Raw genomic sequence first — 71313 nt, forward strand, 5'->3', positions numbered from 1 at the left:
GCACTAGTGAGAGGTCGCGTCTGCTCTGGGCCAGCATGAATGCGGCCCTGGCGCTCTCAAACAGCATGAATGTGCACCAATCGCTTCCTGCGGGAGAGAGCGCGGGCGCGCGAGAGAGAGGATTTTGGATGGGACATGGTGTTGTCGGACACGTGCATGGAAACGGTCCGGACACCCGCAAAGCCCCCCGATTTACAGGAAAACCGTGTTGGATGGCTTGCACCGTCCGGACAGCTCGGTCCAGACAGATGCAAGTGGTTTGAGGGTCAACGTTTGACGATGTCCTGGATTAGGGGGTACTAACCTAGTCGGCCCATACTCATCGGATTGGGCTGGTGGCCCCTAATTCTTATCAAGATGGACTCCGGAAGCTGCACGGTGGGGGGTGATCAGGACTATATTTGTCGAAGACTTGTCATATACTCCAAGACTTCTCCTACCGCCTCTACGCCAGTATGCCGACCTTGTAACCCTAGATACCCTACCTGGCGTGTATATAAGCCAGAGGGTTTAGCCCGTAGAGGGGACATCAATGCAATATCATTCACGTAGCCCTAGAGTTAGACCACATCTAACGATCTCGAGGTAGATCAACTATGTACTTGTTACATCCACATTAATAAAAACAAGAGCGGGATGTAGGGTTTTACCTCCATTAAGATGGCCCGAACCTGGGTAAAACATCGTCTCCCTGTTCCTATTACCATCTATCCGAGATCCACAGCTCGGGACCCCCTACCCCGAGGTCTGCCGGTTTTCACAGCGACAACATTGGTTAGCCCTAGCCCTAACCCTAGCCCTCAACTCCACCACCACCCCGACCGCTTCCCTCGTCCTTGCCGAAGGGCACCACTGGGCAAAACCCATGGGGCGGTTATATTCGTGCGGCTCTCATGGTGTGGTATAGAGTCCACGGGCATGGCGAGGCATGTTAGTCAGAGTAGCACACTACTAGGGAAAAGCCTAGCAGCAGCGCGGGTTTTGGGCCTCTCAGTAGCACGGGGACCGGCGCTACTAATAAGGCGCTACAGCTAACGTATAGCAGTAGCACCTGTTGTCCCACGCTACTGCTATACATGAATAGCTGTAGCGCTCTTTAGAAAAGGGCGCTGGTGATATTATCTGCAGCGCTGTTTACTGGGAAGCGCTACTGGTAAGGCGGCGCTACTGCTAAATTTTCCCCCCTCGCTACTACTAGTTTTATTAGTTTTTTCCCTGCATATTTGTTTTGTATTTGAATAGGCTTTATACAATAATCTTTAGCATATCATACACATACAAATGTAATCATAGCATATACATACAATTAGTCTCATCAAATCATGTCATCATCATAATCATCATCCAACACAAAGTGGTCTCTCGTCATCATCTCGAAAATAGCGATACAAGTCTCGATTACTTGCAAATACATCGCCATCCATCTAAACAATGATATACGCGAGAAGAGCTATCACTTTGAGTACATGAGTTCGTATCCCTCTCTCGCATTAGCGTGAACCTAAACTAACTACTGCCTGTCGCTCGGAAACCGGAAACTGGTACACCTGGGCCTGACACTCCGGCCACTTGTCATATATATACTCCTGGCGTAGCACTTCTTCGCCATCTATGATCTATGCACCTGCATTGTCACATGAGTCGATGATATGCAACATATATAGTTGAGCAACAGAAAAAGACATACTTGGCAAAAATAGAAAGAACATATCATAAGCATAAACAACAAAGTTCATCGTACCCCAAAATGCCCTAACTAGAGTGATTTTCGCTAGTCGAGGAGGAGGAGGTTTAATTACATCACAAATAAAGTTTCACCGTGCATAACTCAAAGTTTTGTCATACAGAAAGTATGGACTAAACGGACACATTGTCATATATCGACAATCACTCCAACATGTCGTTCCATCCATAGAAGTCAGGGAGATAGTCCTCGAGCTTAGTGAAAGGCTTCATGTCGAGACGCTGAGAGGCTATCCATGTTCAGACGTCTTCCCACGACATTTGTCCTTCTCCGTAGAACATCCCTGTTTTTCCAACGACCTCCTTCATGATGATTTGGGCAAGTTCACGCTGGATGTTATAGAACTCAGCTCGAAGTTGATGATCCTCGATATCTCCTATGTCCTTTGCCCATTGCAGAATATGGGCATCGCCGGATCTAGGTGACATGCGAAGGTTCTGGTGATCCCGTCTGTACTCCAGCATGTGGTGTAGGACATAGAATCCATCATTAAGAGAATTATTCGGTTGCTGGATGCAGCAGAAGTCGGTCTTATGGCCGAAGGCGACCCTGCCACCCCTTCTCTTCTTGTCCCTGACCTCTCCACCCCTTGCTTGGTAGTAAAACATAGCACTGCCGAGAACATCCTTGATGTGGGTGTAATCCTATTTGTGAATGTTCTTCGACGAATCCAAGTAAAGAGCGTGGGAGAATCGGGGGTAGAGGATGATGAGGACGGCGCGCCCGCCGCTGCGCAAAATAAGTACACCTCAAATTAATTAGCCTCCACCGTGCAAATGAATGATTGAAATCGAAGGAAGGATAGCAGCGTGGATGACTTACACGGGATGATAAGGCACGAGAATCGCCTCCTTGTCCTTATTAGCGAGCATGAAACTGACGATGTAATCCCTCGCGTATTCACGGTGCTTTGCGCAGACTCCCAAGAAGCCCTCGTGCATGTAGTACGGGTCAGCGACACAGATATGAGATATCTGCTCAACCCCGATGATGTAGTTCATGTGCAAGGCATAAAGGCGGACAAACGTAAAATCCAGCTTCTTCACGTGAAACATGTCGAATATGTAATCGAATCTGAGGAAGAACTTATCCGTGGGGAAGCTGTCGATGTACGACATTTGCCGCGGAACGTTAACCATGTAGAGTGGGTATCCTGGATCTTTCGACGCGATGAGGCATTTCTCTACCCGTGGCACATCGTCACGAAGTCTCCTTAGATCGCGGAATCTGACCCGTAGCGCTGTTGCAGGTAGGATTGGTTGACCGAGGATATGCCATTTCTCTGCATCGGGGATATCTATACGGTCCTGAAGCCGAGGCTGCTGAGGCAGCTGGATCATAGAATCAGCTTTTTTGCCTTTCCTCGCTCTTTTCCTAGACTTCTTTACTACCGGAAGGTCGTCCATAATACGTTGAGACGGCAATTCAGGCACCGACTCATGACGCTCAAACGCTGAGGAGGCACCAGTATAGACATACTGTTCAGCGCCATCATCGTCCTCATCCTCATCCATGGCGGCGTCATCAGCGACTAATGGAGCCTCCTCCTTACCCCGTCCGCTATCACCCAACCCAACACCCGAAGCTAATTGGGTAGGTGGGGTGTTGATGTTCATACCTTGCTGAGGCTGTGTGCTCGTGGGTGTGCTCCCGGCCGCCTCCAGACGAAGCAGACTCTTTGGCAACAACAGGACCCACCCATTGCAACAATCATCAAGCTGCCGCGATGTCTCGTCGTCATCCCCCAGTAGTATTGGAGGAGGCAAATTCTCGTGGCCCGGTTTGACACTGGCCACGGAAACCTTGAACACGTTCGGGGGGATCGGCCGGCTGTGGAACAATGGTTTCTTCGGCTCCATTATCGTCGCCTTCCCCATGTCCACCTTCTGGTCGCTGATGGTGTACAATATGGTGCACGGGGTTTTGTCGGCTTGCAAAGAAAAGTCTGCGACATGAGACATCCGAAAGGCAACGAAAATGGGAGATTATACATTTATATTAAAGGGGGGCGGTGCGACAGATACCGTGAGGGCGTCGAGCTCAGCCAAAGATGAAGCACCACCGAGCACGTCCGGTGCGGGAGCCGGTGCGGGAGCAGGTGCTGGTGCAACGCTAGTCGAGCTGCTCCCCAAGAAGTCAGCAAGGGGAAAGTCCTCTGCATTTTTTTCTGGATTTTGCCTTGTCCAAGTGAAAACGCCCGTCACCAAGGAAGTAGACAAATCTGCAACCACCTGTTTTGCGGCAGCTACCGCTGTTGCGACTGTCTGAGATGATTTCTTCTCAACCGCAATCTCAACCTTCTTGTCGATGTTTTCTTCAGTTAACCTCCGTCTTTCCTTTCTCTCCTCCATGGTCTGACGGTAGTACTTCTTCCATGTGGCGTCGTCTCCGACACCGTGCACGCGTCCATACGACGGTCGAGTATCCACCGGTTGTCGTTTCAATATGTTCAATGCCTGGTTGAATGGAGTGTCCCACTTGGGCCTCGCTAATGCCTCAGACGGCGAGTCGCTTTCGGCCGCAATCCGGTGCTGCTCTCTCTGCAAAAGGTACAAGGATTGTTTACAAGTATGACTAACGTGTGCAGGCGAATTGATCAGAAACTAAAATTACCAGCAGTCTCATTGAGGAAGTCCTGGATTAGGGGGTGTTCGGGTAGCCGGACTATACCTTCAGTCGAACTCCAGGACTATGAAGATACAAGATTGAAGACTCCGTCCCGTGTCCAGATGGGACTTTCCTTGGCGTGGAAGGCAAGCTTGGCGATGCGGATATTCAAGATCTCCTACCATTGTAACCGACTTTGTGTAACCCTAACCCTCTCCGGTGTCTATATAAACCGGAGGGTTTTAGTCCGTAGGATAACTTCATCATACAACAATCATACCATAGGCTAGCTTCTAGGGTTTAGCCTCCTTGATCTCGTGGTAGATCTACTCTTGTACTACCCATATCATCAATATTAATCAAGCAGGACGTAGGGTTTTACCTCCATCAAGAGGGCCCGAACCCGGGTAAAACATTGTGTCCCTTGTCTCTTGTTACCATCCGTCCTAGACGCACAGTTCGGGACCCCCTACCCGAGATCCGCCGGTTTTGACACCGACATTGGTGCTTTCATTGAGAGTTCCTCTGTGTCGTCGCTTTCAGGCCCGATGGCTTCTTCGATCATCAACCACGATGCAGTCCAGGGTGAGACTTTTCTCCCCGGACAGATCTTCGTCTTCGGCGGCTTTGCACTGCGGGCCAACTCGCTTGGTCACCTTGAGCAGATCGAAAGTTACGCCCCTGGCCATCAGGTCAGGTTTGGAAGCCTAAACTACACGGCTGACATCCGCGGGGACTTGATCTTCGACGGATTCGAGCCACAGCCAAGCGTGCCGCACTGTCTCGATGGGCATGATATAGATCTGCCGCCGAGCAGCGCCTTGGAGGCCGCACACGCATCGGTTCCGACCATTGATTCGGAGCCCACTGTGCCAATCGAGGATCAGCGGTTGGACGCTGCCTCAGGGGCTGCGATCTCAGAGGCGATCGAGCCAAACTCCAGCCCCGCACTCCGCATGGCCCGTGACTCCGAGGAGCCGGATTCCTCTCCGAACTCCGAGCCCCCCGCGCCCCCGCCGATCGAATCCGATTGGGCGCCGATAATGGAGTTCATCGCCGCGGACATCTTTCAGCACTCGCTCTTCGGCGACATCCTGAATTCTCTAAAGTCTCTCTCTTTATCAGGAGAGCCCTGGCCGCACTACGGTCAGCAAGGTTGGGATACGGACGATGAAGAAATTCAAAACCCACCCACCACCCACTTCGTAGCCACTGTCGACGACTTAACCGACATGCTTGACTTCGACTCCGAAGACATCGACAGCATGGACGACGATGCAGGAGACGAACAAGAACCAGCACCTGTAGGGCGTCGGAAGGCCACCTCGTCATATGACATATATATGGTGGACACTCCAAAGGATGGAGATGGCGATGGAACAGCGGTGGACGATACCTCTAAGAAACAGCCCAAGCGCCGGCGTCAGCGGCGCCGCTCTAAATCCCGCCAAAGCAAAAAGGTGATTCCGGTACGGGAGATAATACTACTTCGGATAGCGCCGAAGAATACCCCCTCCAGCAAAATTCAGCACAGGAGGACAGAGAAGCCAGCCCTCACGAGAGGGCGGCGGACCAAGAGGTTGAGGACGATAATTATACGCCTCCCTCCGAAGACGAGGCAAGCCTCGACGACGACGAGTTCATCGTGCCAGAGGATCTTGCCGAACAAGAGCATTTTAAACGCAGGCTCATGGCCATGACAAGCAGCCTCAAGAAAAAGCGGCAACAGATTAGAGCTGATCAGGATTTGCTAGCTGACAGATGGACTGAAGTCCTTGCGGCCGAAGAGTATGAACTCGAACGCCCCTCCAAGAGTTACCCAAAGCGCAGGCTGCTACCCCGACTAGAGGAGGAAGCACCTACATCACCAGCGCATGACATGGCCGACCGGCCACCTCGTGGCCGCGACAGAGAGGCCTCTTGGCCCTCCACTCAAGCCATGCCCCGGCACCGCGTCAAGCATACTAAGGCACGGGAAAATGCGCCCGACCTGCGCGACATCCTGGAGGACAAGGCAAGGCAAACAAGATCGATCTACGGATCGCGCAGGCGCCCCACAACACGTGACGGTGATCGTCACTCCGGACGCAATGAATCCGGCTGGGCCGAACTCAACAGACAAAGCTCCTTCGAGCTGCGTCGTGATATAGCCCAATACAGAGGCGCCGCACACCCACTATACTTCACAGATGAAGTAATGGATCATAAAATCCCTGAGGGCTTCAAATCCGTAAACATCGAATCGTACGATGGCACAACAGATCCCGCGGTATGGATCGGGGATTATCTCCTTCATATCCACATGGCCCGCGGCGATGATCTACACGCCATCAAATACCTCCCACTCAAACTTAAGGGACCGGCCCGGCATTGGCTTAACAGCTTGCCAGCAAACGCAATCGGTTCTTGGGAGGACCTGGAAGCCGCATTCCTTGACAACTTCCAGGGCACTTATGTGCGACCACCGGACGTCGATGACCTAAGCCACATAATTCAGCAGCCAGAAGAATCGGCCAGGCAATTCTGGACACGGTTCCTAACAAAGAAAAACCAGATAGTCGACTGTCCGGACGCAGAGGCCTTAGCGGCCTTCAAGCATAATATCCGTGACGAGTGGCTGGCCCGGCACCTGGGACAGGAAAAGCCGAAATCTATGGCAGCCCTCACGACACTCATGACCCGCTTTTGCGCGGGAGAAGACAGCTGGCTAGCTCGCAGTAACAACTTAACCAAGAACACTGGTAATTCGAATACCAAGGACAAAAGTGACAGGTCGCGTCGGAACAAACAAAAGCGCCGCGTTAACAGCGACAGCAACGAGGATACGGCAGTTAATGCCGGATTCCGAGGCTACAAATCTGGTCAACGGAAACATCCATTCAAAAGAAAAACTCAGGGCCCGTCCAGTTTGGACCGAATACTCGACCGCTTGTGCCAGATACATGGCACCCCCGAAAAGCCAGCCAATCACACCAACAGGGATTGTTGGGTGTTCAAGCAGGCAGGCAAGTTAAGAGCCGAAAACAAAGACAAGGGGCTGCATAGCGACGACGAGGAGGAGCCCAGGCCGCCGAACAACAGTGGACATAAGGGATTTCCCCCGCAAGTGCGGACGGTGAACATGATATACGCAACCCACATCCCCAAGAGGGAGCGGAAGCGTGCGTTACGGGATGTATATGCGATGGAGCCGGTCGCCCCAAAGTTCAACCCATGGTCCTCCTGCCCGATCACCTTTGATCGAAGGGACCACCCCACTAGCATCTGTCACGGCGGCTTCGCCGCATTGGTTCTAGACCCAATCATTGATGGATTTCATCTCACAAGAGTCCTCATGGACGGCGGCAGCAGCCTGAACCTGCTTTACCAGGATACAGTGCGAAAGATGGGCATAGATCCCTCGAGGATCAAGCCCACCAAAACGACCGTTAAAGGCGTCATACCAGGTGTAGAAGCCAATTGTACAGGCTCAGTTACACTGGAAGTGGTCTTCGGATCTCCGGATAACTTCCGAAGCGAGGAGTTAATCTTCGACATAGTCCCGTTCTGTAGTGGCTATCACGCACTGCTCGGGCGAACCGCATTTGCAAAATTCAATGTGGTACCGCACTATGCATACCTCAAGCTCAAGATGCCAGGCCCTAGAGGAGTAATCACGGTCAACGGGAACACTGAACGCTCCCTCCGAACGGAGGAGCACACGGCAGCGCTCGCAGCAGAAGTACAAAGCAGCCTCTCTAGACAGTTCTTCAGTTCGGCCTTCAAAAAGCCGGACACTGTCAAGCGCGCCCGGAGTACCCTACAACAAGACCGCCTGACACGTTCCGAGCTAGCGTAGCAATGCGGCCCCAACCCTAGCCCTCGCGATATAGCAAAACCAGCGCTTCGCGTACATAACTACGCTCTTGAAATACCATGGGCACAGGGGAAGGGGCACTATCATGGCACGCCCGAAATACGGCTTAAACCGCACCAGGGGTTGCCGGATTCCTTCTTTTTTTTCTCTTACTCTCAGGACACCATACTTCGGACGACCCGTTCGGCAATTCAACTGCCGCACAAACGATGCAAGATCCAGGAAAGCAGACAAGCCACGCCGCATTATGGAACTCCCAGGTGGTCTCTATTGCGAGCAGTATACCTGTTTTTAATACAATTCCGCGGCCTGCCCCTAGCCAGGACATGTTAAATAGCCCAATTTATTTTGCTTATCGCACTATTTGTATCGTTCCGCTTTCATAGCAGCCTTTCTATAAACAATGCATAGCTTTTTGTCTATTTTTTGCATTACCCTCTTTTTATATATATGTTTATAAATAACATGATGCATACGTACACTGTGGTACGGCAAAATACGCCAGGGGCTTCAGTACCCATCAATATGGCGTGAGAAGTCCGTCCACTTTCACAAGTGCGGCACCCCGAACTTATAGCACTATATGCATCGGCTCCGAATCATGATTTGGGTCAATAGTTGGGTTTGCCCGGCTCCTATGTTTTGGTGCCTTATGTTCCGCTATATCGGCTAAGGTAGCACTAGGAGAACCACTGCGATTGTGCCCCAGTTGAGCTAGGCCGAGCACCTCAGTGGAGAAAGCTAAAACTGACTGTCATGATGAGGCGAGAGACCGGTCGCCGTTCGAGAGGTTTTTCAAGTCCTTAAAGGCTTATGCCGCTTCGAGCGAGGAACCAGGTTTGTCCGGCCAAGGCGTGGATAGCGCCCCGAACTCGGTCTTCCGAATACTAGGGGCTTCGCTGAAATTTAAAATTATAGAGTTCTATGGCTAAGTGAGAGTGTTCAAGCATTATAGTCCGATTGCCTTGTTCGTTGTGCTGACCGCCTCCCTCAACGGACCCAATCATGGGAAAAAGAGCGCTCAGGTTTATCCCGAACACCCCAGCACTAGTGGCATGGGGGCAGAAGCCGACGACTGGCCATCTCTCAATTTTTTGATAAACGGCCGCACAGAAAGTAAATCTTTAAATTCAAGCATTGCTTAGCGCATATGAACAAGTTTTCAGCGCACAGGATAACACGAGCGAGTTCATTCAAAAATTACATCCTTGGTACATTCATCCGCCACAAGGCGGGCACCAGCAAGAACATCCTTGTAATAGTTCTCGGGCTTGCGATGCTCCTTCCCCGGCGGCGGCCCGTCCTTCACAAGCTTCTTACCGTCCAGCTTACCCCAGTGCACCTTTGCACGGGCAAGGGCCCTACGGGCACCTTCGATGCAGACGGAGTGCTTGATGACCTCGAGCCTTGGACAAGCCTCCACCAGCCGCCGCACCAGTCCGAAATAGCTCCCAGGCAGGGCCTCTCCAGGCCACAGCTGAACTATGAAGCCCTTCAGGGCCTGTTCGGCCGCCTTGTGGAGCTCGACCAGCTGCTTCAGCTGGTTGCTCAAGGGCACAGGGTGTCCGGCCTCAGCGTACTGAGACCAGAACACCTTCTCCGTCGAGCTGCCTTCCTCGGCTCGGTAGAATGCGGCGGCATCGAATACGCTGCGGGGAAGATTTGCGAATGCCCTTGGAGAGCTCCAGATTCGGGTAAGTAACAAGTAGTTTACTTTTATATGTCTGCTTTGCATATAGAATGCCTTACCCGCCGCTATCTTTTTCACCGCATCCAATTCCTGGAGGGCCTTCTGGGCTTCGGCCTTGGCAGATTTGGCAGTTTTAAGGGCCGCAGCAAGCTCGGACGCTCGTGCCTTCGAGTCGAGCTCCAAACTCTCATGTTTTTGCATGAGAACCTGAAGCTCTTGCCGCACCTCGCCGACCTGCGCCTCAAATTTCTCCCGCTCGGCGCGCTCCATGGCCGCTTTCTTCTCGGCCTCGGACAACGCCTGCTTGAGGGTCGCCACCTCAGTTGTGGCCCCTACAATAAGCAGTATACTCCTGTCATTTTTTGCAATTGCGCCTTCCTATAGGCATTTTTTCTATAAGGTATCTCTTACCTTCTTTCTCCTCGAGCTGCCGTTTGGCAAGGCCGAGCTCTTGCTCGGTCCGCTCGAGGCCCTGCTTCAGGGCACCCACCTCCGCAGTCAGTGCGGCGGTGGCCAGCAGCGAAGCCTGCATACGTATATTGACTCCTTTTTAGTTAGACTCCTGCGATATTTAATAGATCCTCTATTCGGCTTTTCTTTCCGAACGCCAAACAGAGCATCAGGGGCTACTGTCTATACGGTAATATTTTTACATATTTTTACTTACCTCGAAGCCTGTTAGAAGGCTAGCACAAGCTTTAGTCAGTCCGCTTTTGGTGGACCGAACCTTCTGGACCACCGTACTCATGATGGCACGGTACTCCTCGTCGATGGAGGCGCCCTTAAGCTCCTCCAGCAGATTGTCCGGCGCCTCCGGTTGGACGGAGGACACCGGCTCAGTAGGCTTGCTCCTCTTGGCAGGAGTTCGCCTACCGCGGTCTGGAACCGTTGATGATTCTGGCGCAGTGTCCGTCTTAAAGCCGGACTTGGAGCCCAGGGGGGTCTTGTCCCCTTCACTCCTGGAGTCCGGGAGGTCGCCTCGTGGCTCCTCCTGGACCACCTCCTCTCGCCCCGGAGCTTGTCGCGACGCCACTTCGGCGTCATCCGCAGCACAGGGGGAAGCAGCAGGCGGAACTGAATTCACGTCCGATGAATCCAGGGAGCCGCTCAACGACTCGTCGAGCCCGTCCTTGGGTGGACTGCATGATTATATCCGACATTAGGGAAAGCTGTGCAATAAAAGGAATATCACGAGTTACTCTGGTATCCGAACACTTACGATCTCGTCGGACACTTGGCCCTGTCCGGCCACTCCTCTTCGTCCTCGTCGGCGTCGGGGATGTAGGCCGGCGGAGGGGTTTTCCTCTTCTTGGACCCCTCGGCCTCCCCTACTGGGGTGGCCTTCCTCTTCTTTCCTCCCCCCGCTGGAGGGGGAGAGGTTTCTTCTTCCTCCTCCTCGTCTTCACGGGAGGAGTGCGTCTCGGACTCGTCGGACGACGAGTCCGACACCACCATATGTCGGGAACTCTTTCGAGTCCCCGTGGCCTTCTTCTTCTTGGCCTTCTTCTCCGGCACCACATAATGTGCCGGAACCAGCAGCTTCTCTAGGAGAGCAGGGGCTGGGTCTTCGGGCAAGGGAGCTAGACAGTTAATCTGACCGGACTTCTCCCGCCAATCCTGTCAAAGGTGAGGGAGTTTAGATCCCGCATAGAGTCAAACTATGAAAAAACTTAACATCCTGTAAAAGATGGAAATATCTTACCTCGCCAGTAGGACGCCGTGAGCTGAATCCGTGGTCTTCAGAGGCGGATGTGGGAGCCTCGGCGCCTTTGGTTAGCCCCCTCCAGACATCTTCGTACGTCGTGTCGAAGAGCCTGCTCAGGGTTCGGTGCTGCGCCGGGTTGAACTCCCACAAATTGAAGTCCCGTTCTTGACACGGAAGGATCCGGCGGACGAGCATGACCTGGACTACGTTGACAAGCTTGAGCTGCTTGTTCACCAGGGACTGGATGCATTTTTGCAGTCCAGTCAACTCTTCTTCGTCGCCCCACGACAAGCTCGTCTCCTTCCAGGACGTGAGCCGCGTAGGGGGTCCGGATCGGAATTCAGGGGCTACGATCCACTTCGGATCGCGTGGCTCGGTGATGTAAAACCACCCTGACTGCCACCCCTTCAAGGTCTCCACAAAGGAGCCCTCTAGCCATAGGACGTTGGCAATTTTGCCCGCCATGGCACCTCCGCACTCCGCCTGGTTGCCGCGCACCACCTTTGGCTTGACGTTGAAGGTCTTGAGCCAGAGGCCGAAATGGGGGCGAATGCAGAGGAAAGCCTCGCACACGACGATAAACGATGAGATATTGAGGATGAAGTTCGGGGCCAGATCGTGGAAATCTAGGCCATAGTAGAACATGAGCCCGCAGACAAATGGGTGGAGAGGAAAACCCAGTCCGCGGAGGAAGTGGGGAAGAAATACTACCCTCTCATGGGGCCTTGGGGTGGGGAGAAGCTGCCCCTCCTCAGGAAGCCAGTGCGCGATGTCTTTGGGCAAGTATCCGGCCTTCCTTAACCTTTTGACATGGCCCTCCGTGACGGAGGAGACCATCCACTTGCCTCCCGCTCCGGACATTGTTGGAGAGGGTTGAGGTAGGAAATGCGAGCTTGGGCGCTGGAGCTCGGGTGCGCAGAAGACGGATAGTCAAAGGAGGAAGAAGGCGTAGGTAAAAAGGTGGATCCTTATCCCCTTATATAGGCGGATGCGACTATGCGTCCCCACCAGCCTAGTAAAACTCGCTTGCCTCCCAAGCACCGTGATAAGTGGCGCGGTTGGGTTACCCACGTCCGTATTAACGAGAATCCCGTAAGCAAAGGGGACATGATCTCTGCTTTGACAAGACGTGCCAAGGAAACCGCCTCGCAAAACACGCTGAGGTGGAGAAGTGAAAACGATTCGAATAAAGGCTTGGCTGTAGTGTGATGTCACGCTGCGGAATACGTCAGTAGATTAGATTTGTGTTAATATTATTCTCTCTATGGCAATACGTGGAAGCTTACTTTGCACAGCCGGACACTACTCTTGGTGTTTACAAACTTTTATGAAGAATTTGGAGGAGGAACCCGCCTTGCAATGCCAAAGACAATCTGCGCGCCGGACTCGTCGTCATTGAAGCCTGGTTCAGGGGCTATTGAGGGAGTCTTGGATTAGGGGGTGTTCGGGTAGCCGGACTATACCTTCAGCCGAACTCCAGGACTATGAAGATACAAGATTGAAGACTCCGTCCCGTGTCCGGATGGGACTTTCCTTGGCGTGGAAGGCAAGCTTGGCGATGCGGATATTCAAGATCTCCTACCATTGTAACCGACTTTGTGTAACCCTAACCCTCTCCGGTGTCTATATAAACCGGAGGGTTTTAGTCCGTAGGACAACTTCATCATACAACAATCATACCATAGGCTAGCTTCTAGGGTTTAGCCTCCTTGATCTCGTGGTAGATCTACTCTTATACTACCCATATCATCAATATTAATCAAGCAGGACGTAGGGTTTTACCTCCATCAAGAGGGCCCGAACCTGGGTAAAACATTGTGTCCCTTGTCTCCTGTTACCATCCGGCCTAGACGCACAGTTCGGGACCCCCTACCCGAGATCCACCGGTTTTGACACCGACACTCATGAAGTCCGTAATGACCGGTTTTGTCTCGTAAACCTTCTTCACTGGGTCCCAACGGTGCCGGGCCCTGAGGACGTCACGCTCCTGCAGGACAGTGAAATCTGCCAAGGGGTCTGGGATGCCCAGACTCGCGGCTTCCGCGTCCTCCTTGGCCCATTTGGACCTTTTTCCGCCATAACCACGGCTTCCGAGGTGGTGGCTCCCAATGTTCCTCTCTTGAAGCCCCTTCATGTACTTAGACTTTTTTTTGGCAGCTTCGGCCTCGCAAGCCTCCTTGAATATTTGAAACTACTCTTGCGTGATTGTCGGATTATCCTTTACAATCTCAGAGTAGGGTTCCTTCTTGTCGATGATCTTTGCTTTCACTCGATTTTTCCAGGCGGCCAACGCGTCGCTAAACTTGGTCATGGCGTGTTTGTTTATCTTCTTCATTGCCGGGTCCTCATCTGGATCTTCATAATCCTTCTCATTCCGGCCCGGGAACAAGAATATCTGGTGAAACTTCTTTAGGAGGGAGCTCCTCATATTTTCTATCTTCTGTAGTTTCTCATCGTTGATGGTGGCGGTTGTCCGTACGATGCAGCCTATTTGATTGCCGTAGCATCGACGCGCTTCCTCGGGCGCCTTTGGCTCAAAATTTCCGTCGTCCACCTCTGTGACCACCAGTCTAGTAGTCCTGAGTTTGTTAGGAGGTCGTTGCCTCTTTGCTTTCGGTTCTACACCGGCTCCGCTCCCCGAGGAAGCGCCGGTCTCGATGCCAGTCTGAGTCTCAGCGCCGGTCTCAGTCTCAGCACCGGTCTCAGTCTCAACGCCGGTCTCAGTCTCATCGGCAAGGCTCAAAAATTAGTCTGCTGCCCGGTAAACGTCGTTGCAATCACCAGAACTTTGTCCTTCATCGTTGCTAGCCATGTTTCCTACGATTAAATCTAGTCAATTAATTCTAGACCTAATAAAATGAATAATGACATAAAAAAGGCCTATTGTTTTGCAGGAACGTTGACTCCTTCCCGGTGTGGCAAATCCCGGGCACTCGATATGTCCTAGTTTGTAGCACAAGTCATGCCGAAATTCACGGAAAATTTCGGCATGACCTTTGCTAAAAAGTGGACAAATCGAGAACCTGAATTTTTCTGGAACGGAAATGAATCAACATTCCGGCAAAACATAGGGCACTCGGCTTCATTCCCTAGAAACAACAAAAGGCCACTTGGGTACAATCGAACCACTTCAATGTCGATTATGATCAATGAGCAAACACAATTGAGGATTTTTCATATATCATGACCACTTCAAATTTGTATCTCCTAGTGTTTGACACTTCAAGAAAATCTACACAAATCTCATGCTCTCTGAAACTCAATTCAAAAATCAAATATAGATGGAGGCAGATGTGGCGAGGAAGGCAGGGGCGCCTCTGTCAAATCCCTACTTAAGCATATACAAATTTTTCCTACGGCGAGGGAGGCAGATGTGGCGAGGGAGGCAGGGGCGTCTCTGTCAAAGCCCTATCTAAATTCTTTTCCTAACAAAATTAACCTAACTAAATTCTTTTCCTAACTAAATTAACCTAACTAATTTAGAGAGAGAGAGAGGAGGGGTGGGGGCTTACAGAGGATGGCTCCGGTGGTGGCGCGGGAGGCAGTGGTGGCGAGGGAGGCAGGGGCGTCTCTGGTGACGGCGAGGGAGGCAGTTGTGGCGAGGGAGGATCCGGTGGCGTCGACCGCGGCTCCGGTGGCGTTGATGAGGCCGCGCGGCTCCAGTGGCGTTGGGGGCGACTCCGGTGGCGTCGACGACGCGTGGTTCTGGTGGCTCCGGGGGCGTCGACGTCGGTAGGAGACGGCGGCGAAGTGAGGCGACGGCGAATCGGGCAGACGGCGGGGGGGTGGGGCGAGGGATTTGGGGGAGAAGTGATGGCCGGGAGGGGGGGTTGGTTAAGTCAAACTTAGCGGTAGCGCTTTTCGCGAAACGCGCTATAGCTAAGTTAGCTATAGCGATTTTCACGAAACGCGCTACTGCTATAGCTATGTAATTTCCTTCATATTTCTTATTTCCTTTTCTGTTTCTACAGCGGGGGTCTAGGAAACCGCTGCAACTACGTTAGCTATAGCGCCTCCTACGAACAGACGCTACTGCTACGCCTTTCTCCTTTTTTCGCTTTTTCATTTATTTTCCTCTACATTTTATTTTTCCTTTCTCCTTTTTCTATTTCTTTCTGTTTCATTTACTTTTCCATTTGTTTTTTTTATTTTATTTTATTTTCATTAGCAGTAGTGCTCTCCGCGTGAAACGCGCTGCTACTTATGTCCTAGCGGTAGCGCGCTTCTCCCAAGACCGCTACTGCTATGCGTAGCCTACCGTTTTAGCAATGGAAATATTAGTGGTAGCGTTTTTTCATGCGCACGCGCTACTGCTACTGTTGTATCTGTAGCGCGGTTTCCGCACGCATGCTACTGCTATTTAGCACTAGCGCTCATTTTTGACACGCGCTACTGCTAAATTTCTGTGTATAAGGTTTTTCCTACTAGTGGCAAGGTATGTTGAGTGGTAGCATGGATTGACGTACAACCGTTGAGTAGTGTTAATAATGGCCCTCGTTGGCACTCGCCATGGTGGTGGCGACTCCCCACCATACTCCATGCAGATGAGATGAACGGTGGTGGCCATTAGCATTCCTCGGGGCGGATTAGAGGCAGTAGACTACTGCCTCTGGCACATCTCAGCATTGACATAGAGGAACCTTGGCGGTGGGAGGGGATGGGCAATGGCCTTCTCTAGCGACAACCTAGCAAGGGGCTAGGTTAGGCTATCCCAAGACAAATCGGCTGCAGTGGCATCTTGGGTGTTGCGTGGATAAGGAGGATTTCCTAGTAGCACGAGAGCCGACGCGCACAACACGGTCAATAAGCACCATCTCCTTCCCACTCTCGATCCTCTCTGCTGAGTGTAGATGTTGCCCCCTCCACAATCTTTTCGTTGCCATTCCGAAGGAACATCGCTCTATCGTGCCATTCCGACAAGCCATCAAGACTGGCAGTGGAGAACTTTGCTGCCCAGTGCAACGTGGGAAAGGGATCCGATGGTCTTGGCCATTGTACACTTGTACCACTTTGTATATCTCTTCATCTTATCCTGCATTGCTAATTTGTATTATGTGAAACTAATGCGTCCTTGACAAACATACATGGTTGCACACTGAGCCACGAAGATCAGAGTAACATCTGAGTGAGGGGAATGAAACTTCCGGAACTAACTGACAAGATCGTAAGAGAGCCAACAAATCTGACAGCGTCTAACCACACCAGCCTTTCGACGGCGTCTAATCAAACATCTTTGAGGTAGAGAGAGGCCAGAGAAAGCTTAATCCGACATGCCGTCACCACCAACACCTTGGTGTTGCTACGAAGAGAAAAAAACTAATATAAAAAAAGAACTTAAAGCATCTACAGCCGGGCACCCCAAACCCGCCTCAAATGCCTGGGTGGACGGCTCGCTCGAAAATGCGACCTAGACGGGCTCCTCAAATGGGTCTCAAACGCCCGAACTAACCGGCACCCCTTATATCCAGCCCAAATATGGGGTGGATATGGGGGGCGCCCTCTGCCACGTCAGAGTGACGATATGGTCGGATGGACATCTCCTCCGGTGGGAGGTGTGAAGGCTGCGTGACGCCACTTCGGCTCCCTGCCCGAGCCAAATCTGGCTATTTAAGCCGGCCGACGTCTCCTAACCATAGCCAAACTCTCTCTCCATGCCACCTTCTTTCTCCCGCTCCACTGCTCTTCCCACACTCTCCAGCTTCACCATGGTCCAGCAGAAGATAACCACGTACATTATGCTCACGCCGGAGCGCCAACACCAGATCGAGCAGGAGATCCGGACGAGGCGCACCACGGGCACCCCCCGCATCGCTGCCGGGCAGCCTCCGGACTCAGCGAGGCCGAAGGAGGAGGAGCAGGCAGAGGAGGAGGGAGAGGAGCAGCAGCCGGCTCTGATGGAGGTGGCGGATCCGGAGGAGGAAGAGGAGGAGCAGGAGATGGCCCAGGCTCCAGGCTTCAACAAGGAGGACACGGAGGCGAAGTTCGTCGTCGCCCAAGCGGCCGAGATGGTAGAGCGGCAGGCCATCCTGGAGTCCATCCAGGATGAGGCCTATATGGAGGCCAACCAGCAGTTCATCCGACAAGAACAGGTGGCGACCGACATGCTCTTTGATGTACTCGACGTGGAGATGGAGGTGGAGGGTGACGCGGAGCAGCCGGAGGAGCCGGAGCTGCGGCTGCTACCCATGTACTTGGACGAGGATTAGGGTGCTTGAAGTATTATTATTTTTTATGTCAATATTAAACTTTTGTCTTGAATCTTTCGGATCTAAATATTCATAGCACAATTAAGAAGAATTACATTGAAATTATGCATGGTAGCATTCCACATCAAAAATTCTATTTTTATCATTTACCTACTCGAGGACGAGAAGGAATTAAGCTTGGGGATGCTTGATACGTCTCCAACGTATCTATAATTTTTTATTGCTCCATGCTATATTATCTTCTGTTTTAGACATTATTGAGCTTTATTATCCACTTTTATATTATTTTGGGACTAACCTATTAACCAGAGACCCAGCCCAGAATTGTTGTTTTTTTTGCCTATTTCAGAGTTTTGCAGAAAAAGAGTATCAAACAGAGTCCAAACGGAATGAAACCTTCGGAAACGTGATTTTTGGAACGAACATGATCCAGGAGACTTGGACCCTACGTCAAGTAACCAACAGGGAAGCCACGAGGTAGGGGGCGCGCCTACCCCCCCCCCTCTCAGGCGCGCCCTCCACCCTCGTGGGCCCCCTGTTGCTCCACCGACGTACTCCTTCCTCTTATATATACCTACGTACCCCCAAATGATCAAATACGGAGCCAAAACCCTAATTCCAGCGCCGTAACTTTCTGTATCCACGAGATCCCATCTTGGGGCCTGTTCCGGAGCTCCGCCGGAGGGGGCATCGATCACGGAGGGCTTCTACATCAACACCATAGCCTCTCCGATGATGTGTGAGTAGTTTACCTCAAACCTTCGGGTCCATAGTTATTAGCTAGATGGCTTCTTCTCTCTTTTTAGATCTCAATACAATGTTCCCCCCCTCTCTCGTGGAGATCTATTCGATGTAATCTTCTTTGCGGTGTGTTTGTTGAGACCGATGAATTGGGGGCTTATGATCAAGGTTATCTATGAACAATATTTGAATCTTTTCTGAATTCTTTTATGTATGATTGGTTATCTTTGCAAGTCTCTTCGAATTATCAGTTTGGTTTGGCCTACTAGATTGATCTTTCTTGCAATGGGAGAAGTGCTTAGCTTTGGGTTCAATCTTGCGGTGTCCTTTCCCAGTGACAGTAGGGGCAGCAAGGCACGTATTGTATTGTTGCCATTGAGGATAATAAGATGGGTTTTTTATCATATTGCATGAATTTATCCCTCTACATCATGTCATCTTGCTTAAAGCGTTACTCTGTTCTTATGAACTTAATACTCTAGATGCATGCTGGATAGCGGTCGGTGTGTGGAGTAATAGTAGTAGATGCAGGCAGGAGTCGGTCTACTTGTCTCGGACGTGATGCCTATATACATGATCATACCTAGATATTCTCATAACTATGCTCAATTCTGTCAATTGCTCAACAGTAATTTGTTCACCCACCGTAAAATACTTATGCTCTCGAGAGAAGCCTCTAGTGAAACCTATGGCCCCCGGGTCTATCTTCTAACATATTAATCTTCCAACACTTAGCTATTTTTATTGCCTTTTATTTTACTTTGCATCGTTATCATAAAAATACCAAAAATATTATCTTATCATATCTATCAGATCTCACTCTCGTAAGTGATCATGTAGGGATTGACAACCCCTTATCGCGTTGGTTGCGATGATTTATTTGTTTTGTGTAGGTGCGAGGGACTCGCACGTAGCCTCCTACTGGATTGATACTTTGGTTCTAAAAAACTGAGGGAAATACTTACACTACTTTGCTGCATCACCCTTTCCTCTTCAAGGGAAAACCAACGCAGTGCTCAAGAGGTAGCATGCCCTTCTCCTGACGCCGCTGCACTCTTCTCCCGACACTGCCGCGCGCCCCAAAGCAGCTCCGACTACCGCGACGTCCGTGCCTGCCCCTCCGGCATGTTTTATGCGGAGATACGCTTCGGTGACGTGCTTCTCGGTCTCAGGACGTTCGAGACCTCCCACGAGGCTGCCCACGCATACGACGAGACAACGTAGCGCCTCGGGAGGCCACGGGCACAGATGAGCTTCTCCGACGCCCAGGCGCGCAAGCAGGCGCAGGTGCTCACGCTTCCGCCGCAGCTAGTCACCGACGAGGACCGCCACGTCCAGCGTAGGCGGGAGCGTCGCCTCCTCATCGCCGAGGCGGACGTGTACGCCATGGAGGAGTGGCGCCAGCGCTTCCCGGAGGATGTCGCCCGAGAGAACGACTTCTGGGCGGAGAGGAGGGCGTAGCGAGTCGCAGATCGGGCGGACATGCGTGAGCGGAAGGCACTAGCGTTAGCGCAGTGCGACCTGGGACCGGCGTCGACCTTTGACGACAATGATCCTCGATGGAATGACGCGTTTCTGTCGTCGGACTACACCAACGAGGAGTAGTTTCTACTATGTTTGCATCATAGTATCGTTTTTATCTATTTTTATTGTTTGTATCGTATGGACTAGTTTGCGGCGTTGGGCTTGATGAACTATGCTATTTTTATCGTATGAATTTTATCTATTTGCATCATATGAATTTTATCTCTATGTAGATTTTTTATCTATATGCTATTCGTATATGTTGCAAGGTAGTACCTGTTGCTCGCGCATCGTTTTTTGCCGCGCCTGCTGGAGCTGCTCGCGCATGCCATATTTTGCAGCGGCCGCTGGAGCTAGCGCCTTGCTGCGCAAAAAAATGCTATTTAGGCATTGTAAATGTTGGGGAACGTAGTAATTTTAAAAAATTTCCTACGCACTCGCAAGATCATGGTGATGCATAGCAACGAGAGGGGAGAGTGTTGTCTACGTACCCTCGTAGACCGTAAGCGGAAGCGTTATGACAACGCAGTTGATGTAGTCGTACGTCTTCACAATTGACCGATCCTAGTACTAAAAATACGACACCTCCGCGATCTGCACACGTTCAGCTCGGTGACGTTCCACAAACTCACGATCCAGCAGAGTGTCGAGGAAGAGCTTCGTCAGCACGACGGCGTGATGACGATAATTATGATGGTACCGGAACAGAGCTATGCCTAAGCACCGCTACGATATGACCGAGGTGGATTATGGTGGAGGGGGCACCGCACACGGCTGGAAAAAATCAACTTGCGTGTTCTAGGGTGCCCCCTGCCCCCGTATATAAAGGAGCAAGGGGGGAGGACGGCCAGCCTTGGGGCGCGCCAAGGAGAGGGAGGAGTCCTCCTCCTAGTAGGAGTAGGACCCTCCCTTTCCTAGTCCAACTAGGAAGAAGGAGGGGGAAGGAAAGAGAGAGAGAGGGGGGAGGAAAGAGGGGGCGCAGCCCCCCTCCTTGTCCAATTCGGACTCCCAAGGGGGGGCAGCCCTATGGCCCCTCCCCTCTCTCTCAAAAGGCCCATGTTGGCCCATTAGTTCCCCCGGGGGTTCCTATAACCCCCCGGCACTCCGATAATTATCCGGTGACCTCCGGAACTCATTCGGTGGCCGAATATAGTCATCCAACATATCAATCTTTATGTCTAGACAATTTCGAGACTCCTCGTCATGTCCGTGATCACAACCGGGACTCCGAACTACCTTCGGTACATCAAAACACATAAACTCAAAATACCGATCGTCACCGAACGTTAAACGTGCGGACCCTATGGGTTCGAGAACTATGTAGACATGACCGAGACACGTCTCCGGTCAATAAACAATAGCGGAACCTGGATGTTCATATTGGCTCCCACATATTCTATGAAGATCTTTATCGGTCAAACCACATTACGATATACGTTGTTCCCTTTGTCATCGGTATGTTACTTGCCCGAGATTCGATCGTCGGTATCTCAATACCTAGTTCAATCTCGTTACCGGCAAGTCTCTTTACTCGTTCCGTAATGCATCATCCCGTAACTAACTCATTAGTCACATTGCTTGCAAGGCTTATATTGATGTGCATTACCAAGAGGGCCCAGAGATACCTCTCCGACAATCGGAATGACAAATTCTAATCTCAATCTATGCCAACTCAACAAACACCATCGGAGACACCTGCAGAGCACCTTTATAATCACCCAGTTACATTGCGACGTTTGGTAGCACACAAAGTGTTCCTCTGGTATTCGGGAGTTGCATGATCTCATAGTCATAGAAACATGTATAAGTAATGGAGAAAGCAATAGCAACAAACTAAATGATCATCGTGCTAAGCTAACGGATGGGTAAAGTCAATCACATCATTCTCTAATGATGTGATCCCGTTAATCAAATGACAACTCATGTCTATGGTTAGGAAACATAACAATCATTGATTCAACGAGCTAGTCAAGTAGAGGCATACTAGTGACATTCTGTTTGTCTATGTATTCACACATGTACTAAGTTTCCGGTTAATACAATTCTAGCATGACTAAGAAACATTTATCATGATATAAGGAAATATAAATAACAACTTTATTATTGCCTCTAGGGCATATTTCCTTCAGTAAGACAGTTTAAGTGTGCCGTGCAGTTGCACGCCTGTTGGAGATGCTCTTACGACCGAACTCATATGATTAGACATATGTAGCTTAGAGCATCTCCTGCCGTTTGGCCCCCCAGCGCACCCCGCAAAGGGCTTTTGGCGTTTGCACCGGCAGTTTTTCCGGCCTGGGGGCGATCGAGCTCCCAGCCGCGCCCCCAGGTTTCGGCCCCCAAACGCATCAAAATTCAAAGTTCACTTTCCCGCTACCAAAAAATGACACAGTTCAGCAATCATCATGCCACAAGTCGACGATCGAAATAGCCGAAGTTCGGCAATCAAAAGGGTAGCAACAATAGACATGGAGCTTATCAAATGGCAGGCTCCTCTGCCGCAGGGCTGGTCGAGCTAGGCATCGGCGTGGGCACAACTTCAGTGCTCGGTCTCGGCGTCGGTGTGGGCACAACTTCAGTGCTCGGGCTCGGCGTCGGTGTTGGCGTAGTGGGCGTAGGGGCGGTGGTCGCCGCCGGTCCCGACGTCTGGTTCAAGATGAGGCTGCGCTCCGCCAGGTACCACGCCTTCACCAGCTCGTCCATCGTCGACGTGTCTACCCCCGTCAAGAACGCCAGGTTGGTGTTCCTCTTCTTTGCGACAACGTTGGTCCTGAGAAGGTCGAGCGTGACGTCCTGCTTCGTCATCAACACCGACCACCTCACATCAGATTTCTCCTTCCTCTTGGCATCGGTGATGCACTGCTCGATCGACGATTGCAGCCGTTCGGCAGCGGGTGCCACGTCCTTCGTCGCCTTGCTTCTTTTGTTGCCATCAGGGCGCCCTTCTGCCACCGCCAGGGCAGGAACGTCCGGGTTGTAGATCTCCTTCGCCTTGGCGAGAGCGATCCGGCACTCCATCCATTTCTCGCATGACTCGATCCTGGTGAACACATGAAGGAACTTGAACTCTTGGTCGCTGTTGTCCTGTCGAAACATGTTAAACATCTGAACCATCTGCACAGCCAATGACAAGAGTGTCGGTGAAGTACAAGACGAAGAACTAGGTCGGCGACCGATGGCCATACCAGACCCTCGACATTGGCGCCGCTTTCCGGGAGAGCAGCGACCTCCGCTTGAATCCCATGCCACCTTTTGCAAGCTGCCTGGATGGTCGCCAATGGTTCGCCATGGCCTTCTTGCCACGGTCCATGTGGATGTTGGCGAAGTTGGGGTCGACCAACTTGCACCCGTCGAACGCCGTCTTGATCCTTCTCCAGTACCAGTCGGCGTTTTGATTCAAGCCAGCGACCGGGTCGATGCTGACGGTCTTCCATGCTTCGGCGAGGCACTCATCTTCCTTGGACGTCCACTTGACGCGAGGCTCGCGCGGCTTGGCGTTGGTCGCCCGCTTCTTCTTTCTCCCTTTGGGCGCCGGCTCCGCCTCCGCCGGTTCTTCCTCCCCACCTCCTCCCCGACGTCGTCGAGCTCGTCCTCCATGTCCACAGCAGCGTCCAGGGTTTCGTCTTACGTGTGGAACCCGGGGCATGAAGCAGCGATGACCGAGCCGTTCGTGATGATCTCGTCCATGTCAGCGTCGGTGCTACTGAACTATGGCGCCGAGCCGTGTGCGAAGGGTAGGGCGTCACGGCGCAGAGGTGGTGTAGGCGAACCTGAGTAAGTCAGTGGCAAGTAGCTGTACCGGGTGTTCAGGTCGACGGCGAACACGGGGGAGCGAGTGCGCAGGTCGGGGTTGAAGCTGGAGGGGGGGGGGGCGCGCGGCGCCGCGCCATGCGGGAAGGTGATGTTGGGGTTGAAGCCGCCATGCGCGTCGCCGTCGGCGTAGCCAAGCGAGGGCGCGTACCCCCACAGTGGCGGCAAGAAGTTGGCCGGCGACGCGACGCTCTGCTGGCTCCCCCACGCGGCTTGTGGGCACTGGTTGGCCTGTTGGGGCGGAAGGTTCGCCATCCCCGCGCGAGACGCCTCCTCTTGCTCCGCCGCCGCCGCGTCCCTGGCCTTCTTCATTATGAGCCTGTTCCGCCGGTCGACGGTGACCACCTCCCGACGATCAACATCGGCCTTCCACTAGGCATTCGACAAGCCCGGGGGCCTTGCCATCGGCGCCCTCGGCTTTCTCTGCTTTGGCTGGACGGCATCGGTGGCTAGGTGAGGGGGCGCATACTTCTTCGGCGGCATGGCGGGCGGATTTGGGGAGAGAATGGCAGGAGCGGCAGGGGAGAAGGGGGCGACACTGGGGAAATGGAGGAAAGGGGGGAAGAAAACGACGGGAAATCCGCCGGTGTCGTCGACAATGCAGGCCCACGCGCCTTTTCGCTTCAGCCGGCGCCCCCCGGTGTGCTGGGTTCGGCTTGGGTTCGCCGGTTAAACGAGGATCGAGGGGCGCAAGTGGGCCGTTTTTTGGTCGGCGCTAAAAAAGACGCCTGGGGGCTATGGGGGGTGGGGTGGGGGAAGGGAAGGGAAGTGAAGTGAAGTGAAGATGCTCTTAGCTCACGCTGTCAGTCTGACACAGGAGTAGAATAATGTCCACATAAGCACGCTGCATGAGACCATTAACATGTCTCAGCAGTCAAGATTTGTCAAAAACCAGCTAGCTTAGCTGACCTGTTCCCATCCTGCCACGCGAGGCCAACATCAGGTAGTACGACAACATCGTGGGCCCGTCAATACATTAGGCGGCACATGAACGAAGCACTGCAGAACCTTGTGCGAACCTACGACCTTTGCAGCGTATATAAACCACCTAGCCCGCCTCAGCCGTTCCTTGCAGCCGCCCGCCCACTCGACTAGTTTCTCGAGATCTCTCCGGCGCCCGGCTAGCTACTTAGTGGTACCTACCTAAGCAGCGGCGGCGGCGGGCGTTGCCATGGAGGAGCACAAGCCGCTGGCGGCCATGGTGGTGGTGCAGTGCATCTACGCGGCCATGGCGCTGTGGGCCAAGGCCATGTTCAGCCGCGGCATGAGCCCCATGGTGTTCGTCGTCTACAGGCAGGCCATCGCCACCGCTGTCCTCGTCCCCATCACCTTGCTCGCCAACAGGTAACACAAGATCGATCCCTCTCTCTCTCTCTCCTTCTCCCACTTCATAGACATCCGTTGGCGTAAATAAATTGTTTGTGTAAATAAATTGTCTTTTCTCCAGGAAGAGGCTGAAGGAGATTGTTTGCATCGGGACGACAGGCTTCGTGCTGGTGTTCTTGGCCTCTCTCGTCGGGTACGTCCATATATGCCTTCTCGCGGTCTTGCGAACGGTCACGTACGTGCTGAGCTGAGCACCGAAGCGATCGAACAGTCTTGTTTACATCACTGATCATTTCTTCCTAAAAAAAACATTACTGATCATTTCATTTGGTGTGTATATCTGCAACGAATTAACAGGGCGACGGCGAATCAGTACATGTACTACCAAGGCATCTACCTGGGGTCATCGTCCATGGCGACGGCCATGACGAACCTGATACCGGCGATCACCTTCGTGCTGGCGACGTCAGTAGGGTGAGTACCGTACCTGGAAGTGCAAGCAGTAAGCCGGCATTGCATTTTATTCACATCGTGTGTTCACAGTTTCTCATCATGCAAGTTTCATCATCTGTGGTCTAAAAATGAAATCCAGGCCATGAGCGTGTGCGCACCTTGTAGATCTCTCGCGTCACTGCTTAGTCAGCTGAAGGGTATCGGGGACGATAATTATGGAATTAACTAATGGGGCAGTTAGGGTCATAATATATGTACTACTTCTACAGTATATGTAGGTAAGGTAGATCCAGAGAATATATATCCTATTCCTATGGGACAATAAACTGTGGCTAACAAGACAACTTGTGCCCTCAACCACTAAGTAATCCAATTTTGTCAGTGTTCGTGCTTATAATGGTGGTAAGTGCGGGAAGCGCACGCATGTCTGAGCTGTGTGACAGATCGATGCTTGGAGCTTCCGCAGTATTCGTGCCTGCATGGTAGACGTAGACGTGAAATGTTATCTGGTGTGGGCGTGTGTGGCTTGAGTACGTAACATGTGTGCGGTGTTCATCATCCTCTGTGTGTAGTGTAGGTTACCTCCCAATTAGTTGTGGTGAACGACGATTCCCGGGGACTGTCGGCATCTTGTGCTCTTCCTGTTTCTGTCAATTTTCCCACTGATCGTGCAGATCGAACATTCTCTTCTCTGTAAACACATGGAATAGGGCTAAAAGATTTAGGTCTAGTATGTGTCTTATGTTCCAAAATGCTAGAAAATTACTTTTACTTATACTACATGTAAGGAGAATGACAAGTAACAGAAATCATCTAGCACCCGACACTGCTGACTGTACTACAAAATGCAATGAAGGCTGTCTTTCTAGGACACCAGCACAGTAGTGCCGACAACGTACGTGGGGGGCTACGTACGGGGCAGCATTATTTGTGGAACGCTTCGGGGCAAAATACAAATAGTTGGTACTGTCACACGTTGTCACTTATATACGCTCTGTTCTCCATCACTGTGTATGAGTGTCAGTGGGCACTCTAACTAAGTGGGCTTCTTGCTATAAGTAGTACTCTATTTAGGGAAGTATTTTACTGGAAACTCAATTACGAAAGTGGAATTGGTTACTAATGAAATTACCGCCGGCTCATGAACGCAGTCTAGAATGCGTGGAGATGAGGAAGCCGCGAAGCGTGGCCAAGATATTCGGCACCGCCGTCTGCGTCGGAGGCGCCATGGTCATGACCTTCCTCAAGGGCCCCAAGCTGCTGCACGACTCGCTGGGCGTCGGCGGCGCCGGGCTGGGCCTGGACGACCTGCTTCTTCTCAACTCGCCGGGGAGCCGGAACTGGGTGATGGGCGCGCTGTTCCTCGTCGGCAGCAGCTCCTGCTGGTCGCTCTGGCTCATCATACAGGTCCGTGTCAGTCAGCCAGCCAGGAAGATCTTCAGGGAAGAGGAGCACAATATTAACCTTCTACTATTTCACAGGTGCCGATCTGCAAGTCGTACGTGGATCCCCTGACGCTGTCGGCCTGGATGTGCTTCCTGTCCACGGCGCAGATGGCGTTGCTCAACTCCTTCGTGCTGCCGGGCCTCGACGCCTGGAAGATCCACTCGCTCTTCGAGCTCATGGGCTGCATCTTCGCCGTAAGCTCATCGTCGCCCCATCCACTTTCAGTATTTCCCGTACGTGTCGCCGCCGTTTCCGCGGACAAACAACCACGGAGTATGTACAAGTGTTGAACAATGTGGATCGTTGGGCACGCAGGGCGCGGTCGGGTCAGGCGTGACGTTCTACCTGCAGTCGTGGTGCATAACGGTGAGGGGCCCTCTCTACTCGGCCATGTTCAACCCCCTCTGCACCGTCGTCACCACCGTGCTCGCCACCGTCATCCTCCACGAACAGCCACACATCGGAAGGTGCGTCTTACTGTCTGCAACTTCAGCATGCAGTTCGGTTTTGCTGATCCTGCCATTTTATTACTACTGTACTTCTCAACTTACTTAGCGAAACGGTTCTGCTTGTCCAGCTTGTTGGGTGCATTCGCCGTGGTAGCCGGGCTGTACATCGTGCTGTGGGGCAAAGCAGGCGACGTCAAGAGCCCGAGGGCGGCGGGGCACGCCGATGATCTGGAGAAGACATGGTCGGGCTCTCAGCTCCTCGACGCGGAAAGTACGATCACCGCGCCGCTCCTGGCGGACAAGAATCCGATCGAGAAGTAGTGGCTCTACAATTTTGGAACAGCCAGTGATCTTTCTCAGCTTATGGTCGCATGTGTTCTGTAGCTGCATGGTTGTTTTTCGAGGGAGAGTACTAGTGTGCTGGTGGACCATGTGGCCAAGCCCATGGTGTCGCCGCTAATGTACAAAAGATAATGGCCGTAAATGTTGTTGTGTCCCACGAATTTAAGATGAGGTAGGGGGTGGGGGGCTGTGCTTACCAATTACGGCACCATTGTCTTCACAATTCGGTGCGCTACAATCAAATCGTACAGAAACTTCAGAGGCGAATCTGGCTTCTTGACTGACACTGACGGTGCGCCCCTGCAGCCATTGTGCATTTCTCCAGTCAGTATGTATGTTCAGTCTAGGCAATAGTCATGCTGAACTAGTGCCAGGCGGCGGGCGAGCTAACGGATGAAAATGAAAGGTGCTAAAGAAATAAAAACGCCGACGACCACATGGCGCCAGCCAATTCAGGATAGTAGGAGAGGAGAACTCGGGCACGGATGCCGCAGAAACCAATTGATTAGAGGGGAACATGAGTCACAGCACCGAAAAGAAGCACAAGAGGACATGATCACGATGCATACTTTAAGGCGAAAATTCCAAGCCGGGCGATCCACGCATGCTCGCCGCATCACCGTGGGCAGCCGGCGCTCAATTCTTTATCTCATCGTCCGGTAGCAGCTGGTTTGACTGCAAAACCCGAACCGTAAACAAAAATTAGCACGCAAAGCCTGGCTTGTCCGCCGCACATGGATGCTCCTACTTAGCTGGTGGCTGCCGAGCGGGCGCGATGGCGATGGCGGGCGGCGGATGGCGGGCGTGGGCGGAGCGGCACAAGCCGTGCGTGGCCATGGTGCTGGTGCAGCTCTTCTACTCGCTGGTGGACATGGCGCTCAAGACGGCCTACGGGCTGGGCATGCGCCCCATCGTCTTCGTCGCCTACCGCCAGGGCATCGCCGCCGCCGCGCTCCTCCTCGCCTCGCTCGCCGCCAGGGGGCTCACGCTGCGCCCCATGGCCGTCGGCTCCCGGGCCTTCGCCCTCCTCTTCCTCGCCTCCCTCGCCAGGTACGCACACACATCTCGTCCTCTTCATCTCTGATGGTACGGCTCGATTCCGGCACCTTGCGCTGATACGATACATGTCGATCGATGTTGCAGCGCGACCGGGCAGTACTTCTACTTCATGGGGCTGCAGCTGGCGTCGCCGTCCATGGCCCGGGCCACCACCAACCTCGCCCCCGGCATCACCTTCGCCATCGCCGCCGTCATCGGGTACTCGCTCTGCTCCTCCTCCCCTTTCTCCGCTCCTCGCCGGTGCCTCAGACAGAGCCTGCTGGCCGTCCGATTTCTTTCGGTTTTTTTTTTGAGAAAAGTCCGATTTCTTTCGTTGGTCGCTTGTAGCTACTCATTTTGCATAGGCCCACTAGGTCAGTCAGCCCATTGATTGTTCGGGCTTGTGGCTTTCGTCTGGTCCACCACGACTCCTCCATTTCGGCCCACTAGTGGAGTGACTCGAAACGCCTGACCGATCATCCCATTCCCACGCTTTTCGCAGGCTGGAGAAGGTGGACTTGAGGAGCTCAAGAAGCATCGCCAAGATCGTCGGCACCGTCGTCTGCCTCGCCGGAGCGATGCTCATGGCGTTCTTCAAGGGCCCAAAGCTTCTCGGCGCCCTGCTCCTGCCGGCGACCGATGACTGGGTGCGAGGCGGCATCTACCTCATGGGGAACGCCTTCTGTTTCTCCATCTGGTACATCTTGCAGGCAAGCATTGCATTGCATGCACCTTGGCTTGAAAACATTCATCCCATTTCTGTCAGAATGTGGACAAAATGTGTATGCTCTGTGCGATTGATTGGTTTCTGAATGATGATGATGATTCGCGGTCATTTTCAGGTACCGGTCTGTAAATCCTACCTTGATCCGCTGTCCTTGGCAACCTGGATGTGCTTCCTAGCGACCTTGCAATGCGCGGTGATGGCCTTCTTCCTAGAAGCGAACTACATGGAGATCTGGAAGCTTGCTTCTATCTGGGAGCTCCCCTGCATCTTATACGGAGTAAGTTTTGGTCCATTTAAATGCACGCATGGCATGGTAATCCACATGTTGTTCTGAACTGTGTTGATGTATAATGAGCTTGGCCACTTAACAACACTGAACAATTTTTGCAGGGCGTTTTCGCATCGGGCGCAAACTTTTTTATGCAATCTTGGTGCATATCAGTGAAAGGCCCCCTTTACAGCGCAATTTTTACACCGCTGAGCGCGGTCATCACAACAATATTGTCCACGCTCGTCCTTCACGAGGAACTGCATATTGGGAGGTATGTCGACTGAACTTCCTATTCTGCTCGGTACATAATCACTGCTACCGTGGATGATGTTTACCATGAAATTGTCTGTGTGCAGCGTGTTAGGTGCTATTGTAATCATCCTAGGCCTGTATGTTGTGCTGTGGGGTAAAGCTGATGATGCAAGCGGTGAGGGGCTGGCCATCCGCTCTGGTGATTCTGAAAGCATTTTAGAGCAAGATTGTATGGGTGTAAAAGTAGAAAGTGGGACCAATCTTTCAGAACCATTGTTGTTATCTGAAAACGCGGATGCTGATGCTTCGAGATGCCAATGACATTGCTGTTTTTTAGAATCAGCTTCTAGCCTTCGAATTATAATGATCCCTTTTTCTGATACTTCTTTCACTGCTTGCTTGTTGCCAAAATATGTGTACATATTTTTTCCATTTGATAGTTCTTGGCCAATGGCCATGCTACGTTATCAAACTCACAGTCTAGCTGTCTGCACAATGCTGAATGTGCCGAGTATATATTTGACCCAGCCAGTCAGGAACCCATCGCTGTCTGGCATTATTAGGACTAGTAGAATGCCCGTGCGTTGCCACGGGCTCTTGATATATTTTACCAGAGTTATACGTTGCTTTACATTGTCACATTTTTAACATGTAACACAAACTGAAGTCCATTATTGCAATGTAACAAACTAAGTGATGTTACAACTTAACATCTATTACAAAAATATTAATATCTAGATGATGCGCTTAAGAAATTCTTTCACAATATCAGGAAAGTTTCCTCTAGCTTCATTCCCACGATGATTTAGCAAGTATAATAAAAAATGCTTCCTCAATTCATACCCATCCTGCAGAATAAATAAATGTAGTTAGTATGAAAATTTCACGCCGAAAGTCTTAAAACATGTAACCCACATTTCTCACCACGCAAACCGGCTTGACCAATTCTTTACGGTTCCACCAGAGCATAAAATGAAAAACAAAATAGCCAGACACATTCCTGAAAAACTTGAAATTAATAATATAAATAATATAATGATAACAAAAGTAAATAATCTTGTTATGAATTCATTACCCGTCTATACTCGTTGGAACACCGGCCGGAAATAAACGATGCCATTTAGATATATCGGAATTCCACCCAGGAAGCTTTATTTCGAGTGCTTCTTTGAAATCCCTTGATTTTTTTTTAATTTCAGTGAATGCCTCAAGTTTTTATCCTCTGACGATTGTGATGATTGAATAGGATCCATAATATATAGACGACGTGCCTCTTTGTCGATGACGTACAATATGTATCGGCCGATAGATGCATAGGGAAGATAAATGTACAAGTGGAGCTATTAGAAACAAAAACAAAGCATGATAACAATGGACATAATATTTTATTTACCTTATTGCAAGATGAGATGTCGGTCTCCATCGCAGGCCAGCTATCAAATAATGTTGCCAATGTCTGGATAGTTTCCTTCTCACAAAACTTTTGACCTCGTGTTGACTCTAGCAGCATGGACTAAGTAAAAGAAGACATATTGTTTCAACATTTTGATACTAATGGCACCTATAATGAAGAGTTACGGTAACTTACACAAAATCGTAGATCCATGTAGTGTATAGGAGGGTCTGTGAACAATACTCCCTCGTCACATGCCAGCATAAGCACGGCGGTGTTGAAGCAATCATTGTCCATGGGCTGCTCCATGTTAAGTATGCACTGAAGTTTCTTAAGAGTTAAACTCATGAGATCGGGTGTGGAGCTCCGGACCCATACATTCCTGTAATTTGGATGGTAAGAAGAACAATAATATACATCCGCACATTAAATATTGATACATGATACTTACTCCAAACACCCAGCATCATTGATCGACATGATGTAGTTGCAGAGGCCGGCAAGTATTTCACGTTGGTCCGTGGGAATGATAGTGATTGGGGCAGGACATTTCTCTTCGACCACGTCAGAAGGATTATCCAAGATCTCAAGATCAGAATTAGCTAAAGTTTCTTCGTTGACAGGTTGATGGTACATGGGACATCCTCTTAGCTTATTAAGATCTGAATCGAGCAAAATAATTGCTAATTTTTGCCGAAAATGTTTCATATCCTCCTACAAATAAATTATGAAAACAATTTAGAAAATATTTTGATTATTTTTTTTGAGATAATGTATAAAACTGAAATACCTGCGTGAACTGGTCTGACAGTCCATGTGATGACCAGTATTCCATATAGTTTAGCATAAACAATCCACATGATGCGCTATAATATGATAAAATAATGCCTCAGAATGCCACACAAATGAATCTAAAAACAAACCATTATCACAAGTGCTTACCCATCGGTTTGTATTGCCTCATGAATTTGCTCTACAACCGTCCATTTTGTAACATTGAGATCAGGCCACTTATGACCTCTGATAAACTCCAGACTATGCTCTGCAAGTTTCAGCCATTTCTCGAGCCCTAGTAACTTATATATATATATATATATATATATATATATATATATATATATATATATATATATATATATATATATATATATATGAGAGATGGTAGGGATGAAGTCAAACAAAATAAATGTTAAGATGAGAAAATAAATAGATAGTTACCGTAGTAGCAAGGTCATTGCGTTTGACATTCTCACCAAGTGAGTCCAATACTTGGATCTCTCGTTTTTTGGCGTTGGCAACTGCTAGATACCAATGGTAGCCCGGCATGTTAATCGGGATGAATAACTGGTGTAAATAAGATACAAGTCACAGTCAAAATTAGATATAGTTATTAATAAATCATTAAGCATATGAACTAAATAAAAACAATTCATAATTATATGCATGGATTACGAGACAAAACTAACCATATCTTGTTGTAGATAAGTATTAACATGACGCACAATGCGACGATATTTTGATGGGTCTATGTTTCTTTCCCCGTCTTCTTTTATCTGGCCCGATACAAACGTGCTAATAATGTGTACCTTTTCACCCGCCCTGTTTTGTAAATGCTCGTGAGCAAGCATGCAATATATGTAAGCATTTATCACCTGCAACCAACCATTAGATTATATATATAAATTATGATATTATATATAATAAATTAATTACAAATTTTGTGCAATTGGTCTTACACCATCATGTAAGAACATGTCATTTTTTATAAGGCATTCCAAATCGTCAGTTGATAACAAGGCATCTCCAATGTCAACAAACCGGGTATTCTTAGGGGCAGACTTGATTGTTTCGATGATTGTAATATCTCTAGGGGTACAAACATAGTCTATGAAATTCATAAAAAAAGTGAGCCAGCTTAGTGAACAATAAAATCCAAAATTGTTGAATACAAAAGGCAATATCACCAAAAATTCTTGATAATAATATTTAAAATTCCCTTGTGGGATAACATGTAAATTGGCATCCTTTTTTGGTTTATTATGAGAGATAACCTCATCAACGTGATTATGTTGTGGGTTTTTAGCCCCTTGCAGTGATATTGCATCTGAACTCTCAAAGGAATCTTTCCGTGCATCTCCAGAGTCCATATCCATGTATACTATATTCTGAAGAAACAAGAATATAAATAGATCATTCATTTTATCACATAGAATATAGATACAAAGTAAGGTTAGCTTTAGGCACCTCTTCTCGCGGTGTTTCAGTGCGATCTGTCATCGTTGCCTCAGTGCGTATGTCGTAACCCATCAATTTATATCTATGATGAAATATATTAAATATTTTTCACGACATTATAAAACTAAAACAACGGTTTTATCGGATAATAAGAAAAGCATTTGGTTATATTATAAAAATATGCTGCTTAAATCATTTCACAAATAGAACAATTCGAGGAAAACAACAAACTATAATGTTCATTTAAGTTAGAAGGCGTTTGAAATCATATAAACTATTTTAAATAAAATGATGGGCTATGGAAAATTGACAAACAAAAACTAAAACAAACAACCCAAAATTAACAAAGTATATTTGTTTTTTATATGATTTTGTTGTGTTACCCTTAATATATGTAACAAGCATAAAAATATTTATTTTTTTGAACCATGTTTATATATATACAATTTTGTTTAATTACAAATACATAATTACATTGTTTTTTGTTTAATATCATTTTGTGAGGTAAAAAAATAATTACAACAAAAATCATCCCAACATTAATAATAAGTATACCATGATGAAATATAAATGATATTCCCTACTTCATCATATTATTATATGTAATATATAATAAATATAAAAATGATTGTAAAACAACTTATTTGTATGCAAAAAAGATAACCTATTTGATATTATTAGAAATATATGTTATTTAAATAAATGTCATACCACATGTTTATATAAACATGTTCACAAGTTTTAAAAAATGTTCATGACATTTGAAAAAGCTTTTTGCTTTTTACATAAATGTTCTTGATTTCCAGAATATGTTTGCATATTTCATAATATTTTATTCAAAATATGAAAGTTTTATTGCTTTTTAAAGAAAACTGATATATATTTTTAAAATAAATTAGGTATTTTCAGAATTTGTTCCTCAGATTCGAAAAATGTGTTTGCTTTTTAGAAATTTTTTATGGATTTACCAATAAATGTTCTGACTTTTCAAAAACTGTACTGGATTTTCAAAAAAGTTATTGTTTATTGGAATTAGTTATCAAAATTAATACAATGTTCATATTTTAAAAAATTGTTCACGTTTATGAAAATATTCTGGATTTTTTAAAAAGGTTATGATTTTCAAAGTTTGTTCTCAATATTCAAAAAATGTTTGTGTTTGTAAAGAACTGTTCAGGCTTCCAAATTTGTTCGGGTTCTTTTTAAATGGATATCATTTTCCAATAAACTTCAAAGTTTCAAAAACTTTTCGATTTGCCAAATTTGACTAAATTTGACAAAATTATTATTTGTTTTAAAGTTTATTCTCAAAATTTAAAACATGATCGTGTTTGAACAAATTGTTTGCTATTTTCATATTTGCTCACTGTTTTAAAAAATATTCGTGTTTTCAATAAGTTATATTGAAATTCAAAGTTTTTTCGGTTAGGTTTTCAAAAGAGAAAAAAAGTGATGAATCAGAAAAGAAAAAAAGCCTGCTCATTCGGGACGAAACCTTTACGTGGCCCAGCCCCCCTCGCGACGACCCACCTCCCCTGGCGCGCCCGGCTTTTCCACCTCCCCGCGCGTCGGCCCACCTCCACACCTCTCCACCTACCCGGCCGCCTCCCTTATCCAGTCACTCGCTCCTTTCCCCTCCACTCGCTCCTCTCCCATCCACTCACTCCCCCCTCGCCCCACTTCCCATCCGCCGCCGCGACGCCGCGTGCGTCCACGTACGGGCTGGTAGCCGCGCGGCTCCGCCCGGCGAACGCCGCATCAGGCCCTCTCCTACCTTCTCCACTCACCTCTCCTCTCCACTCAGTCGCCATCTATCGCCCTCTCACCTCCCCCCGACGCATCACCGCGCACGTCGCCTTTCCCGCAACGACCAAGACTCTGCCCAGCGACAGATGCGTCTCCGGCGAGCCGTGTGCGGCGGAGGGGACGCACGCAACGAGCTTCATCGCGCATGCGCGGCTGCTGGATCCAGTCATGGTCGGTCCAGATCCGCGACGTTGCTGGTTTCCGGCGATTTCAAGGTCGATCCGAAGCGGGGAGGTGGGCCGACGCGCGGGGAGATTTCAAGATTCGTTGCTGGTGCTTCGATCTGCAACGGCAGAAACTACGGTACGCTGGTTCGAACCCTTTCCTCATGTACTTCTTCCATTTGTGGATTCCCTTGCCTGATCTCCTCCTCGCCTTCTGTTTCGAGGCGGCTCCCCGACGGCATACGCACGGGCCACGGTGGTGCAGCCAGTCGTCTTCATCGCCGGCAAGAAGCACCACCACGAGGTGCAGTCACGGTGGTGCAGCGTGTGGTCTACATCGTCTACCACTCCGCCGTCTTCCGCAAGCAAACCGCCGCCCCCCTTCCCCCACACCCACTTCCGCGGCAAGGTGAGACAAACGGACCCTCCCCCCTCCCCCGTCCCCTCTAATGGCCGGAGGTCCGCGGTTTGCTGTAATTTAGGGCTAGCTACTTGAGCGTGTACTGCTACTACGTTAGCTTTAGGAGAAGAGAGATGGATTTGAGACTATCAATCGATCGAGAAGTGTTTTTAGATTGCTTGCGCATGGTCAACTCTTCTGACGATTGCCCAAGCTACTACAAATACTCCCCTGGTAGATACAATCTCGGTCATGCAGTGTACCTACGTAATACCTTCCATTTTCTTGTCTTGGGGGCATGCATGTTTTAATCTTGTTTAGTATTTTATCCTATTTTCTTACTATTTTTATAATTTATGATCCTATAGATGCGAACTGGCCAACTTTGCTAAGTATTTAGGACAGTTTAGTTACTTGATCAGACTCTTTATTCTGCATAATTTAGAGGTTTGATTAAAAAAATAGCTCCAAGCTTGAAATCAAATTAAGATACAATTGCATTAAGTCTAACTGAACATAGCAATAGACCCTTACATCTAAGTATTGACTGACATAGCAACAAGGGGGTTTACATGCACTTTTAATGAGGTATGTAGCAAAAGCATCAGCTTAGTGTGAAACATGCATGCGGCTAGCTGCAGTTTAAGTTTTGTACCTCAGTTATTTAGGTGTGGCTAGTTTTCTTGTCGGCTTCTTGCGTCTTATATGGTGAACATACACAATGCTATACGGTCAACATACACAAGGTTATATGGTGCACACACAACAGTAAAGTGTGTGAATTAGTTACATATATGGTTTCTTATCTAGAATATGGAATGTTGTCTTCTAACAAAAAGAATTAAAAATCTATGTGTATAATATATTCATTGCACTATTTTTGCTTGGGCACTCCGTGTCGTCGATCAACACCTTTACTTCTATATCTGTGACTTCTGATAATGCGACCTATAGTTGCCCAATGCAGAGGACTTGCTTGCGAACATAAAGGAACAACTTTTTAGGGATTGACCGTAGCTTTTATCTATTCCCATTGCGACACTAACTCATGAAGCATATTGCCGCCTTTTCAGCATGAAGGGCAATTTTTTGAGCATCAATCCGACTAAGCATGTTTTTATCTACTGATGTTGGACATCTATGGGACGCTTGAGGCCTACCAGTGATGCTCACTAAATGCAAATACTCAGCAACACCAGAAAGAAGATAAGTGTTCTTATTTGGTGTACATGATTGATATGCATTTAGTTATAGGATAAGTTGGTTGGTATGCATTTATTTATTGATGTACATGATCAATATGATAATTTGCTGCCATATTTACAAGACACCTTTCTTCCATTATACTTCCAGACATATCACAGTTTCTCGTATTTTTGTTTGGTCAAAAAATTTTAAGACCACAAACTGAACAAACAAAATGCATACATTTTGTATCTATGGGACGCTTGAGGCCTACCACTTGATGATTCACCACCTGCAAGCATTTGGGGCTGTCAAATAGTGATAAACAGGTATGGCTGTCAAATAGTGACAAACATTTCCCATTCAAAACGGTGGTTCATATGGGAGGATGACATTATTTCCCACTCTGAACGATTTTATTCATCCAGCCTGTACCTGCACTCAATCATTTTCAACCATCTGACTATTTCCTGTTGGCATAGAAACCTTAACTTTTGCATGTCACCAATTAGAGTCAAGCCTCTTAACTACCTTATGTTTGTGTCAACTAACCTCCAGATGCTGCTGCTGATGACACCCCACCCTGGGGCCGGCACCAGGCCCAAACTCCTGTCAGTTATGTGCACGAAAACTGAGTTCCTTGCAATGAGATGATTCAATTTAGGGCTGATAAAATGAGAGCAAGAGGTATGGCACAGTTGAGGATGTTGAACCGAGATCACAATGCCAGTACGACCACGGAACCGATCAGAGATGCAGATTTGTAAGAGTAGTAATTGTAAAGGTAGGAATATGTAAACGCCACACCTGATTTTGCAATCGCCACTCCGGCGGCGACTGGATCGCACGCAGGTCCGCTGAAGAGCGACGGATCGGGGACGTGAGCCTGTCTTTGCACTCGGACGGCGTCGTCGCCGGGATAAGACTGCACGCTGTGAAAGAGACCTACGGTATGAGCGCTTGTGGCGGCGGACAAGGGTTTCAGGGTTTGTGACGGCGGCCAAGGGTTTGAGGGGCGGGGACGAATGACCGCGGCTCGCAATGGGATCGAGGTCAAGACGATCAGATCGATCAGCCCGTCATTTCGTAGGTTAAGCGTGATTGATCGTTGTAGGGGTTTTTTCTATCTGTGAACCGGCGCGGTTCAGGATGGCCGTAGTTGCATGTTGATGTTTTTTTTATCGGTTGGGAGGTAAAATGCGGGGGATCGGTGGAAAGTGAGAAGTGGGACGAAGTACCAAAAAAAACCAGGGGAGGTGGGACGAAAATTGACCGGTGGAGACTACCAATTGCTCCATTAGGAGTAGAGATTAATCAAGGAACATGGAAGATATTGGAAGACGCCAATTGGCAAGGACTGAGACCTATGTTAAGAATGATTACTAGTCTGACTAGAGAGTCACACAGAAGGGACCACAAGAAGGCGATGCCTAGCTACAACTATTCTTGCAAGTGAAAGTGAAACGAAGAGGATATCTCTTCAATGTTTACTCATGACAATATTACCTAAACTCTTCCTTCATGAAGAACTCCATACTGGGAGTGGGAGGTATGCACCAACTTCATTCCCCATTAGGTCCACTGAACCCTGTTGTGTTCAGTGGATAATAACTCTTTGCTGTGGATGATGTTTACAGTGATTATTTTTTTCTTTCACGCAGCGTATTAGGCGCTGTCACCATCGGCCTCTGTGTAGCCCCGTGGGGTAAAGAAGATGATGGAGAGGGTGAGAGCATGGTAGAACAAGATAGCATCGTTGTAAAAGTAGAGAGTGAGAACAATCCTTCAGAGCCATTGTTATCTGAAAACGTGAACGCTGATACTTCGACATGCCAACGATAGGAGTATTGCACTAGCACTACTCTAAAAATCTGCCTTCGGCCTTTGAACTGATAATCAGCTGTCTCCCATACTTCCTTGAACCGTCTGTCAGCCAACAAAACAAAATTGTTCGTGACTTTGCAGCCATGCATGCTAAAATTATCAGACACGGAGTCTGGCAGTCTGCTGAACGCATATGATCAGATTTGACCCAGGCAGCCAGAACCCATCGCTGTCCGTCATTACTAGGACGACTGAGGCAACATGGAAGATATGTTAGCTGTTAAGACAGTGAGGCCTATGTTAAGAAGGGCTACTAGCTAGTCCAACAGGAAAGAGTCGCGCAGAAACGACATCGGGAAGGCGATGCGATGCCTAGCTATAACGATTCTTGCAGACGAAAGTGTAACGAGGAGGATATCTTGGGAGGTTGTGGTGGGCTGGACTTGCATCTCTCGTGAACCATGATCCAGCGCATCTGTCTTCATAGCTCCCCTTTCTAGTAATACTTCGATGGGAAGGATGGCACAAGTAGTCGAGAAGATTGAGAGCATGCCTGCGCGTCTGTCTGCCACCTTGTGTGCAAATGGGGACGGTAATTAGGTGAACAACTTCAGGCGGTTTCTCCTTTACTGATAATGAACAAGTTGATGTAGTTCACACGCTGGAGAATCAAGAAAGTGAAGGTGACACAGACAGTTCGAAAGCATGCGTGTGCCCATCGCGCTTGAAAGCCATCTTGGAAAAATACAGCCTTGGATAAGGTCCAAGTTTAAAAATCAAAGGGATTGTACAGCACGCTGCTGTCACAACACTGAATGAGCAACACATCAACCATCTAAAACACTTGATGTTCAGGTGGACAGTTTTTTTGCCCCCTGGTGACTTTTCAAAAAGAAAAAAAAACTTGATGTCAAAATGAATACTACTGCTTCACGAGCGAATTTCCGGAACATACTTGTGACTTTGTGAGTCAAGAGAAACAATCAAAGGTGCAGATCAATTGGAAAAAATGGACAAAAATAAATATAATACTGTATGAAATAAATAACTCCAGAATAATCTGTTACATATATAATGGTCTGCCATACATATCAAAGAAACAGAAAATATATACACACAACCCTCCTCATGACCACGGAGTAAAACCTAACTAGTAAGTGATCAGAGCACAGAATAATAAATCTCGCCTGTACAAAGCTAGATCAGGCCTTCCTAAGAGAAGCACGACGATGAATGAGAATGACACAACGAGACGATCGCATCCATCCGAGCAATAAGTGACCAAGCCGAGCGATCAGGCGTAGGCGCCCTGCTGCTTGTACCCGCCGCCGTTGCGGTGGTCGCGGCGGTTGTTCCTGAAGGCGCAGCAGCCGACGGAGTAGACGATGACGATGAAGACGAGGAAGACGATGTTGATGATGGCGGAGCGCTTCCAGTTGCGCTTGAGGGTGGCCACCACGCCGGCCTTGCACGACTGGCAGCCGTAGCAGAGCGCCCCGTCGTCGTTGGACCACGCGCCGCAGTCGGGCTCCGTCGACTTGGCCGGGCCGCTCCACTGCGTGCCGTTGACGTAGGTGAAGCCGCAGCTGATCGGAGGCTTGCAGCAGCCGGACTGCTCGCCGGAAAAGATGAAATGGTCAGTCAGCCTCCGTCGCAAATAAAATAGTCGATTAAAGAATTTCTTTTCTGACCAGGAAAAAAAGGTTCAATGGCTCAGTCCTCGCTGTTATTTTTATTTTATAGAAAGAGATAATTTGGTCACGGAGCAGTTGGGTTCTGCGACCTGATAATAGGAAAGTTTGGTAAAATGGCACCCAAGCGTTGAGATGGAGGTGTCACTGCCAAACTTGTGGTCTCTGGTCTGGTTCCACGTTGCAACGGTCAGAACGTTTGGAAAGAATTTAATGGAAAGCAGCAGCCCTGAGGGCTGCTTTGGGTCGAAGAAAAATCACTATGAATCAGGAGCAATCCGTTGACAGTATCGCCGCCGGCTCAAAGTCACCCCTCGGAAATCGGGAGGATCGTATCAAACATTGCTAGTATTCAAAACGTTGGTCTTCTCTTGGGGATTTCTTACTATCTTTTTAACCATGCATGCAACTCTTGTGTGTAGTTATTTGATTGAGGTTGGGACTAGTAGTTAATTATTGTCCGCACGAATAAGCAGAGCGGTTCGCTATCTCAAAATACAATCAACAAAAGCAAGTGGAGTAATTTGATTGACCCTCTCTACATGATGCTGACCTCTGGCACAACCGTAGACGTAAACATCGCTCTAGATCAAGTTGCGCAACTACAATTTCTCAAACCGCAATTTGTTGACCTTGGGCAGGAGCTACTATCTTATCCTTTTCCGTGGTCGGAAATATCTCGGCGAGCACGTACGCAGACACGTGAAAAAGATCTCATTTTTCATGATATTTGTTAGTACTTGATCAATTCTTCTCGGATCATCAAATATATTTTCCCTAGGTTTGTTATCTTCAGGCATCAAATGAAATTAATTAATGGACAAGAAGAATAATAAAAAGTAAGAAGGCGAATCGGCAGTGAAATGAATTACCTGGATGGGGGAGAGATCGGAGGACATGAACTGGTCGAGGGTCTCCCTCCTGTCCTCGAGCGACTTGCAGACCTTGGCGTCCTGGAGGCAGCCCCTGATCCTGTTCCAGTTCCTGTCGTTCTCCACCCGCCTCTGCAGCCAGGTGGAGTAGTCCCCGAGCCGGTACTCCTTGAACCCGCGGCCGGAGACGGCCTCGCCGGTGTCCTTGTGCGTGACGACGAAGGCGAAGACGGTGATGCCGAGGAGGACGACGATGAGCAGGAACATGGCGACGAGGTAGAACCAGAGGAGGCAGGTCACGCGGCAGCAGGCGCCGACGAGCCCCGCGACGGAGACGAGCATGAGGAAGACCCCCAGGACGATCACCGGCGCCGCCAGGTACCGCTCGCACTCGGTGCCGTCGGCGCGGGCCCGCAGCCAGATGCCCCCCGCCAGGATGGGCACCGAGAGGAGGAAGGTGACTGCGTTCAGGATCCCGATCATGGTGTTGCTCAGCCGCACCATCTTGTCCGGCGGCGTGGGGGGTGGTGGTGGTGCGGTTTCTTGGAGGGGCGGGCTGGGTGGCGGTTGGCGCGGCGGTTTTCGAAAGGTTTTTGGGGGGAGGCGGCGTGGCGCACGGCGTGGTCTGTGGATGAGATGTGTGATGATGTGGGATGGTGGCGGGCGGGCGTGGTATTTGTAGATGGGGCTGTGCGCGTGGATTGGGTTGGGCCGGGGTGGGGTGGGCGAGAGGAAAGTTCTTGGGCTTTTCGTGTGGGAGCGGAAAGGGGCGTGGCGGTTGCTGATGGACGGATGGATGGATGGATCGTTGCTGGGCACGGGGACTATTGACCGCGACTCGCGCCAGGGGTCTGCACACGCAAGCGTATTGACCGGGGAACGCCTGGCTCGTGTCAGGGTCTGGACGAAGGGTTCAAAAATCAAAAAGGGGACGCTACTGTTCTTGAGATCACGCGTTTCCGGCCGCTCGCCGATCACCGGAGGACCCCGAGACTTGGTAGCGACAGCGAAGTGTGTGCGAGCCGTGCGCCGACGCGCTGAAGAAAAGTATGGCACGCCCCTGCACGCACCACGTACACGCACGGTGGTGCTGAAATTACCGTCGCACGCACGTCAGCCCACCAAGAGGTAGTATTTTTCTCGTTTTCACATTTTACACCCAGGTGATCTACTCCCTCAATTCCACAATGTAGTGCTTCCTCTATCCTCGTGTTTTAACTTTGACCTTAAATTTAACTATCAAAACCGATTGCGGCGGGAGCAAAAGTTATATCAATGAATTCGTATTCGAAAGAAGTTTTCAATTATACAATTTTTTCTTCCGCCGCAGTCGGTCTCGTTGGCTAAATTTAGGACGCCGATAAGTGCCACACGTGTGGGTGTTAGGAGTGCGCCCACACATTTTGTGTGGTGTATAAGAGGAACAGCCCATACACCTACGTGTGGGCAAAACAACTAGCGCCCACACGCCTCTTTTTTCCCCTCCCGATTCCTCTCACACGCGTGCGTGTGGGCGAAGTTGATAACGCCCACACGCCCGTATGTCAGGCCTCGTACCTCCTGGTCCCGCACGCCACGCGTGACGGTCACCGCGTGCCCGCAGTTGCCATGGTCCAGACCCTCGTCCATGTTCGTTTAACTGCAGTTGCCATGTCGCTGAACTACGGTTGCCATGTCGGACAACTGCAGTTGCCATGGTGATGTAGGGTAGAGACCCTATAGGCCGATCTTTCACGAAAGGAGCGGATCCCAATGATGAACACGAAGAACACGGGGAAGAAGACGAGGGGCAACACAAGAGAATCACTCAAACCAAACAAGAACAAGTCACACATGTGCTAGATCCTCGGATACATAGAACGATACACGAATCCACGATCAACTAAGGACGATACAAAAGGGTAGCCGGTTCTTCTCCGAGAGGAGGTCTTGAATCCACAAGGGGATCTTCCCGTAAAGGGGTCTTGAATCCAAAGTGGATCTTCTCCGAAGAGGCCGCGGTCTCTCACGAGGAGTAGATCCGATGTGGATGAGCGAAGCTCTATCTCTAAGTATGAGCTAAACCAACGCTAACCCTAGAAAGTTGTACGGGATAGAGTATTTATAGTCTAGGTAACGAAAGGGTACACGGGCCTTGGCCCAAGTGACTGTGCGCAGGCAGGGCCGGTAGTACCGGTCAAGGGGGCGGTTGTTCCGCTGGGAGCTCATGCAGGACGGAAGTACCGGTCCTGGAAGGCGGTAGTTCCGCTGGGAGGTCTGGCGCTGGCTTGCGGAGATGGACGTCGAAGGGGCCAGCGGTTGCACCGGTTGTCGGGGCGGCAGTACCGGTCTTTTGGTAGTTACCGGTACATCCGGTGTAGTGCCGGCCTTGCACCGCTCGATCACAGAAGGCAGACCGGTTGTTGGGCGGTGGTCGGCCGGTTGTTCCGCCCGGGCGGTGATCGGGCGGTTGTTCCGGTCCTTCAGGGCTGGGCAAAATGTCTCCATGCTCTTGATGTCTATCTTGCACCGTTCCATCTCCTTGGTTGCTTATATGGTACCTAAGCACACAGAGCAACTCCGATTGAGGTAGTAGCCATGTCTCACGTGGGTCAAAGGGAAGTTCAACAAGGAGAGAGTTAACCTCGTTCTCGATGGTTCTCGCACGGGCTCTTGTCATGGGTGCAAGTGGTGTCGTGGGAGATGTAGGTAGGTCCATGGGGATGGCCTTGGGATGCTCCGCATCATCTCCCCTCCCTTGGGGAAGATCCGTCCTCGGATCAAATTCTTCATCACCATGGAAGGGAGAGAGATCTTTGACGTTGAAAATGTCGCTCACGTTGTACTTGTCGCGCGGGAGGTCGATCTTGTAAGCGTTGTCATTGTAGCGTGCAAGCACCTTGAAGGGGCCATCCGCTCGTGGTCGAAGCTTGGACTTGCGTTCTTGTAGAAAGCGGTCCTTGCGAAGGTGTAGCCACACGAGATCACCAGTGTTGAAGACCATAGGTTGCTTGTTGACGTTGAGCTTGGTCGCAAGGCGTTGTACTTGGCGCTCGATGGTGTTTCTTGTATCTTCATGCACCTTTTTGATATGGGTCGCTCGTGCACTTGCGTCCAAGTTGATTCGCTCTTGGAGTGGTAGAGGTAGAATGTCCAATGGTGACAAAGGGTTGAATCCGTAGACGACCTCGAAAGGGGACTTGCCGGTTGTTGAGTGTCTTGCTCGGTTGTAGGCGAACTCGGCGATGGGTAGACACTCCTCCCACTCCTTGATGTTCTTCTTGATGAGTACTCGAAGTAGAGCGGGGAGTGTGCGGTTTGTCACCTCCGTTTGGCCGTCGGTTTGAGGATGGTATGCCGTGGAGAAGAGTAGCTTGATTCCGAGCTTGGCGCATAGGGTCTTCCAAAAGTAGCTAAGGAACTTGACGTCGCGGTCCGAGACGATAGTCTTTGGCACACCATGTAGACGCAATATTTCCCTACAAAAGAGATTAGCCACATGTGAAGCATCGTCTATCTTGTTACAAGGAAGAAAGTGTGCCATTTTCGAGAAACGGTCCACAACGACGAATATGGAATCTTTCCCATTGCGAGTCCTAGGCAAACCAAGTACGAAGTCCATGCTAATGTCTTCCCAAGGTTGGTATGGAATTGGTAAAGGCATATAGACACCATGAGATTGAGCTTTGGACTTAGCTTTGCGACATGTAGAACACCGGTTGGTGAAGCGATTGACGTCCCGAGAGCGTGGCGAACGTCTTGTCGCGTCCGAAGTGTCCCATTAAGCCGCCTCCATGAGATTCCTGCAAAAGCAACAAACGAAGCGAGGACTCGGGAATGCAAAGTTTGTTAGCTCTCATAAGGTAGCCATCTTTGATGTAATAGCGTTCCCAAGATGTATTCGACAAACACTTGGCATAAGGAATGGCAAAAGTCGTATCATGCTCATATAAGTCTTTGATATGCTCGAAGCCAATGACATCTAACTCAAGTTGCGTGACAAGCATGCAAATGCGGGAAAGCGCATCCGCCACAACGTTTTCTTTACCCTTAATGTACTTGATGACATAAGGAAAAGACTCAATAAATTCACTCCATTTAGCATGACGCTTGTTCAACTTAGTCTGTCCCTTAAGATATTTGAGAGTCTCATGATCGGTATGAATGATAAACTCATGGGGACAAAGGTAGTGTTCCCATTCATGCAAAACACGGACTAAAGCATATAGCTCTTTGTCATAGATGGGATAATTGAGTGGCGCTCCGGAAAGTTTCTCACTAAAGTAAGCTACAGGGCGCTTCTCTTGCGTTAACACACCTCCTATACCGTTACCACTAGCATCGCAATGAATTTTAAAGGGTTTGTCGAAGTTGGCTAAACCAAGCACGGGAGCATGAGTAAGCAAATTCTTAAGCTCATTGAATGCGGTATCTTGGGATGGTCCCCAAACAAAAGGCGCATTCTTCTTGCTCAAAGCATGCAAAGGCGAAGCAATGGTGCTAAAATTCTTTACAAAACGACGATAGAAGCCCGCAAGGCCAAGAAAACTACGCACTTGATGCAAGTTGGTTGGTTGCGGCCAAGTCTTAATAGCATTGATCTTGGACTCATCTACATGAACACCCTTAGAAGAGACAACAAATCCTAAGAAAATGAGCTTATCAACACCAAAAAGGCATTTCTCCATATTAGCATAGAGAAGCTCTTTCCTAAGAGTTTGCAAAACGGTGCGGACATGGGTGACATGTTCTTGTATAGATTTGCTAAAGACAAAATGTCATCGAAGTAAACCACAACAAATATACCAATGTAAGGGCGAAAGACATGATTCATAAGGCGCATAAAAGTGCCCGGTGCTTTCGAGAGACCCATAGGCATGACTAACCACTCATACAAACTAAACTTGGTTTTGAAGGCGGTTTTCCATTCATCGCCCTCTTGTATGCGAATTTGATAGTAACCACTCTTAAGATCAATTTTGGAAAATATAGTGGCACCGCTAAGCTCATCGAGCATATCATCTAGGCGTGGAATGGGATATCTATAACGAACGGTGATAGCATTGATAGGTCTACAATCGGAGCACATGCGAAAACTACCGTCACACTTTGGCACAAGAATGACCGGTACGGCACAAGGGCTCAAACTTTCACGCACATGTCCATGGTCTATGAGATGTTGTACTTGCCTTTGAATTTCTTTGGTTTCTTCGGGGTTGACGCGGTAGGGAGCTTTGTTCGGAAGCGGTGCTCCGGGTATGAGGTCGATTCGGTGCTCAATGCCTCGGAGAGGGGGTAGTCCCGGAGGTAGCTCATCGGGAAAAACATCTTGAAATTCCTACAAAAGAGAAGACAACACTAGAGGAAGAGTGTGAGAGGTGTTAGTTTGTGGTGCATTGTCCTTGCACACGAGGACGTAGTGTAGGACACGGGATGGGTTCTCACACACTTCTCTCATCTCACGTTTGGTTGCAAATAGAACGAAGTTCTTGTTTTTGCTCATCGTGGAGGCACTCAATTTGGGCTTGTGGCGCTCACTCTCTTTTTGGTGGCTCACTCTCTCACCATTCTCTCCACGATGGGTGGTATGTTTGTCGGCGAGCACTTGACTTGGCGACATTGGACAGAGGACGTACTCCTTGCCCTTCATCTTGAAAATGTAGTGGTTCGTTCGACCGTTGTGGACGACTCCTCTATCGAATTGCCATGGCCGTCCAAGGAGAAGATGACAAACGGTCATTGGAACAACGTCACACTCCAAGGTGTCTTCGTATGCGCCGATCTTGAAGGAGACTTGTACTCGGTGCTCGACTTGGATGGTGCCGGAGTGACTAAGCCATTGCACTTTGTAAGGATGTGGATGCTTCGTCTTGGGCAATTGGAGCTTGGAGCAAAGTTCTTCACTTGCGAGATTGTGACAACTCCTCCATCGATGATGACCTTGATGGATCGTCCATTGATGCCGGCCTTGGTGCGGAATATGTGGCATCGTTGGTCTTCTTCTTGATGATGTTGGAGAGTCAAGACTTTGGAGACAACAAGTGCGGGACTCGAGTCTTCATCACAAAAGACGTGTTCTTCTTCATTGTTCACTTGGCGGTGCATGGCGACTTGCTCAAGTGCTTCCATTTCACCTTTACTCATGGAGTCATAAGTGCCATCGTCGTTGAAGACCATGGTCCGCTTGTTGGTGCACTCGTAGGACTTGTGGCCTCGGCCTCCGCAAGTGAAACACTTGAAGGAACTTGTCTTGACGGTCTCATCGGTTGGGGTTGATGATGATGAAGCTCTCGGCTTGAAGTTGCTCGTAGGAGGATGACTTGTAGTTGACGAAGCTTTCTTGGAATTCGGCTTGTCGGTGTTGGAAGTAGACGTTCTTGTAGGCGGTGTTGGAGTCGTTGAGGCTTGGTTATGGGAGAAACCGTAGGACTTGGATGAGAACTTGGCGTACTTGAAGTCATCTTGCACTTGGCGTTCCGCTTTGGTAGCTTGGTGCACGAGCTCGATGAGAGTTGAGTATGGTTGGAAGTCGGCGATCTTCTTGATAGGGTGATTGAGTCCATTCAAGAAACGTGCCATAGTTTGCTCATCATCTTCCGTCACATTGGCTCTTATCATTGCAATCTCCATCTCCTTGTAGTAATCTTCAACGCTCTTTGTTCCTTGCTTGAGTTGTTGGAGTTTCTTGAAGAGGTCGCGGTTGTAGTAGGTAGGCACGAAGCGTGCTCTCATGACATCCTTCATTTGTGCCCAAGTAGTGATGGGTGGATCACCTCTTGCCTCGCGGCGCTCAATGACTTGTTCCCACCAAATGAGGACATAGTCTTGGAACTCAAGGGATGCCATCGCGATCTTCTTCTCTTCTTCATAATTGTGCAAACGGAAGATCTTGTCGACTTTCAATGCCCATGAAAGGTATTCTTCGGGATCGTTGCTTCCGTTGAACTTGGGCATGGTGAACTTGAGCTTGCCGTAGCGTTGCTCTTCATTGTGTTGGGGTCGGGGATGATGACGCCCATGTTGTAGATGATTGTTCAACTCATGGTGCACTTGTCGCGGAGGGTTGTCAATCTCGTGTTGCTCTTGTCGCGGAGTATTCCCGGTGTTTTCATGCTCTTGATGAACTTGATGGTCTTGGCGAACTTTTGGAGGAGCGCGTCGAGCTAGAGGAGGAATTTGACGATTCATGCGAGCTTGAAGTCGTCGTTCGAGAATTTCTTCGCGAAGTGCTTCCTCTTCTTCACGGGCTTGACGGCCTCGGTCGGCAACGGCTCGACTCACATCGCGTAGAGCTTGTTGCGCCTCAAGTGCTTGAGCATCACGGAGTTGTTGTTCTTTACGTTGAGCCTCAACATCTTGTGCATTTTGGTGTAGACGCGCGCGTTCTTGCTCTTCATGTTGGCGTTGTTGTTGCCGTTCTCGAGCTAGCGCAAAGGCTTCTTCGGCTTGACGCCGCCGGCGCTCTTGAGAGTCGGTGTCTCGAAGTGGACTGAGGTGTGCTTGACGGTCGGTGCGCGCGGCTCGACGAAGAGTGTTCGATGTCGGTGTACTTGAGCCGGAGAGGGTAAAGTCGGAATGGTGACTTGAACGGCTCCTTCTTGAAGTGGAGGAAGAGCGGTTGAGCAACAAAGCGCGAATCTCATCCATCCTTGCGTCATTTTCTTGCTTGTGATCGTCGAGCTTGTTGTCAAAGTAGTCCCTTGTACGTTGCTCGGAGAGTCATAAGTCGGCGGCAAGGTTGTCGATGCGTTCACTCATAGCTTGTTGCTCTTGATGTAAAGCACGTTGTGCACCAAAGAGGTGACTCTTGGTGACGAAGGAGTTCATGTCGTCATCTTGCTCCATGAAGAGTGGGTTGGTAGAAGTACTTGGCCTATCCATCATTCCAAGACAAATGTGAGTGGTAGAAAGAGAAGAACGAATACCAAATGTACCTTGACCGAGCACAATTGGTACGAGTTTTTGTCGGTTTCTCACACCTACACAAGTAAAAGCTTTTGGTGGAGCTTGGTTAGGATGGTGGCACAAAAATTTGATGTAATTGTAAGTGAGCTTCAATAATGTTGGAAAAGATTCGCAAGATGCAATGTAACAAGTAGACCAAGCATATAAGGTACACGGAAACACACGCGCAAAAAGATAAGTGGGGTTGTGCAACCAAGGGTGAGCCAAAGTGTGGAATCCACAAAAAATGCTCTTGTTGCACAACACTAGAGAGACGCTAGCACGATTGCACGATAGGCGGATACAAGAACTTGTGCACAACCTACTTAGCAAAAAATGCAACGACTTCTATCCCAAATATTTTGTATGCAAGGTGTGGCTATGATACGATCCAAGATGATCGAGTATGACAATCTTAATGTTGTAGGATGCTATGGTTCTTGCTTAAAAGCTCTTTGCGTATCTTTCCTCTTTGCTTAAAAGCTTGTTTTGCTCTTTGATGTTTGAGCTCTTTTCTCATGCAATGCTTGACGAACCAAGATAGCAAGTTAGTATGCGATGACAATTTGGTGACACAAGAGATGATACCAATATAGGCAACAATGACGGATGTATGCTATGGGAAGTATGATCACTAATGTGCACAAGTCTCGTTGCCGGCAATACTCAAAGACTAGTCTCGATGGGTAAGCAACGCAAATGAGTAAGGCTATGATGGCTATCAATGTAATGGCAAGAGTGATATGTCCAATACCAAGATGAGGTTACCGGTCTTGCTTCCGGTATGGTGTCAAAATGGTGGCACGAATACCAAGTCGTAGTCGAGGTGGTCGTTGTTGATGACGCGTCCGTGGCGAAGATGAGCGGCGGTGGTGTCGATCTCGAACCGTACCTAAATAGCCGAAACACAAAAGGATACGGTACCGCAACTCAAATTCTCAAACCTCGAAGTGGCAACACATGTCGGAGTGTGAAACGGGCACAAAAAAGGGGTAGTATGCGGAAGTGGTGATGGTGTATAAGTGGTTGGCAAAGATGCCAGTCGGTTTCAACTGAAACTGGGTGGGGCGGTAGTACCGCTTGTGAAGGCGGTGGTACTGTTTGGTGTCTTAGCGGTAGTTCCGCTCGTGGGGGCGGTAGTACCGCTGGGGTCGGGAAGATCGCAAAATCTGAATCGGGGATGGGTTTTTGGAACGGAAAAGGATGATTTCGTAGTCGAAATTTGAGCGATTTCAAGGAAGGAAAGTGGAGGGAAAATGGGGAGATGCTAGATCCACTTGAAACCAAGCAAATCCACGGATCAGATCCAACAAAATATCAACACACCAACAAATCATAAAAAAAATTGGGGCTATTTTTGGTGGGGATTTTTGAATTAGGACGAAAAACAATAAAATTAGGCTAGAAACACAACGGGGAGGCTCCGAAATCGTGATCAACCTTGCTCATGATACCAAGATGATGTAGGGTAGAGACCCTATAGGTCGATCTTTTCACGAAAGGAGCGGATCCCAATGATGAACACGAAGAACACGGGGAAAAAGACGAGGGGCAACACAAGAGAATCACTCAAACCAAACAAGAACAAGTCACACATGTGCTAGATCCTCGGATACATAGAACGATACACAAATCCACGATCAACTAAGGACGATACAAAAGGGTAGCCGGTTCTTCTCCGAGAGGAGGTCTTGAATCCACAAGGGGATCTTCCCGTAAAGGGGTCTTGAATCCAAAGTGGATCTTCTCCGAAGAGGCTGCGGTCTCTCACGAGGAGTAGATCCGATGTGGATGAGCGAAGCTCTATCTCTAAGTATGAGCTAAACCAACGCTAACCCTAGAAAGTTGTACGGGATAGAGTATTTATAGTCTAGGTAACGAAAGGGTACACGGGCCTTGGCCCAAGTGACTGTGTGCAGGCAGGGCCGGTAGTACCGGTCAAGGGGGCGGTTGTTCCGCTGGGAGCTCATGCAGGACGGAAGTACCGGTCCTGGAAGGCGGTAGTTCCGCTCGGAGGTCTGGTGCTGGCTTGCGGAGATGGACGTCGAAGGGGCCAGCGGTTGCACCGGTTGTCGGGGCGGCAGTACCGGTCTTTTGGTAGTCACCGGTACATCCGGTGTAGTGCCGGCCTTGCACCGCTCGATCACAGAAGGCAGACCGGTTGTTGGGCGGTGGTCGGCCGTTTGTTCCGCCCGGGCGATGGTCGGGCGGTTGTTCCGGTCCTTCAGGGCTGGGCAAAATGTCTCCATGCTCTTGATGTCCATCTTGCACCGTTCCATCTCCTTGGTTGCTTATATGGTACCTAAGCACACGGAGCAACTCCGATTGAGGTAGTAGCCATGTCTCACGTGGGTCAAAGGGAAGTTCAACAAGGAGAGAGTTAACCTCGTTCTCGATGGTTCTCGCACGGGCTCTTGTCATGGGTGCAAGTGATGTCGTGGGAGATGTAGGTAGGTCCATGGGGATGGCCTTGGGATGCTCCGCATCACATGGTTGCTCAACTGCAGTTGCCATGTATGGTCTGATCTAATGTAGTTGTCATGATTTCATAACTTTAGGAGTTGCCACATACTAACACTAGGCAGTTGAGAGAGTTGCCATGTGCTCACAAGCATGCTAGGGTAGTTGTCATGTAAAAAAGAAGAGTTGCCATCTGCTTACGTGCACGTTAGGGTAGTTGCCATGTACATGCACGTTAGGGCAGTTGCCATGTATCATGCAAAAACATATGGCAACTCGGTAAAAGAGAGTTGCCATCTGTTTACGTGCACACTAGGCAGTTGCCGTGTACCCTGCAAAACATATGGCAAACTCGGGTAAAAAAGGAGAGTCGCCACCTGCTTATAAAGCACACTAGGGGCAGTTGCCATGTGCACTGCAAAACACATGACAACTAGCAGCTTGGGTGTGGGAGAGGAGACGGGCGTGTGGGCGAGATGGCAAATGCCCACACACTAGCCCTTGTGTGTGCGTGCAAAGTGGCGTGTGGGCGAACTGCTGAACGCCCACACACCAGCCCCTCCTATGTGGTGAAACAGCCGTGTGGGTGACCGGCTGAACGTCCACACACCAGACCAGTTCTACGTGGCACTAAAAACATGCCAAAATTCGTGTGCTTACGAACGGACGCGGATCCACGCGTGTGGGCGAGATGCAAACGCTCACACGTGTAGGCGTTAACATTTTCGTAAATTTATGATTAAAGATGGACTTCGAGAAATGCGGGCGCATTATATTTTGAAATGGAGGGCGTACTGCCGACTGCATCCTGCGTCAGCTATAGTGCTAATATCGACGGGAGCAAAACGACCGGACAGATATCAATCACATCGGTCGAAAAAGGTTCCGCGGGGCGCGCGGTGTTGCACGAAGCGGATGGCGGGTTTGACTTTGTCTGCTTTCGCCGCGTCGGAGGTGGCACGAGGCTTCAGTGCGTGTGCGGGAAGTGTCGTTTGGTACGAGCAAGATTTTCCCTCTGGCTCGCTGGATGCGTCCGGTTTGATTTCGTCAACAAGGCACGCGCGAGGGCTGCTTTCTAAACCAAGCAGCGATAATCAATGGGGATCCATCCTACGCGGCGCGTCCTGGCTCGTTTTTTTAGCAATTGCGTTTGCCTCTTTCGTAAGCTAGGGACGCCACGCCAACGACGCTACCGTGCTCGTATCTTCGCACCCAAACACACAAGAGCTCTCCCCTAGTCCACGCTCCATCATGTGAAATCGCGTCTAGTCTATCGGGGGCCTCTAATCATGCACGGAGGGCCACATGTCGTCCATCGATCGTTCTCAAAGCTTCAAAGCGATTAGAAAAACATATTTTGTCGAGAAGGGCGACGCCAGGCTCTAGCGGACCGACCCAATTCGATTCTCCGAAGGTCGCCTAGCAGCCACTTGATTTAGTTGGTATATATCAGCCATACAATTAGCCCTTGATTGAGTCAACTCACGCGCCCCTGTTATTCCATGAGCTCTTGGACACTCACGGCACCTCTTCCTCCCCCACTTATCAATGGTGAAGTCCCGGCTAGGGGGTCTATCACCACGTCGTCTTTTCGCCAGATGGGCCAAGCCAAGGACTCCCACGTTGATTCACTAATGGATCGCGTCGAGGTGGCCCACAGTGAATAAAAAAAGCTATAAGGGCATATTTATCACTACGGTGTTTTGGTGATTGATGACAATGCATTTATGGACTAATCGGGTGCTTTGAGTTCTTTCAGATATTCATCTTTCTGCACGAAACGATTATTTCCCTTCGGCGCTCTACTCAAGACGGTGTAGCTTCTTTCGTGACTTTGTTGGTGGACTAAGTTTCGTAGTAGTCACTGTGCTATCAAGAGGGGATCTGCTTCGGTATGGTTTGGGTGGAATCAACACATACACGTTCTTCTCTCACCCACCGTTTCTTTCCGTCTTTCTGGAGCTTCTCTTTTCTCCCCTATGTGTCTTTTCCTGGACCCAGCGGTAGTACCGCGGGCCACAGCGGTAGTACCGCTGAGGCTCACTAAGCGGCAGTACCGCTCCTCGGAGCGGTAGTACCGCTTTGTGGCCTCAGCTGCAGTACCGCTGCGGCTCCGTGCTCCTACTGCCTCGACTCGAGTGCGCATTTTCTCGTGTCGGGTTTTACGGCACTAGCTCCAGTATAGCGGTAGTACAGCTGAAGCTCAGTAAGCGGTAGTACCGCTCCTCGGAGCGGTAGTACCGCTGGATGGCCTCAGCCGCAGTGCCGTTGTGGCTCCGTGCTCCTACCGCCTCGACTCGAGTGCGCATTTTCTCGTGTCGGGTTTTACGGTACTAGCTGCGGTAGTAGTGGCGGTAGTGCTGCTTGTGAGCGGTAGTACCGCCCTGCCTCCGCGGTAGTACCGCTCTGGGTCCCAGCCCCAGCCCCTTCTCTTCTAGCGCGGCAGTACCGCTGAGGGGGAGCGGTAGTATCGCTTATGAGCGGTAGTGCCGCCCTGCCCCCGCGGTAGTACCGCTCTCTGCGGGGCTGAGTGGGGGGTAACGGTTGGATTGTTCCCCCCACTATAAAAGGGTGTCTTCTTCCCCCCTTTGACTTACCTCTTCCACCATTAAATCTCCATTATTGCTCCAAGCCCCATTTTCGCCCGATCTCACTCCCTAGCCAACCAAACTTGTTGATTTGCTCGGGAGTGGTTGAGAAGGCCCCGATCTACACTTCCACCAGAGAGTTTTGATTCCCTCACTCATCCTTAGCGGATCTTGTTACTCTTGGGTGGTTGAGCACCCTAGACGGTTGAGGTCACCTCGGAGCCATATTCCATTGTGGTGAAGCTTCGTGGTCTTGTTGGGAGCCTCCGATTAAGTTGTGGAGTTTGCCCCAACCTTGTTTGTAAAGGTTCGGTCGCCGCCTTCAAGGGCACCAATAGTGGAATCACGGCATCTCGCATTGTGTGAGGGCGTGAGGAGAATACGGTGGCCCTAGTGGCTTCTTGGGGAGCATTGTGCCTCCACACCGCTCCAACGGAGACGTACTTTCCCTCAAAAGGAAGGAACTTCGGTAACACATCCTCGTCTTCACCGGATCCACTCTTGGTTATCTCTTACCTTTACTTGTGCAAACTCTTTAGTGTTTGTTCCCTTGCTTGCTTGTGTGCTTGTTGTTGTTGCATCATATAGGTTGTTCACCTAGTTGCACATCTAGACAACCTACTTTGATGCAAAGTTTAATCTGGTAAAGAAAAGCTAAAAATTGGTAGTTGCCTATTCACCCCCCCTCTAGTCAACCATATCGATCCTTTCAATTGGTATCAGAGCCTCGTCTCTTTATTAAGGACTTTACTGTCCAAAGAGTATGGTTGATACCGTAGACGGAGCGGAGGAACACTCCGGTGTGAATCCTATCTCGTCTACGGGCGATGGGGGAACTTCGGTCTCTCGTGAGGAGTTCAATGTAGCCGGAGACATTGAAAACCTCCATGACGACCGAAGTTGAAAGCATGTTTACTAAATTTCTTGAGGGGCTTAAACTCTCCACCACACCGTTGAAAGTGGGAGATCCCGCCAACAAGGTGTCGGATGCTATCCCCGACAAGGGGGAAGCTATTAGTGAAAAGGCTCCTTCTTCTAGTGGCAAGAACGGCACCGGCATCTTTGCCCATGTGGAACCACCACTTGTTTATGGTGGACCGGTTCCTTCTACTCATTTGAATCATGCCGGTCCTCCTCCTAAGATTGTGAAAAATAAGGATTTTGATTCTTGGGTTTACCGCTTTAAACGTCATTTAAATCATGTGAACACTAACCTTTGGAGAATCATTGAAGAAGGTTTCTACCCACATGATACAAGCAACTTCACTCCTCGAGAAGCCGCGGACAATCAATTCAATGAGAATGCTCTCTTCATCATTCAAGATGCAATTCCACCCGAAGACCTACCTCATCTTCGTCCCTTCTCCTTGGCCAAAGATGCATGGCATTGTGTCGTATCTCTCTACCGGGGAAGCGCAAGCATTCAACGCTCCAACTATGAAGTGGTACAAGATGAGGCCGATGAGTTTGTAATGAAGGAAGATGAAGAACCTCGTGAGCTTTATCGGAGAGTCACCAAACTCGCGGTCTCACTACGAGATCACCGGAGCAAGGACACGGATGACAATTGGATCAAGCGCAAATTCCTCAAGGCAATGATGCCCTACCACAAGGCCATGTCCTCCATCATCCGCCAAAGACCAGACTTCCACACTTTGACCTCAAGCGAGGTGTTGGATGAGTTTGTGGCCATGAATATTTTGGACAAGACCGCCGACAATGCGGTGCTCCGTTCTGAACGGGCAAAGAAGCCTAACCTTGCTTTGAAGGCCAAGCTCACCGTGGAAGAAGAAGAGGAAGAGGAGGAGAGCAACCCCGAAGATACAAAGTATGCATATCATGAACACATGGCACTTGCTTCAAGGCAATTTTGGAGCAAGAAAAACTCGAGGCCCAACTTTAGCAAAAACAACTTGAGTGGCACAAGGGGCAAGCAACGTGTAAGGACTTGCTACAATTGCGGCAACGTGAGTCATTTCGTTGCGGAATGCCCGTATGAGAAGAGGGAAGACAATGGTGGCAAACTCATCCGAAAGGACAAGGCCAAGTCGTTCCCCAACAAGAACAACTTCACCAAGAAGACTCCTCACAAGGCCTTGGTTGTTCAAGAAGAGTACAATGAGGATGATGACGATGATGAAGATGATGAGTCGGTTGCCATGTCCTCCGTCGCCATTGCAACAACATCACGAGTGTCTCTCTTCGACTCACCCAACGAGAGCATCAACGCCAAGTGCCTCATGGCTAAAGCCACCAACAAGGTAACCTCCAACGTCAAAACTACCATCATTAATCATCCTTCCCCATCGGATAGCATTAATGAAGTTAAGGGAGCTAATGTGGAGGCTAACGAGTTTGAGGCCTTTATGGGCAAACTCAAGGGAAAATCCAAGAAGCACTTTGTTGCTCTCTTGGAACAACTTGGTGAGGCCAATGACATGATCGAGGCTCATGAAGACACCATCTCAAAGATGGAAGGGCATAGTCGTGACTATGCCGATGAGATTTCGGATCTTTCCAATGCTCTTGAGGAAGAGCGTGGTCTTCGTTTGGCTCTTGAGGAGTCATACAACGTTGATCATGCTAAGTTAGAGAAAGATTATGATCATGCCCTCGTTGTTTCTCGTGTGCTAAATTTCGAGAAGGCCAAACTCGGAGTTGATCTTGCTAGACTCAAAGAGGAGTTTGATATACTTGACAAGGCCCACAAGGCCTTGAAGGGTATTCAGGCTAGTCTCAAGGAGTCTCATGATCAACTCCAAGTGAAGCTAACTAAGGAGAAAGCAACTTTTCCTCATATGGTTTTAATTGATAATGCAAATGCTACTAACCCATGCTGTGAGCATATACATCTTGTTGAGGAAAATGCTAAGTTGAAGGAGCAACTTGAGAGAGGCCTTGCGACTTGCATACAAGGCAAGAAGAACCTCAATGATCTCTTGATCAACCAAAAGGGAGGTGTGGCGAAGGAAGGGGTTGGGTACGTCCCCGACTCCAAAAACAAGAAGAAGAATGACAAGACCAAACGACCTCCTCCCCTCATGCAAACCTTTGTGAGGGCGGGAGAGAGTGTCCCCGAGGAGAAGAAGAAGAACAAAGTCAAGAAGGGCAATGTCACCTCACCCAACAAAGCCGGCGATTTTAATCCTTCTTATGTGTTGTGCCGTGCTAGTGATGGGCATGTTTATGCCAAATTTGTTGGTTCTCCTCATGAGTACATTGAATGGTCTATTTGGGTTCCTAAGACCCTTGTTACTAACATCAAAGGACCCATTACAAAATGGGTACCTAAAACCAAGCATTGATCTCTTGTAGGTGTTTGCTTCCGGTGGTGGATCATGGTTACTCGATAGCGGAGCTACAAATCATATGACCGGAAGCAAAGACTTGGTGGTGGACGTGCACAAGGTTCCATCTATGCCCACCAATGTCGAGTGGGGTGACGCCTCATCCTCCAAGGTATTGGGACTTGGCAAGGTGGTCATCTCTCATGATCTCACGATCGAGAAGGTCATGCTTGTCGAGTCCCTTGCATACAATTTACTTTCCGTTCGTCAACTTGCAATCATGGGCTTTGCCACTTTCTTTGATATCGATATCGTGGCCCTCTTGTGGAGCAAGACTCTTAAAGTAGCCTTTGTTGGGCATGTCGAGAACGGTCTATATGTGATTAACTTCTCGGAGCGACCCACTAAGACCGCGACATGCCTAATGGCTAAAGTTGATGTGGGGTGGCTTTGGCATCGCCGTTTAGCCCATGTCAATATGAGATCTTTGCAAAGTCTCCTAAAGGGGGACCATGTCCGTGGACTAACGAATGTTAGTTTTGCTAAAGATCGTGCTTGCAGTGCCTGTATCGAAGGAAAGCTACATGAGAAGGCTCACCCTCCCACGACCATCATTTACTCAAAGAGGCCTTTGGAGCTCCTTCACATGGATCTCTTTGGGCCTCCATCCTTTGATAGTCTTGAAGGTAGAAAGTATTGCTTGATGATTGTGGATGACTACTCAAGGTACAAGTGGGTGTTTTTCTTCAAGAGGAAGAGCGAGACCCAACAAACCGTCATTGACTTTGCCAATGAAGCACAACGTCAACACAATGCAAAGATCTTGACAATAAGAAGTGACAACGGCACCGAGTTCAAGAACTACACCTTGGATGAATTTCTTAGTGATGAGGGAATCAAGCATCAATATTCCGCACCATACACCCCTCAACAAAACGGTGTTGCGGAGAGGAAGAACCGAACGTTGATGGATGCGGCAAGGACCATGATGGCGGAGTTCAAGTCTCCGTACAACTTTTGGGCCGAAGCCATCAACACCGCATGTCATGCATCAAATCGGCTCTACCTCCGCAAGGGCTTGAACAAGACTCCTTATGAGATACTCACCGGTAACAAGCCCAACCTCAAGTACTTCCGGGTATTCGGGTGTAAGTGTTTCATTCTCGAGAAAGGTGTTCGGTTGTCTAAATTTGAGGCTAGAGCTTATGAGGGCATATTTGTTGGTTATGCTACAAACTCTCATGCTTACTGTGTCCTCAATAAATCCACGGGACTTATTGAGGAGACGTGTAACGTGGAGTTTGATGAGAATAATGGCTCCCAAGTGGAGCAAAGTGGCACTTGTGATGTAGGTGATGAAATTCCTCCTCAAGACATAAGAAGAATGGGTGTTGGTTTCATCCTACCCATTGAGGAACCCCTTGTGGCCGAAGGAGAAGGACAATGCTCCACTCAAGTGGAGCCATCACCAACCCAAGGCCCACGCGCTTCCGAAGAACAAAGTGAAGGCCCTCAACCTCATGAACAAGACCTAGGGAAAGATCATACTCAAGACGGTGTTGACACACCAAGTGATGCTCAAGGTTAGGTTCTCTCCCCCGAGCAAGTTCAAGACCAAGAACAAGTTCATGACGACGCTCAATATGATCAAGTAACCGCTCCTCAACTCACCACCGAGGAGGAATTAGAGCGTCGTGCCGCCAAAGTTGCTTCCAAGATCTCCACCAAGGATCATCTCATGACGAATGTGCTTGGAAGCTTAAGAAAGGGGGTAAGCACTCGTAGACAATTAGCAAATTATTGTGAACATCACGCGTTTGTCTCTTGTGTGGAACCTCACAAGGTCTATGAGGCGCTCGAAGATCCGGATTGGCTCAATGCCATGCATGAAGAACTCAACAACTTTGAGCGCAACAAAGTGTGGAGATTGGTGCCAAGGCCAACGGGGACCCACAATGTCATTGGAACCAAGTGGATATTCAAGAACAAGCAAGATGCCCATGGGATTATCATTCGCAACAAGGCTCGTTTGGTAGCACAAGGCTACTCCCAAGTCAAGGGTATCGACTACGGTGAAACCTTTGCTCCCGTTGCTCGTCTTGAATCCATTCGCATGTTGATTGCATATGCTTCTCATCATAACTTTAAGTTACATCAAATGGATGTGAAGAGTGCTTTTCTTAATGGTCCCATTAATGAATTGGTGTACGTCAAGCAACCCCCCGGGTTTGAGGATCCCTACTTTCCCGATCATGTGTATCAACTCGATAAGGCACTCTATGGCCTTAAACAAGCCCCACGTGCGTGGTATGACCACCTTACCGAGTTGTTACAAGACCGTGGGTTTGAAGTTGGGATAATCGACCCCACTCTTTTTACTAAGAAGGTCAAAGGGGAGTTGTTTGTGTGCCAATTATATGTTGATGATATTATATTTGGTTCTCCTAACAAAGCTTTCAATGAGGAATTTGCCGCTCTCATGACCTCAAAGTTCGAGATGTCCTCCATGGGGGAGTTGAAGTTCTTTCTAGGGTTCGAAGTGAAGCAAAGAAGAGAAGGAACCTTCATCAATCAATCCAAATACACTCAAGACATGCTCAAGAGATTCAAGCTAAATGACGTCAAGACGGCTTCCACCCCAATGCCCACCAAGTGCCAACTTGATCTAGATCCCAATGGTAAAGTGGTGGATCAAAAGGTATATCGTTCCATGATTGGATCCTTGCTTTACCTTTGTGCATCTAGACCGGACATCATGTTGAGTGTGGGAATTTGTGCACGGTTTCAAGCCGCACCTAAGGAAAGTCACTATGTGGCCGTCAAACGAATCTTTCGATATTTGGCTCATACCCCAAACTTTGGCTTATGGTACCCAAGAGGATCAAACTTCAAGCTTGTAGGGTACTCGGATTCCGATTGGGCGGGAGACAAAGTGGATAGGAAGTCCACTTCCGGAGGATGCCAATTCCTTGGTTGCTCGTTGGTAAGTTGGTCTTCCAAAAAAACAAAGTTGTGTGTCTCTCTCGTCCACCGAAGCGGAGTATGTTGCGGCCGATAGTTGTTGTGCACAACTCTTATGGATGAGGCAAACTTTAAAGGATTACGGTGTCACCTGTGACAAAGTGCCTCTTTGGTGTGACAATGAAAGTGCCATCAAGATTTCTCTCAACCCGGTGCAACACTTCAAGACGAAGCATATTGAGATTCGGTATCACTTCATCCGGGATCACATTAGGCGAGGAGAGATCGAGCTCAACTATGTCAACACTCATGACAACCTTGCAGATATTTTCACGAAGCCCCTGGATGAAGCAAGATTTCGCGAGTTAAGGCATGAGCTAAATATCATTGATTCAAGCAATGTTGCTTGAACCCGTGCACACCCTACCACGCTCAATTTGTTGTCTAGTTTAGGTGTAGGCATGGACATAGGGGGAGTGTTGTTCTCTCAATGAACTCTCCTATTGGGTTTCGTAGTAATTTCAAAAAAATTCCTACGCTCACGCAAGATCATGAGATGCATAGCAACGAGATGGGAGAGTGTTGTCTACGTACCCACGCAGACCGACTGCGGAAGCGTTGACGCAACGTAGAGGAAGTAGTCGTACGTCTTCCCGATCCAACCGATCAAGCACCGAAACTATGGCACCTCCGAGTTCGAGCACACATTCAGCTCGATGACGATCCCCGGACTCCGATCTAGCAAAGTGTCGGGGAAGAGTTCCGTCAGCACGACGGTGTGGTGACGATCTTGATGCACTATAGCAGCAGGGCTTCGCCTAAACTCCGCTACAGTAATATCGAGGAATATGGTGGCTGGGGGCACCGCACACGGCTAAGGAATAGATCACGTGGACCAACTTGTGTGTTCTAGGGTGCCTCTACCTCAGTATATAAAGGACCAAAGGGGGGGAGGCTGGCCGGCCACAAGGGGTGCGCCAAGAGAGTCCTACTCCCTCTGGGAGTAGGATTCCCCCCCCCCCCCCAATCCTAATTGGAATAGGATTCGCGGAGGGGGAAAAGAGAGAGAGGGGGCCGGCCACCTCTCCTAGTCCTAATAGGACTAGGGGAAGGGGGAGGCGCACAGCCCATGTAGGGCTGCCTCTTCTCTTTTCCACTAAGGCCCATCATGGCCCATTTAGCTCCCGGGGGGTTCCGGTAACCTTCCCGGTACTCCGGTAAAATCCCGATTTCACCCGGAACACTTCCGATATCCAAACATAGGCTTCCAATATATCAATCTTTACGTCTCGACCATTTCGAGACTCCTCGTCATGTCCGTGATCACATCCGGGACTCCGAACAACCTTCGGTACATCAAAATGCATAAACTCATAATATAACTGTCATCGTAACCTTAAGCGTGCCGACCCTACGGGTTCGAGAACAATGTAGACATGACCGAGACACGTCTCCGGTCAATAACCAATAGCGGGACCTGGATGCCCATATTGGCTCCTACATATTCTACGAAGATCTTTATCGGTCAGACCGCATAACAACATACGTTGTTCCCTTTGTCATCGGTATGTTACTTGCCCGAGATTCGATCGTCGGTATCCAATACCTAGTTCAATCTTGTTACCGGCAAGTCTCTTTACTCATTCTGTAATACATCATCTCACAACTAACATATTACTTGTAATGCTTGCAAGGCTTATGTGATGTGCATTACCGAGGGGGCCCAGAGATACCTCTCCGACAATCGGAGTGACAAAACCTAATCTTGAAATACGCCAACCCAACATGTACCATTGGAGACACCTGTAGTACTCCTTTATAATCACCCAGTTACGTTGTGACGTTTGGTAGTACCCAAAGTGTTCCTCCGGTAAACGGGAGTTGCATAATCTCATAGTTATAGGAACATGTATAAGTCATGAAGAAAGCAATAGCAACATACTAAACGATTAGGTGCTAAGCTAATGGAATGGGTCATGTCAATCAGATCATTCTCTTAATGATGTGATCCCGTTAATCAAATAACAACTCATTGTTCATGGTTAGGAAACATAACCATCTTTGATTAACGAGCTAGTCAAGTAGAGGCATACTAGTGACACTATGTTTGTCTATGTATTCACACATGTATTATGTTTCCGGTTAATACAATTCTAGCATGAATAATAAACATTTATCATGATATAAGGAAATAAATAATAACTTTATTATTGCCTCTAGGGCATATTTCCTTCAGTCTCCCACTTGCACTAGAGTCAATAATCTAGATTACACTGTAATGATTCTAACACCCATGGAGCTTTGGTGCTGATCATGTTTTGCTCGTGGAAGAGGCTTAGTCAACGGGTATGCAATATTCAGATCCGTATGTATCTTGCAAATCTCTATGTCTCCCACCTGGACTAGATCCCGGATGGAATTGAAGCGTCTTTTGATGTGTTTGGTTCTCTTGTGAAATCTGGATTCCTTTGCCAAGGCAATTGCACCAGTATTGTCACAAAAGATTTTCATTGGACCCGATGCACTAGGTATGACACCTAGATCGGATATGAACTCCTTCATCCAGACTCCTTCGTTCGCTGCTTCCGAAGCAGCTATGTACTCCGCTTCACATGTAGATCCCGCTACGACGCTTTGTTTAGAACTTCACCAACTGACAGCTCCACCGTTTAATGTAAACACGTATCCGGTTTGTGATTTAGAATCGTCCGGATCAGTGTCAAAGCTTGCATCAACGTAACCTTTTACGATGAGCTCTTTGTCACCTCCATATACGAGAAGCATATCCTTAGTCCTTTTCAGGCATTTCAGGATGTTCTTGACCGCTGTCCAGTGATCCACTCCTGGATTACTTTGGTACCTCCCTGCTAGACTTATAGCAAGGCACACATCAGGTCTGGTACACAGCATTGCATACATGATAGATCCTATCGCTGATGCATAGGGAACATCTTTCATATTCTCTCTATCTTCTGCAGTGGTCGGGCATTGAGTCCTACTCAATTTCACACCTTGTAACACAGGCAAGAATCCTTTCTTTGCTTGATCCATTTTGAACTTCTTCAAAATTTTGTCAAGGTATGTTGTTTGTGAAAGTCCAATTAAGCGTCTTGATCTATCTCTATAGATCTTTATGCCTAATATGTAAGCAGCTTCACCGAGGTCTTTCATTGAAAAACTCTTATTCAAGTATCCCTTTATGCTATCCAGAAATTCTATATCATTTCCAATTAGCAATATGCCATCCACATATAATATCAGAAATGCTACAGAGCTCCCACTCACTTTCTTGTAAATACAGGCTTCTCCGAAAGTCTGTATAAAACCAAATGCTTTGATCACACTATCAAAGCGTTTATTCCAACTCCGAGAGGCTTGCACCAGTCCATAAATGGATCGCTGGAGCTTGCACACTTTGTTAGCTCCCTTTGGATCGACAAAACCTTCCGGTTGCATCATATACAACTCTTCTTCCAGAAATCCATTCAGGAATGCAGTTTTGACATCCATCTGCCAAATTTCATAATCATAAAATGCGGCAATCGCTAACATGATTCGGACGGACTTAAGCATCGCTACGGGTGAGAAGGTCTCATCGTAGTCAATCCCTTGAACTTGCCGAAAACCTTTCGCGACAAGTCGAGCTTTGTAGACAGTAATATTACCATCAGCGTCAGTCTTCTTCTTGAAGATCCATTTATTCTCAATTGACTGCCGATCATCGGGCAAGTCAACCGAAGTCCATACTTTGTTCTCATACATGGATCCCATCTCAGATTTCATGGCTTCAAGCCACTTTGCGGAATCTGGGCTCACCATCGCTTCTTCATAGTTCGTAGGTTCATCATGATCTAGTAGCATGACTTCCAGAACCGGATTACCGTACCACTCTGGTGCGGATCTTACTCTGGTTGATCTACGAGGTTCAGTAGTATCTTGATCTGAAGTTTCATGATCATTATCATTAGCTTCCTCACTAACTGGTGTAGGTGTCACTAAAACAGTTTTCTGTGATGTACTACTTTCCAGTAAGGGAGCAGGTACAGTTACCTCGTCAAGTTCTACTTTCCTCCCACTCACTTCTTTCGAGAGAAACTCCTTCTCTAGAAAGTTTCCGAATTTAGCAACAAAAGTCTTGCCTTCAGATCTGTGATAGAAGGTGTATCCAATAGTTTCCTTTGGATATCCTATGAAGACACATTTCTCTGATTTGGGTTCGAGCTTATCAGGTTGAAGCTTTTTCACATAAGCATCGCAGCCCCAAACTTTCAGAAACGACAACTTTGGTTTCTTGCCAAACCACAGTTCATAAGGCGTCGTCTCAACGGATTTTGATGGTGCCCTATTTAACGTGAATGCGGCCGTCTCTAGAGCGTAACCTCAAAACGATAGCGGTAAATCAGTAAGAGACATCATAGATCGCACCATATCTAGTAAAGTACGATTACGACGTTCGGACACCATTATGCTGAGGTGTTCCGGGTGGCGTGAGTTGCGAAACTATTCCACAATTTTTCAAATGTACACCAAACTCGTAACTCAAATATTCTCCTCCACGATCAGATCGTAGAAACTTTATTTTCTTGTTACGATGATTTTCAACTTCACTCTGAAATTCTTTGAACTTTTCAAATGTTTCAGACTTATGTTTCATTAAGTAGATATACCCATATCTGCTTAAATCATCTGTGAAGGTGAGAAAATAACGATATCCGCCACGAGCCTCAATATTCATCGGACCACATACATCTGTATGTATGATCTCCAACAAATCTGTTGCTCTCTCCATAGTACCGGAGAACGGTGTTTTGGTCATCTTGCCCATGAGGCACGGTTCGCAAGCACCAAGTGATTCATAATCAAGTGGTTCCAAAAGTCCATCAGTATGGAGTTTCTTCATGCGCTTTACACCGATATGACCTAAACGGCAGTGCCACAAATAAGTTGCACTCTCATTATCAACTCTGCATCTTTTGGCTTCAACATTATAAATATGTGTGTTACTACTATCGAGGTTCAACAAGAATAGACCACTCTTCAAGGGTGCATGACCATAAAAGATATTACTCATATAAATAGAACAACCATTATTCTCTGATTTAAATGAATAACCGTCTCGCATTAAACAAGATCCAGATATAATGTTCATGCTCAACGCTGGCACCAAATAACAATTATTTAGGTCTAATATTAATCCCGAAGGTAGATGTAGAGGTAGCGTGCCGACCGCGATCACATCGACTTTGGAACCGTTTCCCACGCGCATCGTCACCTCGTCCTTAGCCAATCTTCGCTTAATCCGCAGCTCCTGTTTCGAGTTGCAAATATTAGCAACAGAACCAGTATCAAATACCCAGGTGCTACTGCGAGCATTAGTAAGGTACACATCAATAACATGTATATCACATATACCTTTGTTCACCTTGCCATCCTTCTTATCCGCCAAATACTTGGGGCAGTTCCGCTTCCAGTGACCAGTCTGCTTGCAATAGAAGCACTCAGTTTCAGGCTTAGGTCCAGGTTTGGGTTTCTTCTCTTGAGTAGCAACTTGCTTGCCATTCTTTTTGAAGTTCCCCTTCTTCTTCCCTTTGCCCTTTTTCTTGAAACTAGTGGTCTTGTTGACCATCAACACTTGATGCTCCTTCTTGATTTCTACCTCCGCAGCTTTCAGCATCGCGAAGAGCTCGGGAATAGTCTTGTTCATCCCTTGCATATTATAGTTCATCACGAAGCTCTTGTAGCTTGGTGGCAGTGATTGAAGAATTCTGTCAATGACACAATCATCTGGAAGATTAACTCCCAATTGAATCAAGTGATTGTTATACCCAGACATTTTGAGTATATGCTCACTGACAGAACTGTTCTCCTCCATCTTGCAGCTATAGAACTTATTGGAGACTTCATATCTCTCAATCCGGGCATTTGCTTGAAATATTAACTTCAACTCCTGGAACATCTCATATGCTCCATGACGTTCAAAACGTCGTTGAAGTCCCGATTCTAAGCCGTAAAGCATGGCACACTGAACTATCGAGTAGTCATCAGCTTTGCTCTGCCAGACGTTCATAACGTCCGGCGTTGCTCCTGCAGCAGGCCTGGCACCCAGCGGTGCTTCCAGGACGTAATTCTTCTATGCAGCAATGAGGATAATCCTCAAGTTACGGACCCAGTCCGTGTAATTGCTACCATCATCTTTCAACTTTGCTTTCTCAAGGAACGCATTAAAATTCAACGGAAAAACAGCATGAGCCATCTATCTACAATCAAACATAAACAAGCAAGATACTAATCAGGTACTAAGTTTCATGATAAATTTAAGTTTAGTTAATCAAATTAATTAAAGAACTCCCACTTAGATAGACATCCCTCTAATCCTCTAAGTGATTACGTGATCCAAATCAACTAAACCATAACCGATCATCACGTGAGATGGAGTAGTTTTCAATGGTGAACATCGTTATGTTGATCATATCTACTATATGATTCACGCTCGACCTTTCGGTCTCCGTGTTCCGAGGCCATATCTGTATATGCTTGGCTCGTCAAGTATAACCTGAGTATTCCGCGTGTGCAACTGTTTTGCACCCGTTGTATTTGAACGTAGAACCTATCACACCCGATCATCACGTGGTGTCTCAGCACGAAGAACTTTCGCAACGGTGCATACTCAGGGAGAACACTTCTTGATAATTTAGTGAGAGATCATCTTATAATGCTACCGTCAATCAAAGCAAGATAAGATGCATAAAAGGATAAACATCACATGCAATCAATATAAGTGATATGATATGGCCATCATCATCTTGTGCTTGTGATCTCCATCTCCGAAGCACCGTCGTGATCACCATCGTCACCGGCTTGACACCTTGATCTCCATCGTAGCATCGTTGTCGTCTCGCCAAGCTTATGCTTCCACGACTATCACTACCGCTTAGTAATAAAGTAAAGCATTACATCGCGATTTCATTGCATACAATAAAGCGACAACCATATGGCTCCTGCCAGTTGCCGATAACTCGGTTACAAAACATGATCATCTCATACAATAAAATTCAGCATCATGTCTTGACCATATCACATCATAACATGCCCTGCAAAAACAAGTTAGACGTCCTCTACTTTGTTGTTGCAAGTTTTACGTGGCTGCTACGGGCTTAAGCAAGAACCAATCTCACCTACGCATCAAAACCATAACGATAGTTTGTCAAATAGACTCCGTTTTAACCTTCGCAAGGACCGGGCGTAGCCATACTTGGTTCAACTAAAGTTGGAGAGACAGTCGCCCGCAAGCCACCTGTGTGCAAAGCACGTCGGGGGAACCGGTCTCGCATAAGCGTACGCGTAAGGTTGGTCCGGGTCGTCTCGTCCAACAATGCCGCCGAACCAAAGTATGACATGCTGGTAGGCAGTATGACTTATATCGCCCACAACTCACTTGTGTTCTACTCTTGCATATAACATCAACATAAATAACCTAGGCTCGGATGCCACTGTTGGGTTTCGTAGTAATTTCAAAAAAATTCCTACGCTCACGCAAGATCATGTGATGCATAGCAACAAGATGGGAGAGTGTTGTCTACGTACCCACGCAGACCGACTGCGGAAGCGTTGACGCAACATAGAGGAAGTAGTCGTACGTCTTCCCGATCCAACCGATCAAGCACCGAAACTACGGCACCTCCGAGTTCGAGCACACGTTCTGCTCGATGACGATCCCCGGACTCCGATCCAGCAAAGTGTCGGGGAAGAGTTCCGTCAGCACGACGGTGTGGTGACGATCTTGATGCACTATAGCAGCAGGGCTTCGCCTAAACTCCGCTATAGTAATATCGAGGAATATGGTGGCTGGGGCACCGCACACGGCTAAGGAATAGATCACGTGGATCAACTTGTGTGTTCTAGGGTGCCTCTACCTCAGTATATAAAGGACCAAAGGGGGGAGGCTGGCCGGCCACAAGGGGTGCGCCAAGAGAGTCCTACTCCCTCTGAGAGTAGGATCCCCCCCAATCCTAGTTGGAATAGGATTCACGGAGGGGGAAAAGAGAGAGAGGGGGCCGGCCATCTCTCCTAGTCCTAATAGGACTAGGGGAAGGGGGAGGCGCACAGCCCATGTAGGGCTGCCTCTTCTCTTTTCCACTAAGGTCCATCATGGCCCATTTAGCTCCCGGGGGGTTCCAGTAACCTTCCCGGTACTCCGGTAAAATCCCGATTTCACCCGGAACACTTCCATATCCAAACATAGGCTTCCAATATATCAATCTTTACGTCTCGACCATTTCGAGACTCCTCGTCATGTCCGTGATCACATCCGGGACTCCGAACAACCTTCGGTACATCAAAATGCATAAACTCATAATATAACTGTCATCGTAACCTTAAGCGTGCGGACCCTATGGGTTCGAGAACAATGTAGACATGACCGAGACACGTCTCCGGTCAATAACCAATAGCGGGACCTGGATGCCCATATTGGCTCCTACATATTCTACGAAGATCTTTATCGGTCAGACCGCATAACAACATACGTTGTTCCCTTTGTCATCAGTATGTTACTTGCCCGAGATTCGATCGTCGGTATCCAATACCTAGTTCAATCTTGTTACCGGCAAGTCTCTTTACTCGTTCCATAATACATCATCTCACAACTAACATATTAGTTGTAATGCTTGCAAGGCTTATGTGATGTGCATTACCGAGAAGGCCCAGAGATACCTCTCCGACAATCGGAGTGACAAAACCTAATCTCGAAATACGCCAACCCAACATGTACCATTGGAGACACCTGTAGTACTCCTTTATAATCACCCAGTTACGTTGTGACGTTTGGTAGTACCCAAAGTGTTCCTCCGGTAAACGGGAGTTGCATAATCTCATAGTTATAGGAACATGTATAAGTCATGAAGAAAGCAATAGCAACATACTAAACGATCGGGTGCTAAGCTAATGGAATGGGTCATGTCAATCAGATCATTCTCTTAATGATGTGATCCCGTTAATCAAATAACAACTCATTGTTCATGGTTAGGAAACATAACCATCTTTGATTAACGAGCTAGTCAAGTAGAGGCATACTAGTGACACTATGTTTGTCTATGTATTCACACATGTATTATGTTTTCGGTTAATACAATTCTAGCATGAATAATAAACATTTATCATGATATAAGGAAATAAATAATAACTTTATTATTGCCTCTAGGGCATATTTCCTTCATCTCCCTTCCCCCATTATGCATAAATTGATCAAGTCTTTCACTTTAGCCATTGTTGATGGCACGTGTGCTTCAAAGACGAGTTTTGGTCATGGGCCCAAGGTTAAAATCTTCGCGGCGCCATACCTCTTGACTCTAACATAGGTGGCTTCGGCCACCGCCCTCTCTTGAAGAGAGGCTTCTTGGCCTCTTGCTGGTGTGTTCTTTTGCTTTTCGTTGCGGGTTTTCTGTTTTTTTAGCTAAGCCATGTAGTCTAGTTGCCGCGGTGTGCTGGGCGGTAATGCCGCTGCTGGCGAGCGGTACTACCGCTGATAAGCGGTACTACTGCTGGTGATGGACGGTACTACCGTGGTAAGCGGTACTACTGCCACACAAGTGCGGTACTCCGCTTATGAGCGGTACTACCGCTACCCAGCGCGGTACTACCGCTGCGGAGCGGTGCCAGGGTTTTTTATCAGGGCAGGAGGAGGTTTTCTTCTTCCCAATTCCCATTCGCTCGCCCCCTTGTGCCTCTCCCTCTCTCCAGCACCGTTCCGCCGCGGAAGGGCTCCGGTGGATCTCCTCCTCCGGGGCGTTCCTCTCCATTTCCTTCGGTGGAGTCAATCCCCACCTCGTCCTCTTGCCATGGATGCCGGTATTGCCCCCGTTCCTTCTCTCTTTTGGTCTTGCTTTTAGATCTTGTGCTTCGGGGCAATGGTGGTTGCATCTCTAGATTTTTGGCTAAATCTAGGCTTGAGTTGGTTGGAGAAGGCAACTAGATCATCTAGATTGATGTTTGGTAGGAATATTTTTGAATTTGGTAGGCCGGTAGTGCCGGATCTGTCCACGGTAGTAGGAAACCACTGTTTGACCGCCTCGCGCTTTGAAACCGTTGTGTATCCGCCTCAAGACGTACTACCGCTCCTTTGGAGCGGTACTACCGCTTGGCCTAGAGCGGTACTACCGCTCCCTTTGGGGCGGTACTACCGCGGGCAGGTCATGGTACTACCGCTGCATGCCAATTTCCATCATTCTCCTACCTTCCCTTGATCTTTTTGTTGTGTTTGTTGGCTTATGCTCGTTTCTTCTAGTTGTTTTGCCTCCTTTTGTGTTTGGCTCCAGGTGATGACATTTCCGAGCAGGAAGGTC

At 48.7% G+C, this 71313-nt stretch overlaps 3 protein-coding genes and 2 long non-coding RNA genes across 6 annotated transcripts; 3 read left to right on the forward strand and 2 right to left on the reverse strand.

Moving 5' to 3' along the window:
* Positions 1-24933: 24933 nt before the first annotated feature.
* On the forward strand, positions 24934-28057 carry LOC147971723 (WAT1-related protein At4g30420-like). Its single transcript, XM_087526298.1, has 7 exons — positions 24934-25224; positions 25328-25399; positions 25564-25680; positions 26811-27066; positions 27141-27299; positions 27421-27572; positions 27683-28057. The coding sequence occupies exons 1-7, from the start codon at positions 25052-25054 to the stop codon at positions 27873-27875; spliced, it is 1122 nt and encodes a 373-aa protein (XP_087382424.1). The 5' UTR covers positions 24934-25051; the 3' UTR covers positions 27876-28057.
* On the reverse strand, positions 25599-28600 carry LOC147971724 (uncharacterized). Of its 2 annotated transcripts, none has more exons than XR_015604804.1 (4): positions 28466-28600; positions 28094-28196; positions 26242-26350; positions 25599-25693 (listed from the first exon to the last, which is right to left on the reverse strand). It is a non-coding gene; the product is annotated as an uncharacterized LOC147971724 (long non-coding RNA). The 2 variants fall into 2 exon arrangements; XR_015604803.1 differs by lacking the exon at positions 25599-25693 and adding an exon at positions 25700-26134.
* Positions 28529-30566, forward strand: LOC147971725 (WAT1-related protein At4g28040-like). Its single transcript, XM_087526297.1, has 6 exons — positions 28529-28946; positions 29040-29153; positions 29437-29644; positions 29777-29938; positions 30052-30203; positions 30289-30566. The coding sequence occupies exons 1-6, from the start codon at positions 28672-28674 to the stop codon at positions 30503-30505; spliced, it is 1128 nt and encodes a 375-aa protein (XP_087382423.1). The 5' UTR covers positions 28529-28671; the 3' UTR covers positions 30506-30566.
* A 4905-nt stretch (positions 30567-35471) lies between these two features.
* On the forward strand, positions 35472-40416 carry LOC147971726 (uncharacterized). Its single transcript, XR_015604805.1, has 2 exons — positions 35472-36191; positions 37256-40416. It is a non-coding gene; the product is annotated as an uncharacterized LOC147971726 (long non-coding RNA).
* On the reverse strand, positions 40212-42409 carry LOC147971727 (tetraspanin-8-like). The gene is made up of 2 exons (XM_087526299.1): positions 41755-42409; positions 40212-40803 (listed from the first exon to the last, which is right to left on the reverse strand). The coding sequence occupies exons 1-2, from the start codon at positions 42256-42258 to the stop codon at positions 40486-40488; spliced, it is 822 nt and encodes a 273-aa protein (XP_087382425.1). The 5' UTR covers positions 42259-42409; the 3' UTR covers positions 40212-40485.
* Between the last annotated feature and the right edge of the window lie 28904 nt (positions 42410-71313).

Source organism: Triticum urartu, chromosome 5A (assembly GCF_056163025.1).
Source record: "Triticum urartu cultivar PI428250 chromosome 5A, HENAU_Tu73, whole genome shotgun sequence".
NCBI classification, from domain to species: domain Eukaryota; kingdom Viridiplantae; phylum Streptophyta; class Magnoliopsida; order Poales; family Poaceae; genus Triticum; species Triticum urartu.

Bases quoted from the DNA above. Each gene is read 5' to 3' on its own strand.
- LOC147971723 (XM_087526298.1), top strand. From the start codon at position 25,052: ATGGAGGAGCACAAGCCGCTGGCGGCCATGGTGGTGGTGCAGTGCATC. The intron at 25,225-25,327 runs GTAACACAAGAT...TCTTTTCTCCAG, and splicing joins ATCACCTTGCTCGCCAACAG to GAAGAGGCTGAAGGAGATTG. The intron at 27,300-27,420 runs GTAAGCTCATCG...TTGGGCACGCAG, and splicing joins TCATGGGCTGCATCTTCGCC to GGCGCGGTCGGGTCAGGCGT.
- LOC147971725 (XM_087526297.1), top strand. From the start codon at position 28,672: ATGGCGATGGCGGGCGGCGGATGGCGGGCGTGGGCGGAGCGGCACAAG. The intron at 28,947-29,039 runs GTACGCACACAC...TCGATGTTGCAG, and splicing joins TTCCTCGCCTCCCTCGCCAG to CGCGACCGGGCAGTACTTCT. The intron at 29,645-29,776 runs GCAAGCATTGCA...GGTCATTTTCAG, and splicing joins CCATCTGGTACATCTTGCAG to GTACCGGTCTGTAAATCCTA.
- LOC147971727 (XM_087526299.1), bottom strand. From the start codon at position 42,258: ATGGTGCGGCTGAGCAACACCATGATCGGGATCCTGAACGCAGTCACC. The intron at 40,804-41,754 runs GTAATTCATTTC...TCCGGCGAGCAG, and splicing joins CCGATCTCTCCCCCATCCAG to TCCGGCTGCTGCAAGCCTCC.